This window comes from Lissotriton vulgaris, chromosome 4_1 (genome assembly GCF_964263255.1).
Source record: "Lissotriton vulgaris chromosome 4_1, aLisVul1.2, whole genome shotgun sequence".
In the NCBI taxonomy this organism is placed as follows: domain Eukaryota; kingdom Metazoa; phylum Chordata; class Amphibia; order Caudata; family Salamandridae; genus Lissotriton; species Lissotriton vulgaris.
Genome location: NC_141691.1, coordinates 490,714,298 through 490,786,386, shown reverse-complemented (window position 1 = coordinate 490,786,386; position 72,089 = coordinate 490,714,298).

Below are 72,089 nucleotides of genomic sequence, written 5' to 3'. Positions count from 1 at the left end.
CAGGGATTTGAGCAAAAGGAACTGAGTTTGCATCAATTATGTATGTATATGTCAGTGGATAGTTTAGAGGTGGCGCTGCATTGCTGCCTTTCATTGAGGCTTTTACTGCTAGCAACGTTTCACCATCTATTACTCTTTTTGAACGAGTGATTGTAGCTACGGAAACCGTTTGCACAGCTGCCTTGGCAGCTTCATCAGCCAATTAATTCCCTGCAACGTGAACGCCGTCACGCTGATGACTTAGTTTGAGAATCATGGGAGTCTTTTGTAGTTCTTTCTGTAAAATAACTATTTGTTCCCAAAGCATTTTATGTTTGATTGTGCCCCCTTTAGAATTTCTGAACCAGTTTTTAACTCAGCTCTGCAAGTGTTTGTTGTAAGATTCAACGCCGAAATACGAATCTCACACTATTAGTGTGGGGAATTCGCAATCGGTATTTTCAAGCGCCATCTTGAAAGCCTGTAGTTCAGCTCTCTGAGCTGTACAGTCTCCGAGTGATTGAGTTTTAGTGACCATAGGTCTAAATTTACCATCGCGCCAGCGACCTTTAACAATCACGCACACAGCACTATAGTCTTGTTTACCCCCAATTTGGGGCTGTGCTGATCCGTCTGTATATATTATACATCCGTAATGTTATAGAGGCAGAATCTCGGTCGGCAGAGGACATTTATGTTCATATTGTAAAAATTCTTGTGTCTTCAAATAGGGGTCAAAGACATATTCAATGTCTGTTGCAGCAAGAGAGTTAACCCATTGTATCCATCTCGGATGTAAAGCTTTTGCATTTGGAATGCTTGCTTTCGTCACTGCCTCTAAGGCAGGTACAGGTGTAACAATCATTATTAGTTCTCCCTGTGCGAGAGCTTTTGCTACTGCAGTTTGAACCGCTGTCAGAATTGTTTCTGTAGAAGTGAATTTTATTTCAACTTGTGTGTACAAATGTGATTTGTATGCCATTGGTACCTTTTCACCTTTATTAAAAGGTCAGGTATGTGAATCCGCATCTTCCTGGAATGATTCGGATAACAAGGTTGCGCACATTGTCGCGTGTTTCTAACTGTGTTTTGCTAACATGTCAGTTTGCACTGAACGCAAAATTTCTGTATGGTTTTGAGTCCAATTAGTTGGTTTGAAATCACGTTTGAATAATTCGTAGAGAGGTTTAACCCTTTCTGCGCAATTCAGAACATAAGTTCTTCCAAAATTCAGGAAACCAAGAATTTACTGTAAGTTCTTCAGCGTTTTTGGAGGTTGGAGCAGCGCACATTTCTCTAGAAAGTTAGCTGCCAGGCTTTTGCCTTTGACAACTTGTAGCCTAGACATAGGACTTTGAGATGGGCAATTTGTGATTTCTTAAAATTGAATTTATCCCCTTCAGATGCGAACCCAAGTATTATGGTGTTCACTCTTTTCAAGACCACGTCCAAATCATCGTCTGTAAGATAGATGTCATCGAGACAAGATAATGCCTCATCATCATACATTTGTAGTAACTCTGTTACTCTGGCTGAAAATAACCCTGGACTATTCTTGAATCCATGGGGGAGATGGCAAAATTATCGCGGTGTCCCCATAATTGAGAAAGCGGTCAAATGCCTACTTTCAGGTGCAATGTTTTGACAGAAAAACCCATTCAAAATATCTAATGTGGTTTTATATTTTTTCCGCACGATGTTATTCATCAATGCTGCACTATGTGCATTTTGTACTGCAAACGTTTTGCAACAGGAGTTTAAATGTCTGTAATCCAATACTAGACAATATGAATTGTCTGGTTTGAGACAGGAAACAAAGGATTGTTCAATGACGAGGTGCATGTTTCAATCACCCCTTGGTATTCAAGTTGATTTAAAATCTCCCTGACCTGTTTTTTAGCTTCTTGCCTAACTGGATACTGCCTTTGTGCAGTGGGCTGATTTTTTAACTGGATTTTATGGTGAGGAGAGTCCTCATCCCATACTACCTGATTTTTGGTCTCGCGACCTATCAATGCGCGCAAGCGCATTGAGCGGAGCGAGAATTCATGTCCTGAAAATACTCGTCAAACCAAGGGCTTCGTTCCTGCGGTTTTCTTTACATTCACATGGCCACAGGCACGCGCTTTGCAAACACAGCCTTACTTTCATTTCTCCTCCCCCTCCCCAGCAAGCTTCCCCCAGGCCGTAGCAGCACTCCTCCCACACCAGCACCTCCGCAAACACAGCCTTTACTTTCATTTCTCCTCCCCCTCCCCAGCCAGCTTCCCCCAGGCCGTAGCAGCACTCGTCCCACACCAGCACCTCCCCTCTCTCTCCCCGCAAACACAGCCTTACTTTCATTTCTCCTCCCCTCCCCAGACAGCTTCCCCCAGGCCGTAGCAGCACTCCTCCCACACCAGCACCTCCCCTCTCTCTCCCCGCAAACACAGCCTTTACTTCTTCTCCCCTAATTAATCATGGCTGGCCGGCCGGCCGTACTTTCAGTTTCCCTTCCCCCGCACTTCATCTTGTTGGTATTTTATTGAAACAGGACACTTTCACTTCTCTGAACCGTGCGCAATGTAACTCCAGACTCGCACATTATAAATGGACCGTTTCAAGTTATAAATGTACAGATACAGCCGTGCTGCGTCACTCGATCTGGTACGGTCCCGCTAAAGTGCAGCAACCCCGCCGAGAAGATGGCCCCCGCAGCAATGACGTCACTGTTCCCACCAAGCATGGTCTCCTCCAACTACTGTGCTGAGGAGCCCGTTCTACAAAAAGCTGCACCCATAAAAATCTATTTACGTGACGCCAATTTCACACGGTTTCACCCGGGGCTAACTTTAATGTAGGGTATTGAACCAACATTTGACTACCACCCTCTACTTACAAGGTCACGGTTAAGGAAGTTTATGGTCACATTTCCAGCAATGTCGGACCTGTTTCGGTACTGCTCTTCGCTGGCATAGCTCGAGTAATCGCCAGCACAGCCCACTTCTCAGGGCGATGCACAACCTGCGCCCACCCATTCCATTCAGGCGGTGCCCAGGGAGGCGGCGATGGAGGCAGCGGAAGGGACACGCCAAGAGATGGGCAGGGCTAGCAGCATATCCGGCGAGCGCCATGTGCACAGAGCGTCCCCTGGGTCGTGTGCAGCCTCCTGTGAAAGCCCTTCTTCACCAGCGGGGGTGGGCACGAGCCTCTCACCCTCCCACAATCACCAGTACTGATACGTTGGGGTTTCTGCACGTATATTCAAGAATTATTGCATTCAGAAAGAATAGGCTCCGTTAAGTATGGGTCAATACTTTAAGCTTTTAACAGTTACGGCCACAGCTTCCAGCAAGTGGAGCTTTAATAATCTGTACACATGATGCGCACACACAGCATCGTTTGCTACAGTCCTAGCCCGTTTGTTATTCATGAATGAAAGGGATTTTATTCTTTCCGGTTCCTGTGTCTTTGAGGTTCAAGTGTTGATCTCAAAAGCCGCAGAGTTTTCAATAGGTGTTACTAATAAAAATAAACTATGAATAATGTTTGAACGATCAACCCGTAAAACAAATAAAAGTACATGCTCAACCATGCTTCGAGTTTGCAAGCTCAACCATGCTTCGTGTTTGCAATAGCGCAAAGTCACTTGGGTAAAATAAACAAACTGCCAAACAAAGAACATTTTACTAGCGAGTTATTAAATAGGCACCACTCAGAATACTTTCATATTTCACTATACTAATTCACAACCAATCCTTTAGGGGGTTCAGGAGCAGCGTGCTACTTGCCAAAAAGCGCTTCGACGCCTCATCAGGAGTAAACGCTATATAAATGCAATTACAATACAAATCTAGAGACGCTGAGGACAAATGGCTGTCACATGGAACCTTGAAGCAAGCCTTCATTACACCCACCCTGCGCCTGCCAGGTGCTCACTGGTTACCCTGCTTCATTCCACCTGATGGCCGCTCACAAAGGCTTCCTAGCCACTCTGACAAGCTTATTGAATGTTTCTACGAGTGTCCCGCTGAGATCCCAACCACCACCACCTTACTAACCGTTACCATTCGCTAGCTTTGAATGCTCGAGTTAGCTACCCATAGGAAGTCTAAGACTTACACAGAATAACTTGGTTATCCAACTGAGTGCAATATATTAGCCACCAAAACAAGGGTACCCACACAGAACACTGCCCAGTGACGCCCAAACTGCCACAGAGCACAAAGAGACAACCCCAGAGTACATTATTTCTAACTGAAGCTACTTTAAATATAAGCCACAATCTACAAGACAACATATAGGCCAAAATGCAGCCACAGACGCCCATGGTTGAGCCACAGCAAATCAAGGGGACTCTTACCTAGCCACTGACTCACAATCTATAGCCAACCAAGGACCAGGTACCTAGCCACCAACACCCACGAATAATCTACAGCCAACCAAGGGCCTCGTACCTAGCCAACGATGGCCATGATTTACCTAGAGCGAATCAAGGTACTCTTACCTAGCCACCAACGCACACAATTAATATACAGCCAACCAAGGGCCTCGTAACCAACCAACGCTCCCATGATTTACATAGAGCAAATCACGGGCCTCGTACCTAGCCACCAACGCACACTATTAAACTATAGCCAACCAAGAACCAGGTACCTAGCCACCTATGCCCACGATTAATCTACAGCAAACCAAGGGCCTCGTAACTAGCCACCTTGGCCCACAATTAATCTGCAGCCAACCAAGGGCTTCGTAACTAGCCACGGACGCCCACGAATAATCTACAGCCAACCAAGGGCCTCATACCTAGTCACTGGGGTGTATGAGTAATTACTACAAAGCCAAGGAGGGAAAAGGATTTTTTTTTATAAAACACACACACACACACACACACACACACATACATACATACTTCCCAGAGGAAAAAGCACAATTACGCATAGTATGCTGTTCCGCCATGCCACCATATTCCAAATTAAAATGGGAGTCAATATCATAAGTTGGTCTAGGAAGGTTTGAGAAAATATCTCTGCTAAAGAGCCCCGCCCAAGGGGCCCACTGGGTATTACAGTGACCACTCAGCGAGATTCAAAGCCCAATGATGCATGCTACCTAGTGGGGGTAAAGGATATAGCAACCCCCCCTTCAAAAAATGGGACCTTCCATGACTATTTTACGAGACTGGTCCATTTTTTAATTACTTGTAAGTCTGATGTCGTACTAGGTAACTGTTCAGTTGATATATATACTGCTAGGCCACCCTTTGGCCTTCCATATTTGTGTGTTCTGGTTGCCATTACATAATGGTGTCTGTAATTGGCCACTACCATGTTATCTTATGAGACTGACTAAATCATATCAATTTGTAATACGGTCGTGCGGAGCAAAAGCTCACAATGTGACTGAGTAATCTACAGCTTACGGGATAACCAGCCACTGACACCCACAAGTAATCTACAGCCAACAGAGGGTCATCAAACCCAGCCACTGGTGCTTAGGAGTAATCTACAGCCAACTGAGGGGCCTCATACCTAGTCAATGAAGCCCATGAGTAATCCAAGGGCACCCAAAATCCTTGTACCCAGGCTCTACAGCCAATTAGTAATCTAAACCAAGCCATGGGTCTCATATCCCGCCGCTGAATCCCATGAGCACTCTACAGCCAACCAAGAGCCACATACGCAGCTCTGTGAGGCACATGATTAACCTAGAGGGAAAGGGTTCTCATATCACCATCGCTGCTGATGGTTTTCCCCTCCTGTGCTGCTTTCCATCCTTTCCCATTGTTAATGATGAGCTCAGCTCGTTATCAGCACAGCTCAACCATGCCTCATGGCTAGCCGAGCTCGTCATGAGCATCGAAGGGGATATACAGTCCAGTGATGTCCAACCAAGCGGCCAGGTACCAAGCTGATGTCCACACCTAAACAGTCAAGCAAGAGGCATCTTTCTAGCCCATTCTCAACTGTCCATCACCAATAGCGTCCCAGTTATGCATATGCTGAATGCATCACAAGTGTCAGGGATGTTGGCAGCACAACTACTCATGATGCACTTGAGGAAACTTTGCACAGCTGCCTATGTAAAGGAGTGGGTGGGAGTTTTTATCCTGCTGTCTGTGTTCTTGGTTTTCTGTGTATGAGGGAATCACTATCGCAACTGCCATGCTACAACTGTTCGGTGTAGCAAGGGACTTTTACACCGCTCTGACCGTGGATGTTCCCATCCACAAGTGTGAGTTAAGTACACCCTCGGAGGTGGGGCCCAAAAGCTGATTGTTTGTGCTTGTGTGCAGAGCTCTAATTTGGGACATTTTTAGATGGAAGTGCCACTAGTGTGTTCACAGGTGGGCAGAAGAAGCCCAGGTGCCTGAAGAGGTCAAGGCTTTAACAACGGGGAAGGTTCGGATGTTGTCTGTCCTGGTTGTAAAACTTTGCGGACAATGCTAATTTTCACCTCAACATAAGATAGGTGCAAATCTAGAACCTTCGCTGAACGTCTGATAACTACTGCGAAGAGGGTGACCCAAGAGGAAAGCTCCTTAAAAGCAAAGAGCTCACTTTGGGGTGCCTCGCACAGGAGGTACAAAAATGCATTGAAAACAAAGTCCTGAGCAAATATAAAAGTTAAATACTCTTTTATACAAAATAAAAACCCTCATGAAATGTATGGCCGCCATACATCCAGATGTACTACAGCTCCATAAAAACAAAAAGGATAGTCTTGTGACCAATAGTGCACACACTATCACGAGCAAACAGAACATCTCCATATCTTAAAACAAGGCGCTTGCAAACGGAACCACAGGCAGTGCTTGCTTGACCCAAGATAGGACTTCCGAAGTTTCACAATCTGATAACAGCAAGAGTATTCATTGACCGGCCTCCGTGGTAAGCTCTGCTCCACTCAGAAAACCACAAAGCAACAAGACTCCCTACTTCCGTTTACACACCCACCACACCCCATAAGAACACCCTTGCAAGGTCGTAACCCAATAAAAACATATAATTCGAAACAAACAACAATATAGCATATACTGACAAAGCGAAAAGGTCTCTACTACGAGAGCTGTTGGCTCTGCCAAGGTTTTAGCCAAGTTGAACTGCAGCATGCTTAAAAACACATTTTAACAAGCACTGCTGTTGCCAATAGGTCTCGCAGTAGGAAAGTTGGAGCTATTGGTTTTGTAAATGACAAAGCCCTTTATGTTAAAATGAAAACAAAAAAAAAGCATTGTTATTTGCAATTGTAATAGCTCCAACTTTCCTACTGCGAGACCTATTGGCAACACCAGTGCTTGTTATATAATGCTGGAGCATGAGCTACTGCCCATGTTCTGGCATACGTGTCTTTTTTATGAATTGGAATGTGATTTGAGAAGGCTGGCATAATTACCTGTTCGCCATGTGGGCACTCCCTGACTAATTCAGGTGGCCAGTCTTGTTCAGCCAGAAGAATGTCATAGCCCTTAGAGAGCTTCTCCCAGAAGAGTGCTTTTATTTTTCTAGTTATGTCCCCCTCTATCCGGAGTGTTATTTCATGTAACTTGTGGGGTACACTAACCCTGGTGTCTGCAGTTTCAACTTGAATGGATTCATTCAAGTCCACTGTCTCCAGATGATCCTTCATGATCTTGTGAACTATGGTGACTTCTGCTGCGCTGTCTAGCATTGTCTGAGCCCGCTCCCAGTTCTTGAGTTGTGTTCTCAGGATCCTCGGCATGTCTAATTTTAATGCTTGCTACCTTTTTTTTGGTGAATTGAGTTTATTTATTTTTTGGAACGTGCTGTTCTTCTTTGGACTTCACGCGTTCCTCTTTCTGTTCTGATCGTCCACTCCTCTCGGTTTTCTGTGCGTAAGTCCGAAAGGTACGAGAGGAACATGTATCAGTATCTTGATATCTATCAGGTTTTCTTAAAGTATCCCTATTTCTAAGGTTATACCTTTTTTCAGAGGGCTCCTGTTGGGTAGACCTACCTCCCTGTTGGGAAGATCTTCCTCTGGATTGAGAACGTTTCTCTTTGGTAAGTGTTTGTTTAGTATTTTCCCACTTCTTCTTAGGAGTAGTAAGATTATTTTTAATAAACACCTTTTCAGGATTTTCTGTTAATTCTGGTTTTACTGGTTTCCCACCCAAACTATCTCTTCCTAGTTCTTCATAAGATTTTTCAATAATTCTAGCAAGCTCATCTGGTTGCTCTATTATGTCTGTTTCTTTTAACTTTTGGCGGATTGCCGCTGATGCTGCTTCACCTTTAATGTTAACTAATAATATAGCTGAGACCTGTTTGAAATCTTTCAGTAATTTCATACCTAGATTTAAGGCCGGTTGTGGAAAGTATTATTTTCAATCTGTCTCAGAACGTCTGGTATTACCACCATGGACGGTACACCATGTGTTTTTGTGTAGATTGAAGCAAAGGCTGTACCCCAAGTGTCAAAGTCCTCCACATGTGGTGCTATCCCCATTGGTAAACAGATTGTAAAAATTCTGTGTTTCTCATGAGGTGTACTATCAGGGAATCCTGCCTCTATTTGAGTAATTTTTGGGACTAACCAGAACGGAATTTGTTCCCTTTTGGCGGGCAAATTCCCAATGACTGATTGTATAGTCTGTGGTGTGATTCTATTAGAATTCCCCTGGTGAGGGGTGTGCTGTGGAATCCTTACAGCTGGCTGGACTGGTAAAGTCCGCATGACATCTTGAACCAATTGTCTGTGTATTTTAATTAACTGTTTCAGCTGAGCTAACAGTTTTGGACCTGTCGATCTGTTAATGTCAGGATGTGGTGTATAGCTGGCCATGTTGCTCCTGGTGTACCTAGTGGACCGAGCCTGGTATTGTGATTTTGATGTTTTAGGGCGCCTTTAAACCAGAGCTGATGCTCTTGGTAAGGTAATGGAATTTTAACGTCCTCGAAAGAAACGTATTCCGCAGGAGGTTCCTCTACTTTGTAGAAGTGGAAGTCTTGTGTTACTGGATTTGCTGTAGGAAACAGAACCCATGAGTAGAATGCCTGTCTGCCGATATTCATGCGCCTCTATAACAAAGATTACTTTACCACCTCTTGCTCGATGATACTCCATTCTCTATAAGATTTATAGTTATAGTTTTCCTTCTATTTGCCGGGATGCATATTGCATCCGGGTCATTTTGCTGGAGATTTGTGTCATCTAAGACTGCTTGAGCTGCTACTCTAGCTCTCTTCCTTTCTTCGTCACTCTCCGACATTTTGTCGACTGGAAGTTTTTGCTGAGCAACGTTTCAAGGAAACAAAGATTAGGTGCACAATATTTTGGAATACTGTATCCTTCAATGTTGAATAAACTAAGAACTAATACATAGGATTTTCGTCCTACTTAGTTTTGGCGGATATTAACCTTTTACCCACTCCAAACGTCTATTGGAGAATTTTATGGAAAAAAGGGGTCTGTGTGAAAAGCACGACTGAGTTACTCTAGTATCTTGCGTTAAATTATCGCCTTACCAAACGTTGGGCGCCATGTAGTGTAGTTCGTATATTCCCAATAGGCTCTGCGCATTGGAATAACATATACTATAGTTTAGACGTAGGACTGAGGTCGACTAGGTCTCTATCGTATATAGTAGACTTAATTGTGAGTGCCAGCTAGCTCAGAGGTCACTAAAAACTTTCTCAAATTCACAAGAAGGGATTAGTTTCTGAAAACCGCATAAACATGACAACTTTGTTTCCCAAGAATAAAAAATCAATCTCTAGAGTCGCGGAAACCATAGATAACTGTTTACTCAGTCAAACGTGCATGCTTCGTTTCACCAGAGGTGCTGAGAAAATAGAGAGACAGGCGTTTTCAATAAAAAGTATTTTTTGAACAGTCTTCTTTTTCAAGCATAAGAAATGCACTGCTACAATCGTAATACTGGTTATAAAGTACAGGGCATATAATATGAAAAGTGTTATAAAGTAGTACTGTAAAAGCATGATATGGTTTCTAAGCCATAAGTTGCCTAAAACGTATAAAATACATACAGTAATAAAATAATGACTAAAAGTACTCAACTGGTGCGTCAAAAATATGCCTACCCCAGTATAGCTAACCTAAGTCTAGTGCAAGGGAAGAAGTAAGTGAGGAGTAGCTTAAGTTTAGTATTTCTCTGCCAAGGATCTATCCAAGAATTCTCTAAGAGTCTTATCAGCTCCATACCTTGGTTTTAGAATGAAGGAGGTCTTGTATCTCTCTCTCAGGACTCGATTTCCCAGCAACCCACAAGGGTAGCCTGGAAACACTGGAGCTGTATTACTCGGCAAGAGAAAAGACAGCGTCTCCCAGTGTTTCAGCTGGAGGGTTGGCTTCCTTCAGCACTTGCTGCTGCAGGGCGTCGGGCAAGTAGTTAGTCGATCTGCTCCAAACCACTGTGTGTTTGTCTGGGCAAATGTAGGCATATTTATACTTTGAAGGTACCGAGTTTGACGTGTGATTGGACTTAATAACGTCACTCAAAGACCCAGTTCTGTGAAAACTCCATGATTTTCTAAATAAATTAGTATTCAGGCGAGGGGAAGTCCCTAGCTGCTGAAGGCGGGTTTTTCTAAGAAACCGTATTTGGCCTGCATAGGCTCAGTCTAAATATGGTAATGATTTATATGCCTATATAAGGATCGGGTAATTTATACCTATATAAGGGCATGAATCAGGAAAATTACACTAGGGTCCTAGATGTATTTACAACAATAGCGCATGTACATATTGTTCAATAAAAGACAGCACAGTATCATCCCAATCTGTTCAGAATTTGGGGGCATCTTTGATCTATTTTAGCATATGTATGTGAGGTGCACCTCTTGCTTGATACTCATTTCTCCAAAAGAAATCCACAACCTCTCCAAGAGGAGGATTTTTTTTATTGGTGATAAAAGACATCATAGTTTCAAATCTATGATTGAAATATCTGCATACATTAACTGGATCCAAAGAGCACAATTCTCCAGGTGTCTTGTATTCAATATTTACTATATTTGGATATTCCTCCCGAAGAAATTGAAGTAAATCATCCCAAGCATATTCTGCAGAGTTTAGAGTAAGGAACAATGTAGGAGTTCCAAAGTTCCTTAGCATATATTGAAGTTCTCAATGCCGACGGTACCAGTACTCATTAGTACCACACTGACATGCCATGAGATTAATCAGCTGAGATTCCAAAACATTATCTTTCTGGTGTACTTTATCCATAAATTCCTTTGCTGAAACATTTTGCAGATGTACACCTGTTTTCAATATATGGTTGACTGCATTAATAAGTCCAGACAAGTCACTCTCAAACAAAAGATTGAACAAATACTGAATACATTGTCGAAATCTCGGATCTTCTGCATACAATCTTGATATCCGGTATTCAGATGCAGGAATCTGCACAGGTCATTCATCATATTGTCGTCCTTTTACTGTTGAAAGCAACAGAGGGAAACAACGAGCTTCCAAGCTTTCTTCCCATACACTCATGGGACAGAGTGTTTGCTGAAAATGTAAGGTTACAAGTGTGGAGGTGGATAGAAGACTGCATGCATGGTGTATAATGGTTTGAAACAGTCACGTTCTAAGGCCAACTTCGCTGTATGACTACTTGGGTACTGACTGAATGATTACAGTTCTGCAAGCACAGTGCCTGACTGAATTTATAAGTGCTTGAGTTTTAGCGCAGTGAATGCATTAGCACATACTGCTGAATGGGTCACTACAATAGTGCAACAGCAGGGACAGAGTGTTTGGTGGAAGTGTGAGGATACAGACTGGAGAATTGAAGATGTGAAAAACAACCAAATCATTCTCTCTCAATTTTCTCAAATTGAAACTGAGTCACATTTTGATTCTAGACAAATAACAGTATTTCTTATAAATGGAGTGTATAGATACTGATTGGGGAAATATAGACCTCAAAAACAAGTGTGAATTTGCTTACAATACTACTTGCATACTGCATAGGAGTTTCAAGCACTGCATGCCCTAAAGAGCGGCTCACTGCAACAGTACATGTGCTTATATGTCTGCAAACACATCAACCAACCAAATCATTCTCTCTCAAATTTTTCAACTGGAAACTGACTCACAGTTTGATTCTAGACAAATAACACTATTTCTTATAAATGAAGTGTATAGATACTAACTGGGGAAATGTAGGCCTGAAACAAAAGTGTGAATTTGGTTACACAACTACTTCTCTCAGAATGATTCCTAAATGCACACAGACTCACAATGTGATTCTAGACAAAAAATATTAAACCTTGCAAATTACAAAAACAAATTTACTAGTCTAGAAACAGTAAGGTGACTAAACACATTCTATATATATGTCTGCTGCAATTTACTATACAACCCTGACTCATTTTGCAAATACATAAGCAATTTGCTGCATTATTGGTGCCAACATTACATCAAAAAAGTGACACAATAGAAAAACAAAGAGGCACAAGGAGCTTGTAAATCTGCCCCAGAGTGTATGTAACAGTGTATGTATACTGACTGGAAAATTGTAGATTTGAAACACAAGTTTGATTCTAGACAAGCAACACTATTACTGATTCCTGAAGGGCTAATATGACTGCACACATTCCAGAAATATAAATACTGCATTTTAGTGTACAACTATGAGTCATTTTGCAAATACAAAAGCAATAACTGGTTTCTAATTCTATCAAAAGTTGAAAAAATGATAGATTTTTAAGCAGCCATGTGTCTGCAAACACAACATGTACAAAAATACTTCTCTCAGATTGATTCGTAAATGCACACAGACTCACAGTGTGATTCTAGACAAAAACATATTTGACCTAGAATTTTACCAAAACACATTGACTAGTCTAGAACCGGTAAAGTGACTGTACACAATCTTTGTATATAACTACAACATTTCAGTGCACAACCCTGACTCATTTTGCAAATAAATCCATAAGCAATTTGCTGCATTATTTGCTCCAACATTGTCTCAAAAAAGTGACTCAATGGCAGTTCAGAGAGGCGCAAGGGGCTTGTAAATCTGCTCTCAAAAAACAGGAGCCTAGGGGGATAAGAAGCAGACCGCCCCCCACTCAAATTACTCTCATACAACAATGGCCTGCTCCTGAACAGCTCGAAGGCTGAAAAAAGAAGAATTTACTCTTGTGGTAGAGGGATTGTCTACCTTCTATCCACAGTTATGCACACCGTTGCAATTTTAAGTCTGGCAATATTGCCAGGACGTGTGTTTGTATATCGGTACCACCACAGAGCTACATATATGTCCTCCCTTCCACACGTGAAAAAAAGGGGGAGGGGAGGTTGACAGTGCCTCACGGAAGCAACGCCAAGGAGAGGATTGTATCAGACTGGTACTCGCCTGATTCCTCACTTCTCATCATCGGCTACTGTCAACCTTAAAGAAATGGGAGAGAAACAAACATAAAGAAAGTGCATATAGGTCAAGCAACCGTAAAGTGTTGTGTGTGCTGAGACCCGGTGTGATATATCCGTGCCCATTTAGGTGAAAAAATAACAAATATACCTCTATAAAAAGGGGTGAGGCTAACTGGCAACTCGTGACTTTATTCTGTGCTGTTAGCTCACTCTGATTAAAAGTCAACCGACATGTTTCATCACTTTGCCTTACGTTACAGTGATTTCTTCAGGGTTTCTTGGTGGGTCAGCGTTTAACATGCACCTTTCATAGTCTTCCCTTATTGTACCTGTAGCGAGTGGTGGGACACAACAGACAAACACATACAAACATTAAAGTGTCTCAGCGAGTAGCACCGAGCCCGGTGCTCACTGGCAAATGACAAATTCCAGCAATATAGATTTACCAGGTGGCCTTCTGTGGTAAGCCTACCCGGCCCCCGTGGAAGACTGCTTCACGTGTATCGTTCCCTGTCTCAGTACTGGGACGCTTTGAACCGCCAAAAGGTCGGTATCTATGGCAAAAGACGAAGGCGAGAAAGATTTAGTTGTGATACATCGCACTTAGCTTATGCCTGTCAGTTTGCGGGCGGACGTGATTTTACCCAGTCCCTTTCTCCCTTTAGTTACAGCTCCTGCTCCCTCTATCTTTTAGCAGCCTGGTTAAAAAACTCCGTACCGCGTACGCGTGCAGGTGTGGTCTCGTCTCACCCCTCGTATTCTGTGGCGGTGCCGGCCGGTTGTTTACAAAGCCCGTTTCTCGGTCACGTGGACCAACGTGTCGAACGTGACGTAATGCGTCACGTCAGTGGCGGGCGCCATCTTTAGACGGGAAAGTATCTCTAAAGGTGTAACATTATCGCCAATATGAGATACACTCGGACTAATGTTCCTAGTGGGGTAAAGTGCGGGACCCAACCCCGGGGACTCGTGGACCTGAATACTTCTGTCCATCATATGAGTTGTGAAGAGAAATGGTATATTCCTAATGTTATAGTCCACCTCTCAACATGGCATACTGCCACACTTATATAGCGATTGCCATCTTGGAGTAGAACGCTTATTTTCAGGGTGTGACACCCCTGCCAGCCCGAAAATGGACAAAGGATCCCAACAAAGTGATATTATTGGGATCCAACATCAAAGGCTTGTATCTCATATTGGCCATAGATACCGACCTTTTGGCGGTTCAAAGCGTCCCAGTACTGAGACAGGGAACGATACACGTGAAGCAGTCTTCCACGGGGGTCGGGTAGGCCTACCACAGAAGGCCACCTGGTAAATCTATATTGCTGGAATTTGTCATTTGCCAGTGAGCACCGGGCTCGGTGCTACTCGCTGAGACACTTTAATGTTTGAATGTGTTTGTCTGTTGTGTCCCACCACTCGCTACAGGTACAATAAGGGAAGACTATGAAAGGTGCATGTTAAACGCTGACCCACCAAGATACCCTGAAAAAATCACTGTAACGTAAGGCAAAGTGATGAAACATGTCGGTTGACTTTTAATCAGAGTGAGCTAACAGCACAGAATAAAGTCACGAGTTGCCAGTTAGCCTCACCCCTTTTTATAGAGGTATATTTGTTGTTTTTTCACCTAATTGGGCACGGATATATCACACCGGGTCTCAGCACACACAACACTTTACGGTTGCTTGACCTATATGCACTTTCTTTATGTTTGTTTCTCTCCCATTTCTTTAAGGTTGACAGTAGCCGATGATGAGAAGTGAGGAATCAGGCGAGTACCAGTCTGATACAATCCTCTCCTTGGTGTTGCTTCCGTGAGGCACTGTCAACCTCCCCTCCCCCTTTTTTTCACGTGTGGAAGGGAGGACATATATGTAGCTCTGTGGTGGTACCGATATACAAACACACGTCCTGGCAATATTGCCAGACTTAAAATTGCAACGGTGTGCATAACTGTGGATAGAAGGTAGACAATCCCTCTACCACAAGAGTAAATTCTTCTTTTTTCAGCCTTCGAGCTGTTCAGGAGCAGGCCATTGTTGTATGCTTGTAAATCTGCCCCAGAAAGTTTGCAGTAGTGTATGTATACTGAGTGGAAAAATGTAGATTTGAAACACAACTCAAATTCTAAACAAGCAACAGTATTAACTACTCTAGAACTAGAAAAGTGACTGCACACATTCTACATTTTTAGTACTGCACTTTACTGTACAAAGCTGACTCACCAAACACATTAACTTACTAAATGCTTTTATGACAATGATTATCCAAATGCTGACAAACTCAGAATGTAATTCTACACAACTGAACCACTCCTTGCACTTTAGCAGGAAAAACACATTACTCTTAATAAAAACAAAATGCACCACATACATCCCCTTACAAGTAGGCCTGGGCAAAGCACTACTCTACGCTCGCGTAGTTTGCAAAGTTTGCGCAACTTTGCACTACGTGAACTGCACGTAGCACAGTGCGAACACGCGTAGCGTAGTGCAGTGGTTATTTTTTGCTTAATTGCTTGCTCGCGGACCTCAACATCAAGTTGGCGACCGCGAGCAAGCAAGCGTGGAAAATAAACCTCCCTGTGAGATTCTCAATGTGGGGAGGTCTGGTTTCTTATTGCGAGTGGTCGCATATGCTCGCATCCACTCGCAATGAGAAACCTAACAATAGCGTGATAGGGTTAATGAAACCGGCGATAGCGGGTGGAATCCAGCGATAAGCCATTAGCGATAGAAAAAGGCACCCTAACCCGCTTGGACTTAGTCTATCTGTCGACCTCCAATATAAAAGATGCACAAAAAAAGGAAAATTGCAGATTTGAGCAGCCAGGGCATAGTGCAACACACATCAACAATCCCCCAAGCCACCCAACATCTCGGTAGACCAGGAGGAGATCCTGGTACCCAGGCAGGACCTGCGTCTGGTGTCTGGATTCCTCGCTGGACCTGCATCTGTGGCCTGGAGTGGGATGTGGAGTAGCTGTGGAGTTGATTAGCCATGTCGGGAGACGTTGATGTGCGACGATCGCCCGTATCTGGTTGTGATGTATGTCAGGGCGCATGGAGTCACGCTGCTAAACTGTGTGAGGAGCCCACATTGCGCAACTTGGTGCAGTCAATGGTAGAGGTGATCATGTGCACCAACATAGTGAGGTCCACTTCGCATACTATAATCCACCACTACACCAATGTGCACGGAGGGGATTACCAAAGGTGGGTGCCGTCTCCCTGCATCACAGGACGGATGATGTTGGGCTGGCCGGAAGCTCTGGAGGGTGAGGCGCCTGTGCCATGACGAACTTGTGTGGGCTGAGCACTGCAAATTCATGCCTAAGGGAGCCCTGCTGCATCAACTGCATCGGGTGGTCCACCAGCGGACTTCACAGTGACTGCTGTACCCAGCCCAGTGAAAGCACACCTGGGTCAGGCTCCTGCTGGTTGAGTCACAGATTTGGAGAGAGTGTAGTGGAATGCACCACAGGATCAATGTCCAGGTAAGGAGTAGGTGGGACGCAGAGCGCAGGAGGGCCAGGGGGAGTCACTCATGCCTAACACACGTACATGACGCACCCCTGGTGGCGGCTCTACCAATATGTTGGTAGGGGGCACCTCTGATGTCTGCCAGTAGCTTGTTTCAGGTATTGGATGCAATGTGGGAGAAGGATCTTCAGCCTGCTCTGGCTCTGTGGATGTGCGAGGTATTGGACAGTACGAGTTTGGAAGATAGGATGTCTCATTTGTGTAAGTTGCTTCTGTTGTTGAGGTATTTGGTTACATTGTTGTGTAGGCATTTGTAGGAGTGAGTGAGGATTTGGAAAGTGACTCTTTTTACCACAGGGAAACAGTGGAGTCTACATAGGTGTTGGCTGATGTGCTAGTGCTGGGGGATGCCGAGGACGAGTCTGGCGGTGGTGTACTGTAATGTCGGTAGTTTGCGGAGTAGGTACTTGTAAATGGCAGTGTAGTGTGTGTTTCCATAGTTCATTTTGCTGGTGATAAGTGCATGGGTGACTGTTTTCCTTGACTCGTGCGGTATCCATTTGAACGTCTTGAGGAGGATGCAGAGGGTGTTGAAGCAGCTGGAGGTGAAGGCGTAGATCTGTCTGTTCATGGTGAGGGTTGGGTCGAGTACAATGCTGAGGTTTCCTGCGTGGTCCGAGGGGGTAGGTGGGCTTCCAAGGGCGAAGGCCAAAAGGTGTTGTCCAATGCTGAGTGTGTGGTTCCAAAGACAATGACTTCTTTCTTCTCTGCGTTGAGCTTTAGGCAGCTGTTGGTCATCCAGACAGAGATGTCCTGTATTCCTTTCCAGAAGTTGAGTCTGGCAGTGGTCGGGTCTTTGGTGAGGGAGAGGATGAGCTGGGTGTCATCAGCGTAGGATGCGATGTTGAGGCCATGTTTTCGAAAGATGGCATTGAGGGTGCCATGTAGATGTGGAAGAGGGTTGGGTTCAGAGATGAACCCTCTGGGGCTCCGCAGGTGATTTACGGGGGATTGGAGATGAAGGTAGGCAGTCCGATCCTTTAGCTTCTTGGGAGGAATGATTGTATCAATTCGAGGGCTGTTTCTTGTATGCTAGCGTGTGGTCTGGCGACTAGTGTGTGGTGGGAGACGGTTTTGAATGCCACTGAAAGGTCGAGTATGATCAGGGCTGCGGAGTGGCCTTGGTCTAGGAGTGTGGGGATGTCATATATGGCGGCGAGTAGGACAGCCTTGTTGTGGTGGTTGGTTCGCAATCCGGATTGGGATGGGTCATGGATGGCGTTGTCATTAATGAATCGTGTCAGTTTCCTGTTGACTGTTTACTCTGCAACTTTGGCCGCAAAGGGAAGGAGTGAGATGGGCCAGTAGTTCCTGAGGTCGGCAGGGTCAGCTGTGGTCTTTTTGAGAATGGGCCAGACTTCTGCACGCTTTCAGTCATCTTGGTAGGTGTCTGTTTTGAAGGTGGTGGTGATGGTATGTTCCAGTTTATGTGCGATGGCAGATGCGGCTCTTCGGTAGATGTGGGAGGGCATGGGTTGGTGGGGGCCCACGACTGGATAACTTTCATGGTTGAGGCCGTGTCTTCGGTGTGGATACTTGGCTGGCTGGGGTTTCCGAGGGCCGGTCTGTCTGTAGACGAGGGTTCCTCGGATTGTGGAGTTGTGGCAGGTCTGGATCTGGAAGTGCATGTTTTTGGCAGAGGCAAATGTTTCACTGGAGATGATAAGGCGGAGGGTGCTCTTTTGGGCAATGTAAAGGCAGCCTTCTGGGTGGTTGGTGCGGTCCTTCCACTGGATCTTGTATCTGTCCATGATGGCAGTGTTGATGTCAGGGCAGAGGAGGCATTGGTGCAGGTCTCCGTGAAGAAGGCGATGTCTGGCGAGAGAGAGTCGAGTAGGTTCCAGATTTCCATGCTGCCCAATGCAGACATGCAAACTTCTCTGTTCGCAATGCAGGCTGCATTACAGCCTGCATGGAGAACATGCCCACCCCTCCGGGCCCTGGCTGCATGACTTGTCCTCTTTCCAATTAACAAACCCATCGCTGCATCGCAGCGTTGTGACTGACTCAGGGGAGGGAGCCTGGCTGCCTCCTTCCTTTTCCTTGAAGCAGACGCAGGAGAGCAGGAGCTACGAAGACACAAGACCCGGCTTAGAGATAAGACTTCCCTCAATGCATTTTAAACAACACCTGCTCACACACACATCCTGCGTCCATGCACCATCCAGTGTTCTTTATGGCGTTTACCACCTCACAGCTGTCCTGACCCCCCTGTGTCTCTCAATGTTGCCTGCTAGCGCCCATGCTCAGCAGGCATACCACTCGTGTGCCAAAGGCACATACGTAGTTGTGACACATGCCATAACATCGCATGCCATTGCAATGCCTACTAATACTAGGCACATTGCAGCAGTAGAATAGGTGTTGCATAGCAGAGACATGAAGATCACTGTTCTCACTACAGTGAGTGCAACCCAAAATTAACCGTTGCACAACAAACCCAACCGTGAACCCTGGAATACCCTTTTGAACCCCAAATAGACACCCAAAATATCACATTTGAGACAAATGCACCCCAATCCTTTTTTTATTTTGCCACAAAAACACCCAAGATTTAGAAATTGGACCTAAAAAAACCATCCAAAATGTACACCAAAAAATACCCCATTATTCATATTTTACCCAAAAAAACACCCAATTTTTCACATTCTACTCCACAAAACACCCAATATTTCATATTTTACCCCCAAAAAGACCTGATTGTTCATATTTTACACTAGGAAAAAGCCCAATTTTTCATATTTTACCCCAAGAAAAAGACCAATTTTCATTTTTCACATCCAAAACCCATACACACCTGAACAAGTTTACGTTATCCCATTAATGACCTCACAATGAGCTGTAATCAAATGCGATGTTCAGGGACCTGCATTGTCGGAGTCACGTTGTTAATGATGTACTGTCTGCATTGTAATGGTTGTCTCCTGTGACAAAGGCAACATATAGGCTACGCCGTTTGCGTTCATCTGTCCCTGGACCGTGCTCAGCACCAAGGTGCATTCCTCTTGGACACTCCACCACTACCATGCCAGCACCCTCCTCACCATCAAGCCTGGACGCCACCTCACCTGCCAGGACAAACCTTCGCTCCGTAACATACATTGCCTTTGCCATCACTGACTGATGCAGTATAACCCGCAGGGAGTAGCCCAAACATCAAGGAGAAGGCATTGCTGTCACCTACAGAAGCACACTCCGACTGACCACACACTCTAATGAGCCAAGGGTGACCATGGACCATGTCAACTCCCAGATCCGGACCAAGCCAAGAACATCCTCTGTGGCTCCCTCATGTGCAGGCCCCCGGCGCCATGGCCCCCGATTCTAAAATCCCATCGTAGACATCATTGCACCCCATGGTCTCCCATCCACTGATGACATCCAACTCAGTGAACTCAGTTCCACCTGGGCAACCCCAGTGACCAGAGCACATCCCCTTCTGTCACCGATATCAAATGCAACCAGCCAATCACCTCAACAGTCCACCTAGCAGGACACACGTTCGAGCATGTCACCTCTGCCAGCGGGTATTTAACTAAAGCCACAACACCAGACTCTCCTAGCACTACCATCATTGAATGAATGACGTATTCACCTTGCCCACCCGACGCCCACACCGTCATTGCACCCCGTCGCAGCTCGATCAAGGCCAATGCTGAACGTCTGGTCAACTGACTCCGCACTAACACTCCACCAATCCTTCCAAACAATGACGCCGCAGCACGCAACCACCACCGATGGATCTCCAACATTGCCAAAATTCGGGCACCCCTCATGAACAGCACTGCGTCAGTACCTTCTGCTTGCCTGACAACAATCGTGAGGGTGAGGCAGTGCCATAGGGATAGGCTGAGCCCATGCATTGCTGGAATTGCAACTGCAACAATGCATGACTTTAGCGCAGACAGATACGTCCGGATTCCGGACGTATCTATCATTACTTACATCATGGAGCACTGACTAGTGAGTGCAGTACACCCACGCTGTTGCAAGGAGGGCATATTGAGAGGTGTTACAATGCTGTCTTGTCGCAGCAGGAATGTGCACTAAATCATTGATGGTGCACATTTCTGCACTGTATTTTTGTCACAGGACAGCACACCAAAAACATGTATACATGTGGGCCCAAGTCTTGTCCCCATTTTTAAGATCAAATATTTTTTGGTCTTAAGTTGCTGCAGCTAATGGCCTTAGCACAATTTTTTATCGCTTCGTGGGTCAATCCCTTCCTTTACAATAGGGCGCAGTGGTATTAGTGTGAGTTTTCCTGAATTTTTGAGATGGGTCGCCTACTTTGCATATCATTAGCCATAAATGTCGCTGGCATGCAAGGCGATGGAAAATCTGTCCGCGATTGCCAGAAAGCTGTCGCTAACACCTGTTAGCAATAGCTTGCTAATAGGGCGATATAAAAACAAGTTAGCGGCAGGAAAGTTCTGCTAACGCGATGATAATGGGCTTCATAATATGGCCCTTTGGGTTCTGTTGCATTTAAAGATATTTCTTAGCACACAATGCATCCTTGCATCCATTTTGGACGCAAGGGAGCATTTTTGCGCTAAGAAATAGTGCTAAACTCTGAATTACTCTTCTTGCATAATTCAAGTGTAATCGTGCAGAATTCGTAGGTAACTGATTACACTACACAGAATTACTAGTGTTACACCCATTCCAAGTGATATTTGAATTGCAAAGTGTAAGCTGTCCCTATTGGATAGCTGTTTAGGAATCTTGTCAGGTGGCTTCACAAGGATCAGAAGGTGGTCCAGGGAACTAATTAATATTCCCCCAATGCCTTTGCAAATGGGAGACATTTTTTTAAAGGTTGTGCCTTTTCTTGTAAGAAACACATAACGCTTCAAAAACATACTTACCGTCAGTGGCGGCCAGCACCGATCTGGGGTGGGGTGAGGGAGAGTAAACAAAATAGAAGAAAACATACCTGCTTACCTCGTCTCTCCTCCGCGTCCCTCGTCATCTCTTCTGGACAGAACCGGAAGGAGGTAGCACCAGGCTCCGCATAGCCAATCACAACACTCGAATACAATGCGGTCTTGTGTTTAGATTCTCTAAGCCAATCACAAGGACGCAATGTAGTGTTGTGATTGGTCTGAGGGCAATGGTTTGGCGCTCAGACAGGCAGTGAGAGCCATGTCAAGTTCTCCCCCTTCTCCTGTGTGAACAGCCTGGTCAAACCCCACCCGCAAAGCTGCAGCAGCAGGAGAGCATAAAATGATAATAAAATGATGCTATTATCATTTTATGTTTCCTTCATTTCACTGCTGCGTTGTAATGGAACAATTCTCCTCCGCCTTAGCGGAGGAGCTGCCACTGCTTACCATGTGGGAATGAGAAGGCACCACCCCATATGTCAGGGATTGCCAATAGTGCGCTGACTAGTTAATATTTATTGGGAACGGTTGTTGTTTGACCTCCCCCAACCGCACATCTCCACCCAAGGAATGGTAATTTATTTTGTGGTTTTAGTTTTCTACAGCACAAATCAGAGTGCTGTACAAGAGAACCATATGACATTACTTTTGTTTTTAAGCAAGAGGAGATTCATTTTCGGAACATGACCTATTACTACATAAGACACATTGCAAAATGGAAATGGAAAATAAGCCTTAGCTAGGGCAATAGGTCTGGTTTTAATGTTACTTGTATAGCAGGCATCACATTAACACATACAGTAATGACTGTAACAATGTTGGGCATAAAGTTACAAAAAGCATTACTTTTTGTCTAGAATGCATATAGAACCTTTAGGGCCTCATTACGATGTAGGTCGGAAAACATTCAGACTGACTCCTTGTCGCAATCGGTTCAGATGGACTCGGGTTTGGGGAGTCCGACCGACCGATTGCAATGTTTTCAAACACCGTTCGTTCGAACTACCATTGACTTCAAGTGGTGTCTGTGTTCTGACTGAAAACACAGGCTCCCATTACAAAAAGGGGTGGTTACGGAAAACCTTGCACCCTGTGGCGGTACACCATGGTGCCTACCAGACTGTGCATGGTTGTAAAGAGGGGTCCTATAGGCACCAATGATTGTAATTTTCATGTAATTTTCATATGTAAAATAGTTGCACATTCTTTCTGATGGAAGCACTTTCTAGAAGGCAGAATGATATATCAAATTTCAAATAACATTAAGGGTGTCAGGACATAAATAATGCTTTCCGTATTGGTTGGCTGAGAGCAAGACCTTAACCTGAGCCCAACTGGCACTGCTTAACAACATTGAGGGCAATATAAGAACCAAAGAGTGTTTCCAGTAACGCATTTTATGGTACACGAGTGGCAAGAGTGGCTTAAAATGAGGATTAGATCAAATCTCAGTGATCATTATGTTTGCTTTTTCAATTTAAGAAGGCCATGCCGAAACCACTTTGTAGATTACTATAGAAGCACAGAGCGAGTGGTTGGGCAGTGGCTCTCCTTACAAGAGTGAGTGGAGGGAGGGGGATTGGAAAAATTCCAAGAGGAACAGTAGAAGACTCACAAGTATCTTATTTCTATGTTCAGAGTAAGTTGATTTGTGACTTTAATTTTATTGACATGCTTTATTGATTGAAGGAAAAGCGAGAATAAACTGAGTCAATTATGATATTTGAGCCTGAGGAGGGCACTCCAGCTTTTTAAGGGACTGTGCCTGGCCAAATTAAAGAGTTTGAAAAAATCACAAGTATTAGACACTTATGTAAGGCCGAATGGAAACAAGAGACACGTGTAAGACCTAATGAGACAATAACGAGCTTCCTCCATGAGTGGATCTGCATGATTTGAGAAACCCAAAAGGGGGTACAATTGAACAAAGAGAAGTAGTATTTGCCAAGTAAAGGTTGGGATGAGTTGGATAGCCTTTCTAAGGAAGAGATAGTTTATAAAAAGAAAAGTAAGTATAGACAAGTTCCTGGGAAGATTCCTATTTTACTGAACAATGTACTTTGTTGCTCAATAATCTTTTCAAGCTTTATTATTGTTAGTAGTAATAGCATATGTACAGCAGAAGACTCACTGTATTCACAGTTAAAGGACACAAGGTTTGATTATTGCATCAATCAAGATACCCAGCCCTTTCCCAGGTAAGAGAATAAGATAGGGGCATAGCAACAGAGTACTTAGTATTGAAGGGTGGAATCCATAATTGAGCTCTCAACTGTATATCAATCCAAATTTCCCTCAGGCAGTTCCCTTCCTACACATCCCCTCATGTGACCACACTTATCCTCTGTTAGATGCATATACATATTGAGCATTGATGAAAGGTAGACCTTGGGCAACTGCTCCTAATAACCTTCACAACATAGCCTGCAAATATTATAGGGTAATTGTAAGACACTGTGTTATTAGATGAGGGTGGAGGAAGCCCCAATCGGGCAACAACCACAATCATTGTTTAGTGAACCTCCAAAGTCACCAAATTAGCCTGTGGTTAACCTTTTGGTAGCTTGCCACAAAAGCAGTCAGGTTTACTTAAAGGCAATGTGTGAAGTATTTGTGCATACACAAAGAGCAAATGAAAACACAGCATAGGAAAAATCACAGTCCAATTTAGAAATAAAGAGTACATTTTAATAGATACAACGATACCAAAACAACAACATTTCAATCAGTGAAGATTTTAATTTTTAAAGTTTTTTTGTAAAAATAGTACCAAGAGCACAAAGCACCAACTATGTTTATCTTGTAGCGCCAGACCAGGACAAATTCTCAAGTACTAAACAACTGGAAAGGAGCATGAGATGGATACAAGGACCAGGGCAGTCCAACTGAGTGTTGTACCTTATGTCCTTGATGCAAGGCTTTCTGTTGATTGGGTCAGTTGTGATCAGGAGCTGTGCATGCTGTGATTCCAAGTCCTGTGTCAAGTTGCCTTGTGCTGGATTGTTTTCAAACAGGAGCTGTGAGGGCCCCGCATCCAGTTGTGTCATGGTGTGCCAGTTCCGATGAGGCCAACGATGAGGAGCTGTGCTGTGAGGTACTAGGGGGAGTTGTGGCGTGCTGCACTAGATTTGATAGAACTAATGGTAAGGAAAAAAGGAGTATACTCTGATGCCAACCAAAGGTCCAGTCTTTTGTATCTGATAGCAAGGCAGTCTTTTAAGCAACAGTGCAGTCCTCTTTCAGCAGGGCACTTCTTCTTCTGTAACTTCCACAGGTCCAGGACTGTTCTGATGAGTAGCTCTAGTGATCTAATATTTTTACCGCTCCCTGTCTTACCCCCATCTGGTTCTTGAAAGTTCTTACTGCTTCTATGCCAAGGTTCCAAACTTTGTGGGGATGACAGAAGGCAGTGCAAGCCTGACATCAGATTTCTTTGTGTGTGCAGGAGGTAAATTCATTTGAACTGTAAGTGAAGTTGAGTACAGCTCCTACTCAGTCATCTTGCCAGGATGGCTCATCCTGCCAACACCTAGACCCCCTTTGTGCGACTGTCTTGAAGCAATCCACAAACCCTAATACCAGAACCATCCAAAATTTTGTTACCAGGAATGTAGCAGAAGCTATAAATGGTTGGGACAAGAATATGCCAAATTTTCTAAAAGTGACATTTTTTAAATTCTGGCTTAAACTCTGACCTTACCATTAAAGATGATTTAAAATTACAGTTCATGTGAGTGTATACAGTATATTTCTATCTGCTTTCAGTCCAAAGTTAGCACTTATTAAATGTAATAAAGTAACCCAGTGTTATTCAATGGGAGAGATAGGCCTTACAGCAGTGAAAAACATATTTAGGAGTTTTTCACTGCAGAACATGTGATTGTTAAGTACACATCTTCAGCTTTTAAATGGAATGCATTCCGCCCTATGAGTCTACAGGGCTTACTTTAGGGGTGTCCAATATGTATTAAAAAGGAAGGTTTAGGCCTGGCAAAAGGTTTATTTGGCCAGGTAGAACTCACAGTTTAAAATTGCACTACAGTACACTACAGGCTGCAGTGGCAGGCCTGAGGGATGTCTTAAAAGGCTACTTTAGTGGGTGATGCAGGCCCTCTAGTAGCATTGTCTTTACAGACCCTTGGTACATCTAGAACAATTTACTAGGGATTTATGAGTAAATTAAATGTGGCAATTAGGAGTAGGCCAATTTTACAATGTTTGAAGTAGAACTAACACTGGTTAGCAGGGGTAATCAGCCCATAGCCCTAAAGTCAACAAAAACAAATTTAAAAAACTGAAGGAGTGAAAGTAAAATGTCTCTGGGAATAAAGGACCAAGGATATCAGGCCTAACAATAATACTCCTCTGGCTGGAGCCAAAGCTTACTTAATGTTTATTTTTAACAATTGGTAAAAGTAGGTCTTGTAGACAGCAATGCGGTCAACCAGACTTAGAATATAACCTTTGTGCTAAATCCCTTCTTAATACTTTTCTCAGAAATCACAATGTAAATACCCTTTCTATGATATTTGTCATTGTGTTTACAATACAAATTCCTTTTCCATTTTATTTAACAGAAGGTTATCAAGGCAAAACCTCTTGCTGGTGCTTTTGTTAGAGATTTCAATGTAAAAGGTATTACTATTGCTTTGTCAAATGGTTCACAATGTAACACCCTCTCCTATGGTATTGGCAAGGAGGCCACAATGTAAAATCACTTACTTTTGTATTTGGCAGAGTTAATAATGTAATGTCCAGAGGTGTACATAAGTTGCCCAATCACCCACAGCTCAGAACTGATTCGGCACAGGAGGCTCTCAAAGGATGAGGAAAATACCAATCAGTCACCATTCGGATCCGCCCTTCATCATTTGGGATTTTATCCGAACCACCCGTCTGAGAAAATCAGTGCCACAATCAAAGGTTGACCCGGTGGTAAGGAGGTCCCTTTGGTGGTGTTTTCGGTTACAGTGTGGTCTACCACTCGATGTTAATGAGTGGAAAAAGACATGGGACTGGGGTGTGCAGTGCAAGAAAAGTGAGTGAAAAAAGAAGAAACCAAGACAAAAGAGTGTGTTAAAATTGGTTTAGAAAAGCACAGAATGTTATTTATTCTATGTGTGCTTTAAATACCAAGGTTAAAAGTATATGTGGCCTTAAGCAGTCTGGTTATGTGTACTGCCTGAGGTGAGGTTGGTCGACATGTTTCTGCAATACATGGACTGTTGCGTCCTTGCTTTCATCAGGACCAGGACTATAAAGTTAGGGCTACTGCACAACGTGAGAAAATAATAATAAGGTGAAAAGGTGACAAAAGGAAATATAAGACAAGTGCACACAGTCACCTGAATAATCCAAATGCCCTTACAGTCTGTGTCGATCACTGTGGAGAGAAAAGAGGTGTGGGTATCGGGTTTAAACTATCAGTATCCTATGGGCTATGAAATAAGTCCATAGTCTATGGATCAATATTACAATCACATTCGAGAAGTTGATCTATTCACTCTTATTATTTACAGAGCCAATTATTATCCATTTGGAAAGAGACTTCATTAGCCAAATGTCATCCAGTTCTTACCTTGATCTGTAAGGTAGACTGGCCTCACCCCACCTGGCAGCGGCTCAGGGGAAGATGAAGCACCGCTCTAAAAAACATGTGAAACACATGTAAATCACATGTATTTTCCTCATCCTTTGAGAGCCTCCTGTGCCGAATCAATTCTGAGCTGTGGGTGATTGGGCAACTTATGTACACCTCTGGGCGGTGCTTGTTTTGAGACCCTCTGGTACCTTTTGTTGTTTGTAGGTTCTTTGGGGATCGTATCCAGAGCCAGGTCTCTAAATCCCCCCGAGGTCCTCCCCCACCGTAGTGTTTTTTGTTGTTTAATAATGTAATGCCCATTTCCATTGTATTTGAGAAATCTATTTCAGAGGTCCCTCAGCAGTCAGAAGTTACTAGCCCCAATTTTGTCAATGTGAGTCGCTCATGTCTAGTGTCCAAGGACTTCTATACTCAAGAAGCTCAAACTGGGACCAAGTGCCCCTTGTAACACTTGTTTTTAAGAGTAATTAGGGAGAGCAGTCTGAGGGTGACTTGGGGAGGAGCTGTGGGCTAGATTATAGGGTATATTCACAAGAAGGTATGATAACTCCTGCAAGAGTAACCTAATGCAACTTTCACCATTGCAGCCCATCGTGAGGAAAATAACACTGTGGCAAAGTGGAATTGACAACACACTGGTAGCCTGCCATAGACTACCGAAGCCGCAGACAACGTCTGCGATACAACCACCTCAATGGAGACAAAAACACAAATCACAACACCAAAAAACCTGCGATGGGCCAAAGCGCAATGAGGAAACCAGCTATAAGCAGCGCCAGGCCTGCAACACACAACATAAAAGTAGAAAAGAAAAACACAAACACAAATTGACCAACACCCTAGTACCATGGAGGCTGCCGGAGCAGGTGCAGAGGACGAGCGCAACCCCACACGCAACCCAGACGACAGGGAAGGGCAAGGACAAGAAGAAGAGGAAGACAAACTTCAGTCCGCAGGTGAACAGGATCATAGTCATGGAGGTGATGGAACACCATCAACAACTGTTCGTCACCTTCAATGTGTCATTGGGCACCAAAAGCGGAATATGTCAGGACATCGTGGACAAGGTGAATGCCATCAGGGAGCACAAGAGGACAATGGACGAGGTCAAGAGGCGATGGAATGACACCAAGCGGAGGACCAAGGAGAAACTCTCTACCAACCAGAAGGCAGCAATGCAGACTGCAGGTGGGGGACCAGCGCCACAGCTCGAACTGGATGACATGGAGGAGCTGGTTCGACAATCATCAGTGTTGAGACTGTGGCATGAGTCAGGGGATAGGACATAAAACAACCGCAACAGGGTGGGTGACCATCAGGTACTGGGGGGATGGGTGGAGATGGGCACAATGGCACAAATGCACACCCAAGCACAGCACAGTGCACACCCACAATGACTCTGGGTCCTCTCCCAGATCTACATACTGCCACAATGCACAATACCATGCTGTCTGAATGTCAACATTTACCATGCAGCTACATACATGTGGACACATTGTAATACACCATCTCCGCTTCACATTGCAGGGGCATTGTCAACACCTCCAGCAGAGCAGTCCCAGCCACTCTTCACTGATGGCGAGGAGGACAACACCAGCATCGACACACAAGCCACTAAAGACATCATTGACCTCATCCAAAACTCACCTCCAGGATCAGGGCAGGCCAGCTGCATCGAGGATACACCACCCATTACCAACAGCACCCAGCTGGAGGCCCCCACACTCCGGGGCCCCTCAAGACCCACAGGAACAACACATGGACTTCTAACTCTGTGTGCTGGAGGGCCAGAGGGAGACCGCAGAGCAGGTGCGATGGGGTTCTACCTCATGGCTACCAAACTTGACGGCAACCCTTGGGTGTGTAGCTCAGCTCCATGGTCTCCAACGAGTCCTGAATGACATCGCTGGAGTCATGACGTGGAGAGAAGAACACCTGTCCGCTCAGAGTGGCTCCAGCGATACCAGCCATGAGTTAGCACACATGTGAAGGCTAATGGAGGACAGGGTGCGGATGGGGGCAGAAAGGATGGCAGTCACCACTGAACATTAGCTGAATGTAGCAGGGATCTACTATTCCCTGCTGCAGATCCTCACCATGGGATTGCTGCCACAAGGTGTGGCAATGTTGAATGCTGCTGCCCCCATAGCATCTACATGTCTGCCCCCTGGTGTGGCTATGCCTCCCTGTGCGGCAGGCCAAACCACTCTGGCCCCTGAAGTGTCAGTGTCACGCAGTGTGGCAGACAATCCACCTCCTGCCCCTGAGGTGACAGTGCCACACAGTGCGGCGGATAGACCACCTCGGGCCACTGAGGTAACATTGTCACACTGTGTGCCAGATAGACCACCTCCGATACCTGAGGTGACAGTGTCACACAGTGCCACAGCCGGTACAGCAACACCCACAGGTGGGGCAGGGCACATATCCGGGGACGAGGACATGGATGGGCGTGTGATCAGAAGTGCTCAGTAGCATTCATTCCCACCACCTGGCCTGTTGCTGCCTGGTCCCGCACATGGCCTCCTGACCTTCCACTGACCCCCGAATTACTTAGATGCACTCACCTTGGACAGTGACATGGACCGCCACATCCTGTTTGATGACCAATGACACGGCGACCAGACTGCGGACTTCACCCCTCCTCTTGCGCAGTACTTGTCTTCCACGGATGGACTCTGGATGGCCCTCCACGGGCCCATATAATGTGGTCTATTGGGCAGTGCCCTGTACAGCTCCAGCTGAGGACCAGCACTGGATGTGTTATAAACATCCAGTGACGCACTGCTGTGTCATGTCTTTCATCATTCATGTATGTATGTGTGGATGAATGTAGGGACAGTGATTTCCCTTGCTTCAATGAGGATCATCCTGAGGGATGCCAGTCAGAGGGTGCTACATGTTAAATTGGGTCACAAGTCCCGTGGACACCACAACATGGATACAAGCACCAGCCACTTTCTTGTCCGGACATTGTCTGATCCACGCCCATTGCCCACAAGTCATTTTTGCAAGCCCTGTCCTGTTCTGGCGTATGGCAGGCCAGACCACTCCGCTCACGCTCCCAGGGGAGGGCCTCATTGCTACACATCACAGGCGTACTCGCTAGTGGTGTGCAGGTCACTGGTCTAGTTGTCAGCATGTCACAGCCATTCCATGAGGGCAGGTTTGCAAGCACACCACACCCACCCGGCATAGGCGTCACAGGCCATGTGATCCCGCAAATATAAGGGGCCGACAATGTCACATACCACTCTGCCGCTGAAGACTGAATGATAGACCCGAAGCCTTGTGGCCAGCACAGGCCTAGTATCATTTGGCGCTGACTGGGGTTGGACAGGGTTTGTGGCACCCAAGGCCTTGAGACCGGACCGGGCCAAGCACCACGTGGCGCTGACTGGGGTTGGACAGGGTTTGTGGCAGAAGCTGCATTGCGGCTGGCACAGACACCCCGCCATGGGACGCTGACTGGGTTTGGACAGGATTTGTGGCAGACGCTGCATTGCGGCTGGCACAGGCACCCCCCTACGGGACGGTGACTTAGGGTGCATTGAGTCATTGGCACCTTAAGCTGCTGAACGGGTGTGCAGCCTGCGATGATGGCCTGTCCTGGCGGTCTGGACTGCCCAGGATTTGTGTGCCTTACTGGACCATAGTGTAGACCACGCAAGCATCCTGCGCGGGCCTCCCGCAACATGGCCCCGCTTCCGGGGTCACAGAGTTAGTGGCACCCATTGGGCTGAGCAGCTGTGCAGGCTGCAATGATGCCTAGTGCCCTGGTATGTCCTATGCCATTGTGTGATCAAGTCCCAGCTCCATGTGACCAGGTGGCCTGCGCAGCATAAATGCATGGTGTGGAGGGTGCCATGTCTGCGGACTACGGGCTTGTGGCTTGCAGTCGCCTCATGGTGGGACCTGCAGTCTACTGAGATCAGTAGCTGAAGGAGAGCAGTGTCGGCTGGGTGTGCATGGGCGGGCATGCTCTGATCGGCGGCGGGAGTGCCTGGGATGCCTCTGGCTGTGTGTGCATGGGCGGGCAGGTGAATGTTGTCTTGTGCAAATGTGTGTACTGTGGCAATCATGTCCCTGGACTCTGTTTCAGATGACTGCTCTGTCTCAGATGTGTGACCTGGTGTGCTGCCATATGTACCGGCAAGTGGTTGGAGACACACTGGTGGCAGCAGGTGAGCAATGTGGCATGGGTGCGCTGGGTCGTTTCTCTCTCCCCCTCTCTTCTTCTCTCTCTCTCTCTCCCCCTCTCTTTTTCGCTCGCTCTCTTTCTCTCTCTATCTCTCTCTCTCTCCCTCTCTTCTTCTCTCTCTATCTCTCTCTCTCTTTCTCTCTCTCTCTCCCCCTCTCTTATTCTCTCTCTCTCTCTCCCTCTCTCTTCTTCTCTCTCTCCCTCCTCTCTTTCTCTCTCTACCCCTCTCTGCTTCTCTCTCTCCCCCTTTCTCTCTCTTTCTCTCTCCCTCTCTTCTTCTTCTCTCTCTCTCTCTCTCCCTCTCTTCTTCTCTCTCTCTCTCCCCCTCTCGTCTTCTCTCTCTCTCTCCCCCTCTCGTCTTCTCTCTCTCCCCTCTCTCTTTCACTCTCTCTCTTTCCCTCTCTTCTCTCTCTCTCTCTCTCTCCCCCTCTCCTTCTTCTCTCTCTCTCCCCCTCTCCTTCTCTCTCTCTCTCCCTCTCTTATTCTTCTCTCTCTCTCTCTCCCTCTCTTCTCTCTCTCTCTCCCCCTCTCCTTCTTCTCTCTCTCTCTCCCCCCTCTCCTTCTCTCTCTCTATCTCTCTCTCCCTCTATTCTTCTCTCTCTCTCTCCCTCTCTGTCTGTCCTTTGATGTGCGCAGGACACATCTTCTCATCAAGTTTTTTGTCTTGCAGGCTGTGACCTACGATTGTGTCGAGGGGAGCTGCCATGTGTCTTCATTTAATTACAGTGTTGTTTCAATAAAGTTTCATTGTTTGCTTCAAAAGTGAATGTGTGATGCTCATTTCTGTGACAACACATGCGTGTCACCAGTTGTGATTGTGCGACATCAGGCGGAATATTTCGTACATGTTTGGGTGTAGCTGATGTGGCATGTCTTTGCTGGGGGGGTGGCCCGGGGGTGGTCCTGGGGGTGGTGGTGGTGGGTGTTTGAGGCCTCTTGGGTGTCCGGCCTGCATAATCAGTTGCTCCATGGCATGTTTCCCTTCGAATGACGCCCTGGGCAGGGCTCCATATTGTGGTGCAGGCTGCCATCTGACTTTACACCAGGTCAGAGCAGATGTAAAATTCCTGCAGCTAACGAGCCTTATCGCATGTTTTGTGTTCTTATCGCATATCTGTCTGGTCATTGTGAATGTTGGGGCGGGGTGCTGACGCAGTTTTTGTCATGGGGAACGCCTACTCTGCATCTCATTAGCGATAGTTGCGGGGGTCCTCTGTGGCAATGATTTTTGCAGCTGGTATTGAAGGAAAAGTGGTGCTCTGGGCTGTTAGCACCTGCTTGTGAATGGTGGCATGAATTTATCACGAATTTGGCTATGATAAAGTGCAGTTAATTCCGTGATAGCTCCTTGTGAATATGCCCCTCAGTGTACAACCTTGTACAGCATTTACACTCAATAAATCAATGTGCAGCCAGGGCCTCACCTTAAAAACTGAAAACCTCTATAACACACACAATGAAATACTATAATGGAAATAACCAAAATTTACAATATTTCAGTTGTAATTACAATTTGGGACCCCTTCTATAAGGAAATTGCAGATTAATCAGGGTGCAAATTACGTACCCTAAATAAATATCACAGGGGCGACTAACATAGGAAATGTAGGCTGCAATTGTTATCTGAGACGTGCCATGTGACAATTTGCACTCCAACACGCACTAGTCATAAAAACCAACAATGGTCCTGTGTGAGCTTATTGGAAAACATGGTGGCTTTTCACAGTCAAACAGACTATAGCATGTCCTCATTATGTAAAATGAGAGGCCTTCTACTTTTGTCAAAACATTTAAAAATCAATAAAAAAAGGCCTATTGACTTGACTGTGAACATCAGCATGACCATGCTACCTTTGCCTAGACAGACCAATCAACATTTTAGTCAGATCAAAAGCATACATTGACTTGAATATGTATGGCCCTATTTCCAAAGGTAAATTTATACTTGAATGAATCTCCACAGGTAAATTTACCTTCACAGTATGCAGTAAATGAACTACTTTGGGTTAATCACCCATTTCAGGCCTGAGCTTACAATGTAAAGTATCTCTTATAGTGTCAGAGACCTCTCAATGTAAAGCCAATTCCTATCATTTTTAGCAAGCAGTTCAATGCAAAAACTCTTTCTAAACACTTGTCATGGAGACAATATGAAATTCCTTCCTCTCGAGGATTACACCATGGAAAACCTCTTCCTACTGTATTTAACCTGGAGTCTGCATTAGAAAATACTTGTGATAAGGCCTTAAGGCCATGTAATAACAATTAACTCATAAAGATCTACTGACTTTGACATATGTTTTTTATGCCAAGTAATTCAGTCCTACCTTTGACAAAACTTCTCACAATAAACAATTCGGTCCTATGGCATCTGGCATACCATTTCCCAATGAACAGACTGGCGTGTTGCTATTACCAACTCAGTTCTACTGTAACGAGCAGAATCTCTGCAATGGAAGCATTCACTTTAAAAAAACACACAAAACTTCTTCCCAATCAAATCCAGTGGGGAGGAAGACCAATGTGTGTGCAGATCCAAAGCCCCTCTCTCAGCAGTGCAGCGAAAATGTCTTTTTTTATGGCTCACCTAGGGTTTGGGAACAGCTGTTCTATCAAGTTACACCAAAATATAAAAGAATACATTTGGAAGATGTCCCTAATAGTTAGCACACCCAACTTATTTCAAGAATACATATTGCATTAGTGCTAACTTCCATACAAGCAGTGTATCAAAGGCTACTTTTCTACAGAGTTACTAGATGGGTTTAGTAATATCAAAACACATAGTTGCATAATTGCACCTGGCAAACAATTGTTTAACTATCATGAACATAAGAAAACCTTGAGCTCTGATGGTTTTCTGTTTTGCTGAGGTTTTTGATTTGCTATTGCAGCCTCGCATGTCTCTTTGCTTCATCCAACAAAAGTCAAATACGTCTTGCTGTCTAAACATAGGCACCCTGCTTCAGCCATTAGCTTGTTTGGGTCAGTCCCCTTCAGTCAATGTTTGATTGAAGTGTTCTTCATGTTTTGATTTATGCCCATAGCATTCCACCCACATTTTCATTTTGCATTTTTCTATGTGCATCAATACTATTCCTCGCGGGTGTTTGTGTGGAATTCAGAGTGACTTGAAGGAGTCCTGCTGCTACAAGACCAAGTGGCCTCAGCTGAAAAGAATCACATTACAATCCATGCTTTCGATAACACCATGTTAGCATTTAAAGTGTTATTTTATTTTGAGGATATAGTGAGAAATGAAAAACTGTCAATTGATTTACAAAGCATGGAATAATGGGGGGCGTGGCCAAGGTGGCGGCGGAGTAAGACGTGCCTGCGAGCTCCTCCGGCACCCCGAGCCCTTCATAGCTTTGTTTAGCAGTATTGGGGCGATCTTAGCACCGGCTTTCAACCCGCCTGGGATCGCCGAGGTGCCCTGCATTGGTTTGTCCCTTCTCCCGTCCTTCTACGACACGGGACGGCGGACTTAGTCGAGGTGTGACTTTGGTGACGCACTTGTACTGGAGCGGCCTACGGGGCTCTGTCCGGGCGGCGCCGTCTCATAGCTGGAGGAGACTCGGACCGTTGACGGGTGGTCGAAAGTGGCACTTCTCTGTGAGTTGCCTGCGTTGGAGTTGCTACGAACCTGCCTGTGAATCGAGGTCCTAGCCGGCGACTCAGAGGCGACGGAGGGGCGCCGTCCTGTCTGGAGCTTTGCTGGACAGCGCAGACGACATCCGGGCGGAGAAGCGGTGCCATCTTGCCTCTCGCCATCTGCACTAAAGCGTCGCACCATGTCGACAAGGAATCGCCAGCCTAAACCGGGGAAGGAAGGGCCCGGCAAGGGGGCTTCTGGATCGCCCCCCGGCCCTAGCAAGTCGCCGACCAAGGACGACGCTGATGGCCCGGTCACAAAGGCCTTTCTGATTGAACTTTTCTCCTCCATCAAGGAAGATATCACGGAGCTGAAAGCACAGCTGGCGTCGGACCTCCGGGAGGTCCGCCGTGATGTGGACGGCATCGGCGAGCGGGTGGCGACCCTGGAGGACCACGATCTAGGCCTTAGTGGCGATGTCCACCAACTACAGCAAGACTTGCTCCAACTTCGGGAGCAAAATCTGGACCTCCAGACCCATTGCGAAGACTTGGAGAACAGGCCCCGCCGCAATAACATTCGCATAAGAGCGGTGCCCTGGGATGGGGACGGAGGAAACCTGCGTGAATATGTGGAAGCCCTCTTTTTGCAGATCCTGGCGGAAGATGATCGCACTGAGATCAGGATGGACAGGGTCCATCGGGTAGGCCCGCCGCGTGGACCATATTTTTGTACATCAGTCTCTCCAGGGCGACCTGCGAGATAGCAAAATCTTTCCACTCTCGGTTTCAGATCATAGCCTGTTAGCGACATGTCTGGTCTGGGCCCCGGAGTCGTCCCCTTATCGCAAATGGTATTTCCCGGCATCCCTCACGCAGGATGAGGAATCCTGCAAGAAGCTTAGGGCGGCCATTGGCGATTTTTTCGAGCTGAATACGATTGATGACACCTCGATTTTTACCCAATGGGACGCTTTCAAGGCGACGACACGGGGCACGTGCATTGCCTTGAACTCCGCCCTGAATAGGCTTCGTCGTGAGGAGAGGGAGGCGCTGGAGGCGGAGTTGACTACGTTGGAAACTGCACATAAGCAGAATCCTTCTAGAAAGACTCTTCGCCCTCTCGCTGCGGTGCGAGGGAAGCTCAGGGCACACTATAGCAATCGTGCTGAATACACCCTCCTGCGTCTGCGGCGCCTCTCCTATGCCCAGGGCAATAAAGTGGGGAAGCACCTAGCGCGGCAGCTCCGTGACAAGCGGGAAAGAGAATACGTGGGTGGCATTCAGACCCCCACCGGGGTGGTGGAACACAGGGATGAGGTCAAGGCAGGGCTTTTCGGCGATTTTTACGCGGCACTGTACTCAGCGGACCGCCTAGTGCCGACCGCTCAGCAGGCATACTTGGAGGACCTGACGCTCCCGCAGGTCTCCAAGGAATGGAATGAGCTTCTAGAGGCCCCGTTCACTAGGGAAGAGGTGCTCTCAGCCATCCGGTCTCTTAAACCGCAGAAAGCCCCGGGCCCGGATGGGTATACAGCCACCTTTTACCAGACATTTGCATCTGAGTTGAGTGACCGTTTGGTACTCCTCTTCAACGCCATGAGGGAAGCGGGTCACACTTCGGGCACTATGGAGGAGGCTATGATTACAATTATCCCCAAACCGGGGAAGGACCCCTCCCGGTGTGAATCTTATCGGCCCATAGCTCTCCTGAATCTTGATGCCAAGCTGTATTCTTCTATCTTGGCCACCCGACTCAAGGACCTTATGCCTGCCCTCATCCACCCGGATCAATCGGGCTTTATAAAGGGTCGTCAAACCCATGACAACACCAGACGTCTGATCCACCTAATTGAGAAGGCGGAACGGTTTAAAATTCCAGCGGTACTTCTGGGCCTTGACGCGGAGAAAGCGTTCAACCGCGTAGACTGGAATTTTCTCTTTAGTACTTTGCAGGCCTTCGGTTTTTCCTCCAAATTTGTGGAGATGCTTCGGGCTAATTATCAGGGCCTGCGCTCGAGAGTCATGGTGAACGGCCACGTCTCGCCGTTTTTTGCTCATTCCCGGGGCACGAGGCAGGGTTGCCCCCTGTCCCCCTTACTCTTCGCGCTTAGCATAGAGCCATCAGGGTTCGGGATGACCCGGATATTGTGGGCCTCCCCTTCTCAGGAGAACAGCACAAAATATCTTTGTCCGCTGATGATGTCCTTTTATCGTTAGCTGATCCCGGGACTTCCCTTCCGAGGGTACAGGAGGTACTCTCTCGGTTTGAAGCAGTGGCGGGATTTCGGGTAAACCCCAGCAAATCGTATATCCTTAATCTCACACTCTTGACATCTGAGGTGGAGCGCATTCGACCGCTCGCGCCCCTGGCCTGGTCTGGCTCCTCCATTCAATATCTTGGGGTTAAGTTGACCTCCTCCGTCGCTACGCTGTATGCAGCCAACTTCCCTCCTTTGCTGACTCAGATACAAGCTGAGCTGAATCGCTGGAAACCTATGTTTATTTCTTGGCTCGGGCGCGTGCATGCTGTCAAGATGACACTGCTCCCCAAGCTTCTCTATCTGTTTCAGGCCCTCCCCATTCCCTTGGATGGGGGTTTCTTTCGACGACTGAAGACTATGATTCTGCGTTACATCTGGCAGGGGGGCCGCGCTAGGCTTTCCTTTCTCACACTTCGTCGACCCTTGAGGAAAGGCGGGGCAGGCCTTCCAGACATGCTTCTTTACTACAAGGCGGCGCAACTCCGGGTTTTGGTTGAATGGTCCCAAATGGAATCAGAGAAGCACTGGCTGCATATGGCTGCATATGGATAGAAGTGTGGCGGGGCGCTCTATTTGGGACCTGGCTTGGAAGGCGAAAGGTGATCGGCCTCGCAATGCATACATTAGCATCCCGACGAGCACCACTTTGAGGGTCTGGGACTCGGTCTCTCATGATGACCGATGGACCTCCTTTCCTTCCCCCTTCACACCTATTCACTTTAATCCAGCATTCCCACCAGCTCTGACTGAGGGGCCCTTTGATGGGTGGAGGGCGGGGGGCTGCCGTGCACTTACTCACTTGTTTCATGGCTATGAGCCACTCACTTTCCAAAACTGTATGCGTGACTATGGAGTACCTCCTGCTGATTGCTACCGGCACGCCCAGCTGCTACATTGGGCACTATCCCCTGAGGTGCGGGATGCTGCGACGAGGCCCCCCACAGATTTCGAGTCCTATATTACTCGCACATCATCCATGAAGGGGGTGATCTCCTTCCTTTACGACTTATTGTTATCCACGGCCATCTCACCTCGCCCTAGGTACTTGGGTGTGTGGGAGGAGCATTTGGGGCGCGACATCTCTGACGATGAGGGGTCTCATCTTTGGCGAGATCTTCACACATTCAATCTCTCGATCGATCTGAGAGAGGCACATATGAAGACCATGCTAGATTGGTATCTGTACCCAACCTGATTGCACAAGATTTTTCCATCCACTTCTGACAGATGTTGGCGGGGCTGTGGTCTCCTGGGTGATTTTCGCCATATCTGGTGGGATTGTCCTGTCATACGGCCTTATTGGGAGGAAATTTTGTCCCACATTAAGGTGATTCTGGGCTACCCGGTCCCGGATTCCATTGGCTTTGTGCTCCTTGGCCTTCGGGATTCGCTTCTGGAGCATCAAACCAGGGCTGATAAACACATCCTTTGGCTCTGTTTGGGTGCGGCTAAACTGACTCTGGCTGCTGCATGGAAAAAGAAGGAGGCCCCAGCCCTGTCTCTCTGGTTTGCTAGGTTATGGAGGCTGCTGAGTATGGAGCGGATGGCGGATATTTTCAGGAATAACTTTAAGAATTTCGCTTTTAGATGGGGCCCACTGGTCCGCTTTCTCTCACGGGGGTTGCCATCGGCGGTTTGCCTGCCCACTGTACGTGCCTTACATCTATTTCAGGTGTGAATTGTGTTAGCATGAATGGTTGTTGTCTGGCTGCCACCATCGGGGGGGATGGATGTAACAGGGAGCGGGAGCCTCGGGGGGGGGGGGGGGGGGGGGGTTCTAGTTTGGTTTTCTTTTCTGTGGGGGATCTGGAGGACTTGCTTTTTATGATCCTGCCTGGCATGACGGTTCTCTTCTGGCCGAACTATTTGGAGGCTGCATGGGCTTGATCGACTCTGCTTTTGCCCTGGATGGCTATGCCTGATGCCCGGACAGACTTTCCCCCTTGGATTACTTTTGGGGCTGGTCTCTCTCCCGAACTGATCTTTGCATTTTTCTTTTTTTGATCTGTTGTGTCCAGCCATAAGTGCAAACGTTACTCAGCCCTCCGTTGTGGTGATCACTGCTCGGCCTATTGCATTGGCCCCTGCGTGGGTCCTTCGTTGACTTGTGAATTATGTGCTTCCATCCCCCTTTCTCTTCTATTGTTTCTGTCTTTCTATTCTCTTAATAAAAATATCTTTAACAAAAAGCATGGAATAATGTGCCCAAGCCTACGTAGTGATGGTACTGCATATCTTAGGGTGGATCAGGTCAGAATACACAAGCACGAAGATGCAATCTAGTCCATGCTGGGAACAACTCTTTTTCTGCCAGAGGTAACACCTTAACTCCCATACAAAACTATCATCTCCCACAGAATTCTAGTTAAAGTACCGAAAATTATTTACCACCTCCCAATTATAGTTATATTCACAACCAATCCCGTTCCCATTACCAATAATCAGTCAGTTGGCAGTGTAGAAGGTCCAAGCATTTATTATAACAAACAAACTCAGCCAGAGGAGCTCCTTGCGACCTAACCCCACGAGGTCCGCCAAGAAGACTGCTGGCACACTGTCAGAACATCACATATATACAGTTGCATTTGCAGAATCATTGCCCAAGATGGAAAAATACAAGTTGGTACAGGTTGGTGCGAAAAGGAAAGGCCATATATGGCAGACAAAGCGCTCTTGGTTTAGCTCATCCTAGATTAGCAAGGTCGGACGGGTGACTCTCTTCTGGCAGCTTCGAGACAGTCTGCCCCGCACCCCTCCCGGAATGTGCTTATCAGGCCTTCTCCTGCTACCTACAACCTTGACGGGCCTAACGAGCTGAAACAGCAGTTCTGCAACAGTTGGGCTAGTTCTCAGGAGAACGACTTTGGTTCAAGGAATGAATGGGGTCTGCTAATGTAAGACTTTGAGTGAGGCCACAAAATGGCGTCGGTCGAGTCAAGTGAGTGTAAAATGCAGAAAGCGGTGCAAGCTAGAAATCTAAAATACTGCAATACGGATTTATGCTAATGTTTGCGTGCGTAGGCTAAATCATTTAGATACATCATGCTAATCTTAAGATATCGATTATAAGTGTTGCATAACCGAAAATCGATTCCAGTTCCTCATAGTAACCGGCAGGAAATGGCACACAAAAAAACGGTAGTTCTTTGAAAAGCTATACATGAAAACAAATGGTCAGAAGCAGTTGTGAATGCTGTGCATATTCTTTTTTTACATTTCTGCTTTAAAGTACTGAATCACCCTGTGTACCTCCTAGAACATGCAATTTCCCCAAAAACATTGGGCAAGAACTACAAAGCCTTTTTGAGATTGCAAATGGCCCAATTTGCGAAATCGGACCGCTTGCAAAAGCAAAAAGGCATTTCAAATGTACCAACACCGAAATGGCGTTCGGTAACCTGTTACTGAATAGCAATTTGGGTTTGCGAATAAATATGTGGAAGGGGTGTGTTTAGTGCGTCCCTTCCAAATACCAAACCACATTAGTATGTGCTAATGTTTGTGTCCAATACGGTCACAAAACATTTGCCCTTTACAAATAACTCAAGGTTGGCGGCAGCACATTCGCAAATGGAATGGGTCACAAAGGGTCCCCTGCCCTTTTGAGAATGGTTGAAAAAGTATTTTTTAAGAGCAGACAGTAGTCAAAGGGAAAATGGGCTTCATTAAAAAAAAGTATCACTTTGTTTAAAAGCAATCATGGAGGGGGGGCATAGCCAAGATGGTGGAGGGGTAGGACGTGTTTCCCGACTGCTCCGTCTCGCTGCCTTTCAAATCACACATTAGCGTCGGCCGGCTCACTCCAGGAGAGCCCTGGGGATCAGTATAGGCATCGGGTAGTGAAAGGCACAACCTAGCCCGGGTGCACACGAGCAGCAGCGGGCAAAACCGGAATACGCAGGGCCACGCCTGACAGGGAGACGAATGCCGGCTGACGAGGAGTGCGGCCTGGTCTCTTTCGGGCCTGAGGAGCCCAACAAAGTAAATCAGATCCCAGCGGCTTACCAGGCATAGCAGTGTGACACCGGAGGAAGGCAAATCGAGACAGGCTTGGGCTGGGATGCCTGTGGCCCCCAGTGCCGGGATCTGTGGTCCAAGGCTAGGCCCTAAAGAAGAAGGAGCTAAGGGGCAGTGGGTGTATGATTCAAGCACCCCCCAAGAGCGAAGACCGGACCCAGAAAAGAAGAGGCGCTCACAGGCATGGGAGGGGCCGACCCAGGTCCTCTGTACAAAGTTCCAGGATTCAGCCCCTTGGAAGTGACGGGACGCGGCCTGTTGTCTGCGGCATGCCCAGACTGAGCTGTGCGGTTCTACTCGGCTGGACTCTGGCCGGGAACGGCGATGTGGCCTCAGGTACCTCAGCATGTCCCTGAAGAGAGAGCGATAATCTGCCTGCTTACATCAGCAGTGAGTGAAGAGCATCCCTGTATTGCCCACCACCTTGGATATAAATAGACTTGCGGTGCATTGTGGGATCCTGCGGGGTGTGGGGGAGCCAAGGGGCTGAGGCAGCCTTTCCCATCTCATGGATCCCATCGTAAAGCCCTAAGGCGGGACTAATACTGTGACAAGGGGTGGCACTGGGGCTCCAGTGATATCAGGAATAAGAGCCCTGAGGCCTGCGGTGGGCCACGGATACGTGCCAGGCTAGGATTGAGGCCTGCACCACGTGGCCAGCCTCCATCTACTGAAGACCTCCACTCAACAGGAGTGCACAGTGCGGCATAAAAGACTACCCCAATGAGCGGGGGCCTATCTCCCCCCTCAGTGAGCACCTACCAAGTGGTGTCACGGGTGGCGCAGTTGGATGGGAATGAGGCCCTCTGCTCTCATACATGCACAGGGCTATTTCAATAGGTGGTAGCCATGGGAGCAACACCCAGCAAGGAAGCCCAGTGCAAAAGGACTGCGGGATCAGTGTAAGCCTCCAACACTATATCCTCCAGGTGTTACGAGGCATTCACCTGTGCTCCAGATTGTTTCACCTTGATGACGATGTGAATGATGAGATGAAAGGTCCCCAATCCCTCTAGAATCTAGCAGCGTGACACCAAGATATAACTTAGGATCAATCCGTTAGTCTCAGGGGGGAAAAGGGGTTGGGGTGACAAGAGAAGAGAAACAAGAATATTCCAGCGGTCTTCTTTAAGGGGGACCAGGGCTTCTGTGGGCTTGAGAATTCACAGGATACAATAAACAGGAATGTAACTGGATAGTGGCTTGAGTTTTCTGCTAGACTCCTAAGTACAAAACACAGAAGATAAAAAATGTGTATATCTGTGAGGCAGTATCTTCTTGCAGTTATCATAAACTTGTAACCAAAAGTCTCCAATAATTCTTAGCTACAGTCTACGTAGGTTTCAACAGAATTTTGGGTTGATCTAAAAATCTACTTGTCGATTTATGCAATCTGCAATAAACAATACAATCATAAACATACTTTCAAATAAGTTTAATAATCATGATGGCATTTAGTTATGTTCATCAGCATGGGTACCTGAATCCTTATATGCCCAACTTAGGATCAGATGCTTTGAGTCCACAGAAGTTCAAATGTTGCAAAAACAACCTTCTGCCATTAAGGAACAAAATTCTGCTTACAAAATAATAGTAGTCAAAACCACATCTGTGCTGTTGTGATTCTTAAGGCTAACTTCGTTTTGCAAAAACTATTTTCACACTTTTAAAAAAGGCACAACCTTCCATTTTAGTCTTTGTTTTATAAATATCAATAGTTTCTGGGTACTACGGTAAAACTCCCTGTAACACTCGAGATGAAGTGTGTTCCTTCTGTCCAAGAAATATATTTCTAACTAGCAGCCCGTCCTGACGTTGTCCGGGTATGAAATAGAATGTGTGCAATGTGTGTATAGGCAAGGAAAATGTATTTTAGAATACCCGCGGTAGACAACATTTTTAGCATGAAGTGTCACAATAGTAAGGCATGTGTGTGCAGATACTGTGTGTACCTCGGAGTACGAAGAATTAGCAGATGTCTCTAGTGTGTATGTACTCCACTTCCGTAGGTAAGCGCGTGTGAAAGTGAATTTGTGTCCCCCAGGCACGCTGAATCACTTCATCCCCCGCTTGAGGCCCGGCTCCAGCCCTGGTTGATGTTGTGCGACTGGTGTCAATTCCTTTAAGCAGAGAGTTGAGTGTGTGACAGCGCGCAGGAGACACTGCAGTTAGTGTACCCGCAGGCATGGTCCTTTATGCAGAGAGTTGACTGGCTGACAGCTCGCAGGATACTGTGCAGGTATTGTCCCTGCAGACACGATCAGTCACGTCTGCCCCCGCCTAAGACCCGGCAATTGCTGTGCCCATTGGCCACACCCCTTGCTCCTGCGCAAATGCTGCATCCATTGGCCTTAGCCACGCCCCCAGCCCAACGCACACGTTTGTTTTCCACACGCCCTCAAGGCAGGTTTTTATTTTTTTGGGATGTGCCCCGCGATTGTTGCCATTTGTCGCGCCCATTGGCCACACCCCTGTGGAAAAAGGTAGGGCTATGACCTTTTTCAAGATTTGCCCGGCGCTAACCGCCTTTGTACCATTCAATTTACCAAGCAAAGAGGCAGGCGCCGGAGACCAGAAGGCAGGAAACAGGAGTTTTATTCCGACGGAGCAGAACACATCAGATCAGACAAGAAGGTATCGTCTCGAGGTGCTCTAACAGCCTCTCGGAGGCCTGGCCTCTTATACACTGGTTTATGGCATGTGACCTTTCTTTATTACAATCAGAACATTGTGAAGTAAGGAAAAAGACATCCCCGTAATCCTCGTGTCAATCCCACCCCCCATATACCTCCACAATAGAGGTCCTTTACCTGCTGATAAGAGGAGGGGGTCATCACGCAGCTGAGTATTCCGCCGAGTCTTAGGATGTGTGCGCCTGATCATATCCCAGGGGGTGGGGAGGCCTTGATCAATAGAGGGTCCTTTGAAGAAGGACTTCATACAATAAGGGGCAGTAAATGATATCTCCCGGCTTAGGCGATGGCCTCGGACCTGTGTGGACAGCTGGACACGGGGGAAGGGGTCATCAAAGGAGTGGTATTCGTGCCGCGTGGACAATCGAGCGCGGAGGGAAGGTTTATCAACAGAGGGGCATTCATGGGAGGAGAGGAGATGCTGGTCAGGCGCAGGCGTGACTCCCAACTACAGGGTCATGCAGAAGGGTTATGCTCATGAGGGGGAGGAAGGGGGAGCCAGGGTGCGCGGAGGATGCTTGCTGGGTCAGAGGGGCGCGCTGGCGATCGATCGTGGACAGGGAGACCATGATACCTAAAATGGCTGTTGTGCATGTTGTACGTGGGTGACAAGCTGGCGCAGATGATGTTTAGCTCGCAAACTAAAATTCCACAGTCCTCCCTTTTAACATGTCTCGCCAACTTGTCAGTTTGGATTTATCCCCATAAGGCCACGTATTTCTACTTCGTAGAGGGGACTCATGTGCTCAGTTCGGAAGTCCAAAGTCTTTGGGCACATACAGTTAGAAACGAAGCTGCACAAGGAGGGTAGACATTGAATACCCAAGCAACACCCACATAATATCACAACAGGTATCAGTACGAAGGAAAACAACCTCCAACCCCAATTCCTCAAAGTGTCCCAAAACCAGCTCCCAAGCGACCATCCAGCTGCTCTTGGTGAACCTCCGAGGAAAGTCTGTGGAGGTGTTCAATGGCTTTGTAGACTGAAGGCGAGTTATCTGGCACGTAGGTGCAGCAGCTGGATCCGATGATGCGGCATGCTCCTCCTCGATCGGCTAGGACCACATCTAGAACGAGGCGGTTTTGAAGGGTCACAAGGCGGACCGCCTGAAGCTCCGCCGTGTTGTTAGCGAGGATGCCAGCCGTGATGTTGATCGTTGTTTCTACAGCCTGGGTCAGGTGTCGGATAGCGTGGCTGTTTGCCATTGGGCCCCACAGAGGAACAAGTCCCTTTGCTGCATCTAGGAACTGTGCTCCAGTGGAGTCGGCTTGTCCAATGTCATCTGCACGCCTCTGCCGGTGATGGTTGGCAGGGGCTACATATGTGGGTGGAAGAACGAAGGCAATGTAACAGATACCCTTCCAACCTTTCGGGAGCCAAGTGTAAGCTTTGGTGCCACACACAAAGTACATATTTGGAGAAGCAACAAAGGAAGGGGAATCAACTGAGTTCAATGTTCTGGTGATTCGGCAGGAACTGTGACCCACCAGCTGTGTTCCCTGGCCTTCGGGACACACAAGACCTGTGACATTGATGACTGAAAGAGCCACGGTCAGAGTGGTGGTAGTTTGTTTCTGAAGATGAGAGAACGTGGATCTAGCCGGATTGTGGAGTACCTGTACTTCGACTCGTTCTTTGGCTGGAATGTCTTTAAGGAAGGTGGCGCCTGTGAGCGCAGGACACAGGGGAGCAGAGGTCTTTCCAGTTTTGTTCAGCCAGAACCCAGAGTAGAAGTACGACACTGTCTGGCTGGAAGTAACGTTGTCCTTGTGGCTCTCTTGCATGAAGATCAACCAGGCGAGGCAGGAGCCGTGAACTGAGAAAGGAGAAGGGATGAAGGGGATGGAGTGTCCAGTGGCATGCAGGAGCAACCCGCAGATCCAGCAGTTCGTAGCATTTGCAGCAAGGTTGTGTTGGTGCAACAGTTGCACGAAGGAATTGTTCCAGAATTCCTTGCGCCTTTCTCGGAGCTGAGGCGACAGAGAGATTAGGTGATGCTCTTTCAGGGGTGTTGGTTGTGCAGTAGGTAGCAATGCCTCATGAGCCGGTGTGCTTTCCTCCAGAATCCAGAAGGAGGTCATGAGGAGGAGGCAGAAGAGGAAGACAATAAAAAGGGCGATTGTCTTTGATTTGTGCAAATTGTCAGTCTTTGGGTTTCTATATTGGGTATTTCCTGTTGCTTCCATCATCTTCTTATCTGGCGCTTCTATCATCTTCTTATCTGGCGCTTCCATCACCTTCAAGGGGCTCGGTAGCGGGCAGAACCACAGACTTCGTTTAACTTCTCTCCCGGCAACCCTTGGTTGTGCTTAGGTCACCGTTCTGAGATTCAACTTAGTCCGTGGCCTACTTAGCCGAAGCTCCCTCCTTTCGACGCAGGAAATACCCTTCTCTGGATGGCACAGTGGGATCAGAGAATTTTGCAAGTTCAAGTGCCTCAGTATCGGGATAACAGTTCAATGTCGGTCGATCTTTGCTCAGGAGCTCTTCTTGGGTGTTGACGTTTTCTGTCGTGGCCAGGTTCGCAGAGACCTTCCGGCAATGATGTGCGTGCAGCCAGTGCTTCTTCCCCTCCACTCGAAGCGCCGTTCGTGTGGTAATCAGCACTTGCCAGGGGCCCGTCCACCGGGGTTCCAGACTCTTGGTCCATTGGAAATTTCGTATTAGAACGAAATCTCCCGGTTGGATGTCGTGGCCGGGGCCCCTGGAAGCATCGGGGATGGCCTGCTGCACCTGTTGATGAATGACAGACAACGTTTTAGTTAACTTGCACAAATAATCAGATAGTAGGACGTCCGGGACGTCATGAATGGTGGCTGGCTTGGGAGCGGTCCAGAGGTTCATCGGCCGTCCGAATACAACCTCGTATGGGGTCAAATGGTGTTTGGTGGGGGTGGAGCGCATCGATAGCAGGGCCAGAGGGAGAGCATCTGGCCATTTAAGTCCGGTGGTTGCCACTATTTTTGACAATTTCAGCTTCAGTGTGGCATTATGGCGTTCCACCAGGCCGGCGGATTGGGGGTGGAAGACTGCATGAAATCTCTGTTTCACCCCCAACCCCTTTAGGATTAGTTGGATAACCTCAGCTATGAAGTGGGGGCCATTGTCACTCCATAAAATTCGACAAAGGCCATAGCGAGGAAAGAATTCTTTCAGTAGTATTTTGGCAGTAGTTATGGCAGTGTTGTCACGGGTTGGATAGGCCTCTACCCATTTGCTGAAGGCACATACGATGACTAGTACATACTTCAAGCTTTGGCATCTCTCTAGTTGGATGTAGTCCATCTGAAGGACCTCAAAGGGGTGATTGGGGGTCCCAAACCCTCCCCGGGGTACCACAGTTCCTTTCCCGGGGTTGTGTTGCAGACAGATAAGGCACTGCTGGACTAGGCGTCTGGCTGAGTCGGGGATTTTGTCGTTGTGCCAGACTTTGGAAATGAGTTCGATCATGGGTGCAGATCCTATGTGTGCGGGGGAATGAGCCATTGTCAGTATGGGGATCAGGTATGAGTCGGGCAGTAACCATTTGTCTGCATCTTTTGTTCGCCAGCAGCCCTCATCATCCTTTAAACCCACCCCGGCCCACTTAGTCAGTTCGTGAGGGGTGCTGGCCGACTGGATGTCTCTGATCATTTCCCTTGCGTCAGTCCATTTCTCTGCTTGTGACCTGGTCACATACATGCGTGTCACCGTCCTATTCTCAGCTGTGGTTCGTGCAGTGATGTCGGCCAGCGCATTCCCTTGTCCGACTAAGTCTGTCACCCTCTTGTGTGCCTGACATTTGATCACTGCTAGTCGTTTGGGAAGGAGAACTGCTTCAATCAGGGCCGAAACCAGATCTCCGTGAAGGATGGGGGTGCCGTGGGACGTCAGAAATGCCCTCTCCCTCCACAGGAGTCCAAAATGGTGGACCACCCCGAAGGCATACTGGCTGTCTGTATATACGTTCGCGGTGGTCCCTGTGGCTATGATGCATGCCCGTGTGAGGGCTATCAGCTCTGCTGCCTGGGCAGACCGTTGTGTGATGCAGGCTGTTTCAACTACTGTTCGGGCTGTCGTTACTGCATAGGCAGCTGAAGTGGTGCCATCTGAGAGTTTGATGCATGAGCCGTCTACCCATAGCTCTCCATCGGGGTCAGTGAAAGCAGTGTCTCGGAGGTCAATTCTACTCCTAGTTTGTTCGTCCGTGAGGGTCACACAGTCGTGTATGGGAGGAACATCGGGGTCATTTTCAGGCAGGGGCAGTAATGTGGCAGGATTCAAAGTCGTGCATCTCTTTAGCGTGATGTGTGGTGCAAGTAGCGTCAATTCGTACCCTGTCAGTCGTGCGCTAGTCAAATGTTGAGTCTTGGTTTTGTTCAGAAGGGTGTCGACTGCATGGGGTACTAACACGGTGAGGGAGTTTGAAAGTACGATTCCCTCACTCTGACGGATAGAGACAGCAGCGGCAGCTACTGCTCGAAGGCAGGCAGGTAAAGCTCTGGCTACAGGATCAAGAGTGGCGGAGAAGTAGGCACAAGGGCGCTGCTTAGGACCAATTGATTGAGTTAGGACAGACAATGCACACCCCTCCCTTTCGTGAGTGAAGAGGGAGAAAGGTTTCGAGTAATCCGGGGTTCCTAGGACGGGTGCTGAACAGAGTGCATTTCGCAATTCACAAAAGGATGCTTGACACTCAGGGGTCCAAGGGAGCGGGAAGGAGGCATCTTTGGTTAATAGGGCAAGTAGGGGTTTTACAATGAGGCTGAAGTTAGGTAACCACTGTCTGCAAAAAGAGGTTAGGCCAACCAAAGAGCGGACTTGCTTTTGTGTTTTTGGGATGGGGGTGTCTAGGATGGTTTGGATTCGGTCGGGTGTAAGTTTCCTCCCTTCTTTGGACAGGAGATGGCCTAGGTAAGTCACTTGTGGCTGGCAGAACTGTAACTTCTTTTTGGAGACTTTATGGCCATTTTCTGCAAGAAAGTGTAGGAGTTGGACAGTGGCTGTCGTTGCAAGTGGGGTGGTGTCGGCCGCCAAAAGGATATCATCGACATATTGGATCAACACCACTCCATCTGGTAGCTGGAAGGCATCCAGCTGTCTTTTGAGGGCCTGGCTGTAAATGCTGGGGCTTTCAGTGTACCCCTGGGGAGCTCTACAAAATCGGTACGAGCAGGATTTTAAGGTGAAGCCGAAGAGATAACGGCTGTCTGGATGGATGGGGATAGAGAAAAACGCATTCTTAAGGTCGATAACAGTGAAGGTGGTGGCAGTGGACGGGATGAGGGTCAGAATGGTGGTGATATCGGAGACTACAGGGTACTGGGGTACAACCACTTTGTTAATTTCTCGCAGGTCGATGATGAAGCGGTATGCTTTCTCATCTCCTTCGCCTTGCTTCTTAACAATAGGTAGGATTGGGCTGTTGCAGACGTTGCTAACCACTTCTTCAACCACTCCCGCATCTACCAGAGACTGAATGATCGCTACCAGTGCCTTCTCGCCCTCGGGGGATATCCGATATTGTGGGAGTTTCGGGAGCATAGCGTCCTGTCTTACAGTTATATGAATGGGGTCAATCATCATTCGTCCCACATCAGCGTCATTTTTGGCCCATAGGTACGGAGGCAGGGTATCGAGCAAGGATAGGTCAGCATCAGTTATGGAGCACATGTGTCGTGCAGGGCATGATTTGGGTGTGTCTGGATTGTCGTACAGGATGACTCGGATTCCATCTGGGGAACACCTAATGGTAGCTCGAAAATGTTTCAGTAAGTCAATGCCCATAATGGCGTCAGGGGAGTTGGAGGAGAGCAGAAATGTCACGTCAGTGGTGTTGTTTTCTAGGTCAAAGGTAATAGGTATGGACAGGGGATTAGTGGAGAGCGTTCCATCGAAACCTATCGACGTAATGTGTGAGCCAGACAAGGGTGCCCTTGGAATCAGTTGTTTTGATAACACACTACGTGTCGCCCCAGTGTCTACCAAGAATGGAGACTCTGTACCCAGGACCTTAGCGGTGACATAAGGACCTTGCTGGTCAACACAGAGCTCGACTGGATCCCTCCCTTGCCCCTGGCAGTCCTATGCAAAGTCGGGGGCATTTTCACCTTCGGACAGCTGACATTGGTTCTGTCGGGGACGGTCAAACGTGTTCAGTCTCCCTGATCTGTCATTGTTGGTGTCGTTGGTGTGCCCTCGTCCTTGTACTCTATTTCTCGGATCACCTGTCACATCCCTGGTGTCCCTATTTCTATTCATCTCTAGCAGAACCGGACACTGGGATTTCCAATGGCCGAATCCTTTGCAGAAGGCGCATTGGTCATTGCTAATGTCTCTACGTCCAGTGTGGGGTGTTGGGGTGTGATCTTTAGGAGGTAGATCTCTTGGGGTGGTCGATTGGTAGTTCCCCCTTTTGTGTTCCTGTCCTACCGCTATACCTTGTATCTGGGCTATCATTACCCTTTCTTTTAAATCTTTCTTCTTTTTCTCGGACGCCCTATCATTCTCATTCTTTTGGTGCTCGTAATATTGAGCCATCTGAAGGATAGCTGCGGGTTTGGAGGCCCCCCAACTACTCTCACTCGTCTGCAGTTTTTGGGAGACTTCTTGTGATAGGCCCTTTACATAATTTTGTACGAACAGGTGCTGTCCGGTTGCAGTGGTCATGTCTTGGCCACTGTAGTCGGAGAACACTGTCTCGAATCGGGAGAAGTACTCTGACACATCTTCCTGGGGTTTCTGTCGACAGGCCGTGACTATCGACCAATCTACCTTTCTTTCTGGGATCAGTGTCTTTAACTTCTGAACTAGTTTGTCTGGGAGTTCTAGTATGTCCTTTACTGGTTTCCTCCCAGGCTCTCGCTGTCTATCTAGTTTACCGAGTTGGTCCCAGGTATGTCCAAACAGATCCGTGTGGTCCGCCTTCCGGATATGCTTCCACACGTCAGCTGGCAGGCATAACCCGAAGAACAAGTCAATGTCCGCTAAAGTCATTATCGTCGAACCCAAGGCTGTGCCTAATTCGGTATAAAATGCTGTCGGGTTCTTTCTTAAATCGGGCAGAGTTTGTTTAAAGGTTAGGATATCTTGTCGGTCCCATGGTTGGTAAACCCAATTGTGCACAACCCTCCCTTTTGCATCTGCATGATTAATATCATCGCTTGTTCCCTGGCCACGTGGCGGGATCCAGTAAGGGGCCGCCTCTCTAATGGGCATCATAGTATTGGCTACCTCTACTGAGGTCGTTTCAGGGACTGTAACCTTGGGTTCTGGTTTTTGTTCCGTGAGGTGGGGGAAGACCTCAAGCATCTGCATGAAGAGCTCCGTCGCCTCACATTCAGTCCCATCTCCAACATCAATCTTCCTATACAGCGTTGTTAGTTTAGCGGGGCCCTTACTTTGATACTTATCTTCATATGCGTTCAGGGTGTGGTAGCTGAATCGCAAAATGAAATGCCGTCTGTGGCTGTTGGCATGTGAATTATATATGTTCATTGTGTATTCTTCGCTCTCCCTTCGTTCTACTAATGTCTTTGCTATTTTGTCGATCCCATCCCGCTCATCTTTGCTCAACCTATTTGGTCTGGCTGGTGGTTGCTTGCTAGCCTCGGGATCGTCTGACGATGTTGTTAATGTGGCTGGTGCGGAGGCCATGAGGGCCGGTGCACTAGCGCTAAGGCCGTTCTCGTTTGTATTTAGGGCCTGCGGGTGTTGTTGGCAGGGGGCATACGGAGGGGGCATGTAGATGATTGGGGGACCTAGTAGTAACTCATCGTTCGCCCGCTGTTTGGAGGGCAATTCAGGGTAGAGCGCAGAGGGGGTCCTAACAGGACATTGACCTGTCGACCCTAATTCTTGGTTTTGTGCGGCTTCCTTTCTTTCTTTTATTTCTTCTTCTAGTTGCTTAGCGGCTAGGTGGGCTGCCTTTCGTAATTCTTTCCCTATTTTTGCTTCTTCTCTTTTCTTTCGTTGTTCCATTTCTTTGCGCCACATGCCGATACTGTCAAGCATAGTGGGTGTAGTCTTATTTTTCTGGAGCGCTATTTCTAATGCTTTTATTTTATGATCATCAAAGGAACCTATCAGTGGCCACTGACTTTCAGGGTTCTTCTTTGTATATTTATGCCATAACTTAGTATAAGCTATAGCGACTAGTCCATGCTTAGTGAACATGTCCTTATTAGGGGTGCCCTCCAGTGGAGCTGGATGGTTCATCTCTAATAAGCGGTCCGGGCTGTACAGGCTACCAACCAGTGGGGAGAAGATAGGCATGACGGGTTACAACGGGGACAAAGGTCTGCACTACCTATCTTATCACGGGGGACAAAGACTAGACAGAATATTTCTATTCTACGTTGTTTGTAGGCCGTGAATACCTCAAAAGAACCAATACCGAACACTTAATGTACGGTCAATCAAACAATCAGTGGGGAGAATAAGTGGGTACGAAAAAGGCTTGCGTTACCCACTCTTTCTCTACCTGCAAAGAGAGACCTTGTTCTTCCCTGTTTGCAGGCAAAGAATCTCCAGACAACAATCCACGAACGACAGTTCGGGAAAACAGTGGGGGAGGAAGATAGGCACGACGGATTACAATGGGGACAAAAGTCTGCGTTACCTATCCTTCACTGTTTGCAAAGAGAGAGCCTGTTGTTTTCTCCGTTTGCAGACGGTGAATCTCCAGAGGTATCAATAAAGCGTAATACTAGTATTATCCAAACCAAACAATTATTTCTCAGTTTGTCGTGTTTACACGACCTTACCCAGACCGCATGGACGGTTTCCTGTCTTCTGAATCCAGCGCCCGATCGTCCTCTCTTCTTCGTGATGTTCGTGGCACTCCTGATGGTTCCCAGTCAGAACCGTAGATCACTCGAGAGAGGTCTGTTCGGAACTAGTGAAGGTCGGATGATCGGCTGTCAGACGAGGGTCTATCGGACACGAGCTCTCCCGATCGTTGCAGTCGTTCGCTCTGTCGTTGGGACCTCTCCCACTGGATCCACGTGTCGCTGATGGGCCCCACGCTTTGGGATGCCAATTGTGGAAAAAGGTAGGGCTATGACCCTTTTCAAGATTTGCCCGGCGCTAACCGCCTTTGTACCATTCAATTTACCAAGCAATGAGGCAGGCGCCGGAGACCAGAAGGCAGGAAACAGGAGTTTTATTCCGACGGAGCAGAACACATCAGATCAGACAAGAAGGTATCGTCTCGAGGTGCTCTAACAGCCTCTCGGAGGCCTGGCCTCTTATACACTGGTTTATGGCATGTGACCTTTCTTTATTACAATCAGAACATTGTGAAGTAAGGAAAAAGACATCCCCGTAATCCTCGTGTCAATCCCACCCCCCATATACCTCCACAATAGAGGTCCTTAACCTGCTGATAAGAGGAGGGGGTCATCACGCAGCTGAGTATTCCACCGAGTCTTAGGATGTGTGCGCCTGATCATATCCCAGGGGGTGGGGAGGCCTTGATCAATAGAGGGTCCTTTGAAGAAGGACTTCATACAATAAGGGGCAGTAAATGATATCTCCCGGCTTAGGCGATGGCCTCGGACCTGTGTGGACAGCTGGACACGGGGGAAGGGGTCATCAAAGGAGTGGTATTCGTGCCGCGTGGACAATCGAGCGCAGAGGGAAGGTTTATCAACAGAGGGGCATTCATGGGAGGAGAGGAGATGCTGGTCAGGCGCAGGCGTGACTCCCAAGGACAGGGTCATGCAGAAGGGTTATGCTCATGAGGGGGAGGGAGGGGGAGCCAGGGTGCGCGGAGGATGCTTGCTGGGTCAGAGGGGCGCGCTGGCGATCGATCGTGGACAGGGAGACCATGATACCTAAAATGGCTGTTGTGCATGTTGTACGTGGGTGACAAGCTGGCGCAGATGATGTTTAGCTCGCAAACTAAAATTCCACACCCCTTGGTGCCGCCCAATTGCTGTGCCCATTGGCCTTGTTCACGCCCCCAGCACATGCCCCCAGCACAAGGCACGCGTTTAAGGAGCGCTTTTTTTTGTCGCCATGCCGCGCCACGCCCACGCCCACAAGGGAATACTTTGCTGGTAAGGTTCTTTTATCTTTCAAATGTATATGGTGGGCATCTGTATAGCCTATGTCCTTCTGCTGCAACTGCCCTTTCCAATGCTGTATTGGGTGTTGTGATTGGTGCTGTGGTTCCTGAGATTACCCGCCTCAAAAGTTTGGGCTCTCTCCTTATAATATTAGTATGGATAATATGCACAGTTCCAAGAGCAATGTTCCAAGTTCTAAAGCAAACATTCCAAGTTCTAATGGGATAGTTGTCTTCCAAAAAATACCTTAAAGCATGTTTTCTCTGTGCGCTTCTTTTTTATTCAACATGACACGGAAGAAGACGTCGGACCAGAGACTCAGCCCGGAACCAGGAAGCCAGGAAATTGCTGATGAAAGGCTGTCAAGCAGGAGATGCTGATCAGAAAAGCTGGAGCCAGGTAAGTGTGTTGAAACAACGAGGCCAAGCCATGCATAGTGAAGGGAAGTGGTTTAAATAGGCTCCTAAGCAGTTGCTGGGTGTGATCCAACTGTCTTTCAGGCCCAAAATGTTTGTGGCAAGCCGGGTTTGGCTTCCAACTGTCTTTCAGGCCCAGGGATTGCTGGGGGTGGTCCTGGGTGTGGCCCAACTGTCTTTCAGGCCCAGGGCTTGCAGAGAATAACTACACATTATTATATTACTTACGGCATGGTGGAGCCACAGTTAAAGAACATGATATAATACATGAACATAATTTACAGTAAACACGTTTATGATCAGGATGGCATTCCATGAGTTGCAATGGAAGAATTCCATACATTAACAGGATGCCTTATACAAGATACCAGTGTTATATTACCATTAAATCTGTTTCTGATGATATGTGTTCAAATCAAGGCGGACAGGGAAGGAGGCGTGCATGGGACAATGCACCTGTAACACCAGGTTAGAAAGCCCAGCGAAAACCAACTAACGGCTGTCTCTGAGGACTTATGTGGAGAGGCCTAACAGGACCAGGGACTGGACGGTAAAGGGTGCAGGGGGCAGAGGGGCATGCAACGACCCCAACAGCGGCGCCTCAAGAGGGACGCGAGTGGATGAGCATCTCTTAGAAGACCTCAATTAACGGAGACGGGTCACAGGATTACCAGGAAGCCTGCAGTGGAGTGGTGGTCCACTGCTCTTCTGGCTAGTACACAGATCATTAGTGGACCTCACAGCTGCTCCCTCCTCATTGCCTAGTCTTGAAAGCTCTGAGGCACACCTCCCCCACCAGCCCTCGGTCTGTATTGGGGAACGAGGAAGGGACAGCACTAACACATGGGTAAGGACTGGCGACCCGACATCTGAATCTTAAGAGTTTCCTGAAACACCACATCAAGCATACCCTAAGATTGCAACCCAGGCAGTGTGGCCGTGGCAAGAATAAAGAAGGAACGATCCCTCAAAGAAATGTTCGCGAAGACAAGCAATTCAGGGTCAGAGAGGAATCCTGGCTGGAAGCAGATTAGGGAGAGAGCTAGATCACTAAAGCTTATATGGAATTATTGTGCACCACTTTCTGTGCAGACCTGGAGGCGATGAAAACAGAAATTGCCTCCGACCTCCGGGAGGCACGTCACAATGTGGATGAAGTGGAAGAAAGGGTTGCTGAGCTCGAAGATAGAGAGTTGAGTCGGGCGGCAGAGGTAACTTTTCTCCAGCAAGAAGTGATAAGGCTGAAAGACCAGCAACTAGACCTTCAAGAGCACAACAAAGACCTTGAGAACAGGTCGAGGAGGAACAATATAAGAATCAGAGGAGTGCCATCCAAAGCAGAGGGCCCCAATCTTCACAAGTACGTACAGGACCTCCTTCGTCTTGTTTCGGGCCACCCAGAGACTTCTCCCCTGCAGCTGGACTGAAAGATCAGACAAAGGACCCCCTGCCGACTTCCTGGTGTGTGTCCATGATTTCCAGATCAAAGAGGATATCCCCAAGAAGGCCAGAGACTCACATCCAGTGCCTTCTTTCCCCTCTACTGTTTGCCTTGTATATGGAGCCAAAGGCCCAGAGGGTCAATGACAATCTAGGAATTTCGAGAATCCACCTTGGGGCAGACATACACACTATTAGCCTTTACGCAGACAATGTGATCCTGTCCCTGACGAACCTGGCGACCTCATTAGGGGCACTAGTAAACGAGTTCTCCTGCTTTAGCGACGTTTCGGGATTTAATGTCAATATACATAAGTCATAAATCCTAAATCTGTCCAAGACCCAATCAACTGAGGAAGCCCTGACTAAACAGTTCCCATTCTACTGGGCCGGCCATCACATACCATACCTAGGAATTCTTCTGGCGCGTACCCCGGCCAAAACTCTAAAAGCTAATTATACCCTACTCATAGAACAGACTAAAAAAATACTGGCAACATGGACACGCTTGGGTCGCTCATGGGCAGGCTGTATTGCAGCAGTCAAGATGACGACTATGCAGGGCATGGTCTACAACTTTCAAGCTATTCCTTAACAGCCCTGACCATATTGCTGAACCTCCAGTGAGCTATAAATCACTTTGTCTGGGGTGGGAAGCAACCGCATCCCAGCTTTTCGCAAATTGCAAAGACGAAACCTGATGAGGGAATGGGAGTCCCAGTAGTATCACAGTATTTCCAAGCTTCTCAGGTATGCTTCATCATTGAGTGGAACCGTCCTCTGGCAGAGAAACACTGGACATTCATAGATCAAACACTAGTGGGTAGAAATATGTGGTGTGAGATCTGGCTCACTCGTCAGCATAGGACATGGGTTCTGTACTTCTTTCCTGACATTGCGACAACTCTAAAGGTCTGGGATGCAACAGCGATCCGACACAGGCTTACTACTTTCCCCTCTACGGTGACTCCGCTGGTCGACAACCTGGACTTACCGCTGGGGTGTAAATCTGAACCTTTTCAGCGATGGCGTGAGATGGGTTGCAAAACGGTGGGCTCTCTTTTTGATCAGGAGGGAATTATTCCTTTTGATCAGCTTCAGACGGATTGTGCAAATCCTCCGGCAGACTGCTACATGTACCAAACAGTTGTCACTGGATAACCTCTCCAGAGGTGAGACCTTGGGCCTCATGATGGTTAACATATTCTAAAAGTGGCTCATCACTAAAGATGATGACAAGCGCCTTATATAAGAACTATACACATTCCTCTTCTCGGACCCCTCTCCTGCAAAAACCAAGGGCCAGTTAAGATGGGCAGAGGAATTAGGCAGACACCTTACAAGGAAAGAGTGGCAGGATATCTTCTACAGAGCACACCACACAGCAGATGACATTTCAGGTACCCATTAAGAAAATGGGGTAACCCACAAGGTTTGGACCTGGGTATATTACGATATAAATAAACAGTGGTCCTAGACCTATTGATCCAAAATACTTGACCCAATCAATCTCCGTTCATTAATTTAACAATCAAGAGCACTTCAACTGAATCTGCTCTAACATAGTTAATAGTGTTAAGGAGAGAGCACAACAAACCACTACAACAAGGACAGAGATACAATGTATTTAATTCATTGTCTCTTGTATTGAATTCATTTCGGACAACAATATTGTGTTATTTCATCAGTATAAAACCAACAGAGAGGTTGCCCAAACAGAGCGTGCAAAAAAGAGTAATCGGAAAGTGGAGTGAATGAAGAAAAGAAAGGAATTCACAGCAATAAACAAAACGATTTCACATTACTTATCAGTCAATAACGGTATTGTATTTTGTCCGTATTGAGAACCTGGCCAGACAAAAAATTATTTTTAAGAACCATTGAACTCAAGATTTTAAAGAGACATTCATGTCCTCAGTATGCACTATGTAGTGTTGAAGTACTGGTCCAAGGCAGGGATACTAGCGTCGACGTTTCGACTCGACTTAAGGCCAACCGGTAATTTAAACCTAGGGCAGGCAAGTCTTCATCAGGACAAAATAGGGAAGATTGCCCTTCCCTATTTTTCCTGATGAAGACTCGCTTGCCCCAGTTCCCTATTTTTCCTGATGAAGACTCGCTTGCCCCAGGTTCAAATTACCGGTTGGCCTTACGTCGAGTCGAAACGTCGACGCTATTATCCCTACCTTGGACCAGTACTTCGACACTACATAGTGCATACTGAGGACATGAATGTCTCTTTAAAATCTTGAGTTCAATGGTTCTTAAAAATAATTTTTTGTCTGGCCAGGTTCTCAATACGGATAAAATACAATACCGTTATTGATTGATAAGTAATGTGAAATCGTTTTGTTTATTGCTGTGAATTCCTTTCTTTTCTTCATTCACTCCACTTTCCGATCACTCTTTTTTGCACGCTCTGTTTGGGCAACCTCTCTTTTGGTTTTATACTGATGAAATAACACAATATTGTTGTGCGAAATGAATTTAATACAAGAGACAATGAATTAAATACATTGTATCTCTGTCCTTGTTGTAGAGGTTTGTTGTGCTTTCTCCTTAACACTATTAACTATGTTAGAGCAGATTCAGTTGAAGTGCTCTTGATTGTTAAATTAATGAACGGAGATTGATTGGGTCAAGTATTTTGAATCAATAGGTCTAGGACCACTGTTTATTTATACCGACATTTCAGGTACAGAAGCTGCTTCTAAGGTAGCCGCGCAAAGGTATTTAACTCTGGCCAGACTTAATCATTGGAATAAGGATGGCTCGGCATACTGTGTGCGGGACTGCGGTTAGACTGGATCCCTAGTGCATCTTCTTTGGCATTGCCCCAAATTAGTGAGATACTGGAATCTAGTATTACAAAGCATAAATGATGCCTTCAACACGGACATCCCACGCTTCCCCGCGTACTTCCTACTTGGCCTTCCCAACCGCTTGATCTTTCTTTTACGCTCCATGAGAGGGAGATAATAGCTATAGCCCTGAATGGTGCATGTCTAGATTTATTAGATCATTGGGGTTCTGAGAGAGTCCCAGGCCACCCTGCCTGGCTTAGAGGACTATGGGCGGTGTTGGGCATGGTACGATTATCATTGGTGGCAGATAACAAAGCAGATGCCTTTAAGGAACTTTGGGCTCCTTTTATAGCTATCCTCAGTAAGGTGTTTAGAGACGTAACCTGCCCTAAGCTCTTACAGGTTTTACATCTCACCGAGACAGACCAGCTTCATAAGACACGATAAATACTGTGCAGTAGCCCTTACGAAATTTTGACACAGATCTAACACAGGATGTGGAGGAGACTGGGAGGGCTGGGGAGGGGGGTGTCTCTTTCTCTTCTTTCTTTCTTTTCTCTTTTCTTACCTCTAAGTCTCTTTCCCAGGTTAAAAGTTCAAGTACGTGATGTACTTCACCATCGCAGAGCATGAGAAAAGGCTCAAGAAGACAAAGATTATAAAGCAAATTCTTGATGAGTACCCTATTGTAGCTCATAGCCCATGCTGCTTCCTCCGGGTTGTTGGCATACAGCTGTGTCAATTCCATAAGGCCACTGCCTCCAATGGTGGCAACTGACTATGTATCGCAACAAGATTGTTTCTCAATTCTCTGCTTTGATGTCTGTAGTTATTCCATAAAAGCAGTCACAGACATGGTAGTCTGCTAACCCAAGCAGGCCACTATCACTTGGATGGCAGTGAATCATAGTGGGTCACAACTTGCAACCTACCTCATTAATATTCATGAGGTAGGTTTATTTGCAACCCACTGCAAATGGCTCAATGAAACTCAATGAGTTTTACAAATTAGAAATAACTATTTCCTAATTGCGATTAGCAGAAAATCGATATTCCTAATATTGTACATCTAGCCCATTGTTTTAAGTTCAACAATGTAACAAGAGTACACACAGCACTTGGGAAATACAAGAAATCTGACAAAAAAGTTGAAGAGAGAAAACATGCGCAAGTCAAGGTTGAATCTGGCACAAAGAAACCACTGTAAGTGGCCTAGCCCCTGACTGGCTGCTAGGGCTCCAACAAGCATCAACGAAATTCAACAATATTTTTCTTTGTCATAAACATTTTAATTCATGTTATGTCAATAGCAATTAGCTCATTTACATCTGATTATTTCATGAACCACTCAATGCTGTACATCATTACTTCACAATACAAATATATACATGTTCATAAACATCAAGCATTCAAATTTCATTTTAACCCAATGCATTTCGGGACATTCGGTCCATTCGTCCGGGGTTATCTGTTGAAGACGAAAAAGAAAAAGGAAACACTTTCAGAAGATGCACGTTTCTAGTTGCTTGTTAAATAATATTTACAATTTAGAAAACATTTTCTTTGCGGTCGATTCACTCATGACTGAGAATAATTTTGATGAAGACTTCATCCATTTTATAAGCTTTCAATAATCGTTAATTTTCACCATAATGCCTATAACCGATCGTGGCCTTATGCATGTACGATGTCACGCAATAATAGAACTCAAATAAAGATGCTTTCACAAGATCTCTTCATGTATTAATGAATAATGGCGTTCACAGAAGTGTCCTAAATTTCTAGGAATATTACTAACAAAATTCAGTATGACCGCTTTCTGTGTCTCCTATCCTATACGCGAACCTCTGTCATTATTGGATAAAGCTGTGCCCACCTCTGTACTGAGTGTAGTTGCACGATAATCTCCGCTTTTTACGTATATCTGAAATGTCGAGCTCTGCAGATATTATGAAGATATAGGCCTAGATGTATCAAGCCTTTTGCGATTCCTTAAGGCCGAAATTCTGCGAATTTCGGCCTTAAGGAATCGCAAACGGACATTTAGCATCTTTTGGGATGTATCACACATTAGCAAAATAAGGAATCGCAAAAAATTGCGATTCCTTATTTTGCTTATGCATTTAAGGAATCGCAATTTTGCGATTCCTTAAATGGCATGTATGAAACTTTTTTAAATTGCGAATTTGGGTTAAGGAATCGCAAATTAACACCAATTTAAGGTTCGTGTTAATTTGCGAAATCCTTTAAAAAAACAAAATATGACTATTTTGAAGGTGGCATGTGACACACATACATGCCCATAGGGCATTTATGTGTGCCATATGCACACACATGTAAGTTTCAGGGGTGCAGCAGGGTGTCCATGAGACACCCCTGCACCCTTGAAATAATTCTCAAATTGCGATTAGCAAATTGCGAATTCGCAATTTGAGAATTACTGCACAATCATTCCTATGGGCCTCCTGGCCCATAGAAATGAATGGGAAAATTATTCCTTAATTGCGATTAGCAATTTGCTAATCGCAATTAAGGAATTTTAAGGAATCGCTAAAATATAGCGAAATTCTACATACATACCATTTTGCACTTCTCAAATAGCGATTCCTTAACAATCGCTATTAGAGAAGTGCAAAATGGTTTCTTGATACATCTGCCCCATAGTTCAGTATTCAATTGCCCTAATATTCGTAATTAAAACTATTCCTGAGTGTGGTCGCTTACCTTCCATACGGTCGGTAGTAGTAATTATTAGTCAGAAAGTCAGAGGGTCTTGCAACTAGAAAATGAATAAATATGACCGTCACGGTTCGGTCTCACTATAAGCAAAATCACAAAAAACTCATAGGGGAGCTCTCTGGTGCTCACCTGAATTGTAGACCATTCTGGTGTGCAGTTCTGAATGAGCAAGTCAAATGCTCACGTAACTGTAAAATAAATTAATATAGGCATCAGAATCCGATCTCTCATAGATGGCCCTACTCACAATGGATAGCTGTCTGAGGCTCACCTGTACTATCACCGACTCAAACGTTGGTTCAACACCGGATAATGAAGACGCTAGTTCCTCGCCATAAGTCCTTCAACTCTTTTAATACCACACGTGATGACGACTTACGTGACTATAAACATAAACGATGGACTTGCAAAATGTCTTGATCGACATAGAGAATAGACAACAACTAAATCTAGTGAACAGCCCCATATAGTATAATAAGTGAACTAACTCGTGTTGTGTGGGCTGGAGTCGCTGTGGTGCACAAGTGTTACGGATGTAATGAGCTATTGCGGCATGCAATAAATACAATCTGGGGGGGGGGCGCCTGTGATCTGTTGAAAGGACTCATGGTCCAGCAGGGTCCCATCCCCAAAGAATGCTCCCACCTCCTCTATCCCATTCTCTGTCCATGGGAGCAGTACCTGCCCTGTGGTCCTGCCTTGCGTTGTTGGAATGCCCAGTAAGGGAATGTTCGCCGCGTATGGCTTTGTCGATGAGGTGTATGCCAGTGCTCTTCTCCAGCATATCAAGGCCGTGTGAAGAAGCGGGTGACTGTCCGGGGGAATCCTGCTTTTCGGCAACAGCAGGGAGTGTAACTCTCCTCGTGCCAGTCGCTCCGGTGTGAATTCAATCTTGGGAAGATTCCTACCAGCCACCCGATAGAAAAGCCACTGGAGTTGACCGGCGTAGTAATACACTCTAAAGTCAGGGACACCCAGGCCTCCCGATCTGGTTCCCAATTGCAATCTCCGGAGACTGATACGTCGTTGACCGGAGCCCCATATAAGGTTAATCAGAATGGTGTTGAGCATATTAAATATCTGTTGGGGGACTATCACAGTCAGGTTTACGAAGTAATATAGCAAACGGGGAAGCATGACCATCTTAGACATTGCGACTCTCCCCATAACAGACAGTGGCAAGAATGTCCAGAAACCCACACTGCTCCTGAGGCGTGTTATAGCTCGCCTAAGATTGCCATCTAAGGTATCCTCCGGTGTTCTGTATACCTGTATTCCCAGCTATTTAAACGTGGTCTGGGCCACTGGTATGCGGTACCTTCCAAAGCTTATGTAGGCAGGGTGTTGCGCGTCCCAGAAATAGAAGCTATTCGACTTTGCAGGGATGATAGCCAAGCCGGATAACTCTTTGAATTGGTTAAATATTTCATAAAGTACCGCGTGATCTGCCTCTAGGTCTTTAAGATACAATAAAATATCATCCTCATATATAGATATTAAATTATGTACGCCTCTGACCGAGATGCCCATTTGAATTCCATGCGATAGTAGAGCTAAGGCCAGGGGCTCTATGGCAAGTATGCATAGGAGCGGGAAAAGGGGGCAGCCTTGTCTGGTGCCACCGAGTAACTATCCGATACATGTCTACCCGTTCGCGCCCTGGCTATAGGATCCGTGTATAATAACCTGATCCACTGTAGTAGGGGGGCCGGAAAACCGAACCGTTCTAAGACAGCAAACATAAACGTCCATGACAGGGAGTCGAGCGCCTGTTTTAGATCCAGAGCTATACAGCCCGCCTGGGGATAGTCTTGTGGCGTAGTTGTCATAATTTCATGCAGCCACCTCTTGTTCAAAGACGTACTCCTTCCTGGGAAAAACCCGCATTGGTCTCGATGCACCAAGGTGGAAAGGTGTGACTGTATACGTAAGGCTATTATTTTGCTGAGAATCTTATACTCTGTGGGAAGCATAGACAGAGGCCTGTAGTTTCCCATATCCTCAGCATCCCTCCCAGGTTTAGGTATCGACGTGACAGCGTCGGGAAGGGGAGATCCTGCAAAAACTCATACACCCTCTCCGGGTCCTCACGATCTAGAGGAGCATAAAGTGCTCTCAGATGGTCATGGAACGCTCTATTAATCCCAGATTGTGATTGGACCAGGTTACCCGCACTATTAATAATCCGTGTTATCACCGGGGTTTCAGGTTGGTCACGTGTCAGGCGGGCCAACAGAGTGCCCGATCTGTCAGCCTCGGCATGTTGGCGACGTAGGTATTCCTTGTAATCAATGTTCCTGAGTGTTTCCAGTATTTCTGCGTGTTCAATATTACCCGCCTGCAACTCCCCCCTTTTCTCCGGGTCCACAATTGCCTCCCTCTCAAGTCTCTTTAAACGGTCTTCCACCTCGCATAATTTCTTGTGGACTTCCTGTCTTGCTCCCACCAGTTGACCTATGGCTGCTCCCCTTACTACTACTTTCATGGCGTCCCACACCACTAAATTCGAGGAAGCCGTGTCCCAGTTGTCTGTAAAATACGTATTCAAAGTATCTGACAGTGTTACCCGAAAGGGGGCATCCTCCAGGATTGAGCCTCCAAGTAGGCACCGGGGTCAGCACTCTGCCCCAAAAGAGGCTGAGCGTAAGGGGTCTGTGATCTGGAAAGGTCTTGGCCAGGTACTCTGGGTTTTCCACTGTGTGTACTACTGATCGTGAACACATGAACCGGGCAATTCTAGTGTGTAGGTTATGTATGTGGGAATAGTAGGAATATTCCTTATGGTCAGGGTTTAATATCCGCCACGTGTCTGCCAGCCCCCAGCGTTCCGCCCACGTCGTGAACACCTCAGACAGACGGGAAGCCCCCGCTATTTGTAGGGGAGGGTGTGATCTATCCAGATCCAGGTCCAGTACCATATTCCAGTCCCCACCCAGAACCCAGGGGATGCCTGTCTAATCCGCCAGTGCCATACCCACCACTTGTAAAAATGTATCTTGATTGTAATTTGGGGCATAGATACAGCCCAGCACTATCAATTTACCATCTAAGGTGCCCCTCGCTAGGACATACCTCCCTTGATCGTCCACCTTCTTTTCTATTTCTACGAATGGTGTCCCTTGTCTAATCCAGATGGTCGCCTCCCTAGAGAATGCCGAGTAAGTCGTGGAATAGATGGTTCCTCTGCAATTTTTCTGTAGTTTCTGGGCCTCTGACGCTATAAGGGGTACACAGACAAAATATCGATTTTTAAATATCGATATGCAAAAATATCGAAGTTTAAATATCGATATACAAAAATATCGAAGGTAAGTAATATCGACAGTCTAAATATCGATATTGGCATGATATCAGTAATATCGAAGTTGTAAATATCGATGTTAATAATATCGAAATTAATAACTTTGATGTTACTAATATCAATTTTAAAATAAATTTAGTGTATATTATATTGTATTTATTATGTTTTATTATTTATTTTTAATGTTATTTTATTAAATATTGTCTTTTACTACTGTAGCGGGTTGTGGGTTTATAGGGGAATAGGGTGGGAAGTAGTTTAATTATGTTAAATTAATTATTAATTAGTAGGAATTATTAATTAATTAATTGAGAATTAATTATTTATTATTTTTAATTAATTTATTAATTGATAAATATGTTCTGTAGCGGGTTATGGGTTTATAGGGGAATAGGGTGAGAAGTAATTTAATAATAATTAATTAATTGATATATGTTTGTACATATTTTAATTAATAATTAATTGGTAATTAATTTCTATTAATTAGTTAATTATTATAATTTTTTACATATTTATAATTATTAATTAGTTGGTAATTAATTATTATTAATTATTTAATTACATTAATTATAGTAATTTTTTTATATATAATTTATTGTTATTCTTAATTAATTAATTGTGCAAAATAATATTAATTATTAAATTAAATTAATTACAGAAAATGTGCTAATTTATTTACTTTATTGTTATTGTTAATTACTAATTAATTGGTAATTAAATAATATTAATTAATTTTGGGTACAGGGGTATTTTTAGGGTTCAGGGTCAGTTTTCAGTTCATGGGTACAGGGGTATTTTTAGGGTTCAGGGTCAGTTTTCAGTTCATGGGTAAAGGGGTATTTTTAGGGTTCAGGGTCAGTTTTCAGTTTTTGGGTAAAGGGGTATTTTCAGGGTTCAGAGTCAGTTTTCAGTTTTTGGGTAAAGGGGTATTTTTAGGGTTCTGGGTCAGTTTTCAGTTTTTGGGTAAAGGGGTATTTTTAGGGTTCTGGGTCAGTTTTCAGTTCATGGGTAAAGGGGTATTTTTAGGGTTCAGGGTCAGTTTTCAGTTTTTGGGTAAAGGTGTATTTTTAGGGTTTAGGGTCAGTTTTCAGTTTTTGGGTAAAGGGGTATTTTTAGGGTTCAGGGTCAGTTTTCAGTTTTTGGGTAAAGGGGTATTTTTAGGGTTATGGGTCAGTTTTCAGTTCATGGGTAAAGGGGTATTTTTAGGGTTCAGGGTCAGTTTTCAGTTTTTGGGTAAAGGGGTATTTTTAGACTTCAGGGTCAGTTTTCAGTTCATGGGTAAAGGGGTATTTTTAGGGTTCAGGGTCAGTTTTGGGTTTTTGGGTAAAGGGGTATTTTTAGGGTTCAGGGTCAGTTTTGGGTTTTTGGGGTACAGTTGTACAGGGTAAAAATAAAATAAATTTAAATTAAATCAATTAAATGAAATTAAAAAATATAAAATTACATTAAATTATTAAGTTTTTAATTTATTTTAAATGTATATGTATTAGTTTTATTTTTTAATTATGTTTTAATATTTTTATTTAATATTTGTAACATTATATGTATTTTATAATTATTTTTACATTTTTATTAATACATTTAAAAAAACGATATTTTTAATTTCGATATTTTTGTACTACGATATTATTTTTTCGATATTTTTGTACTTACCTTGTTAGGGATAGGATTCCTATATTTTTGACTTCGATATTTTTGTTCCGATATTTTTGTATTTCGATATTTTTGATTTCGATATTTTGTCAGACATTCGCTATAAGGTGGGACTCTTGGAGGAATGCAATCTGGGTATGGTGTCTAAGCAAGAAGGAGTGGATCCTATGACGTTTCTGTATGGCCCCCAGCCCGCGCACATTCCAGGTTGTGAAACGATAAGTCTCCACAATATTAGTCATGATCACCTGTAAGTGAGTGTGAGTGAATCAGCATTTCAGTAGCACAATTCCCCATACCTACCGACCAGGAGACTACATACCCTGAACTCCCCTTCAAGAACAGAACAAACTTGGCGCAATAAAACAACCTTGCTTAGCCCAACATGATAACAGAGAACAAAAGGGTCCTATCTTCAGTGCCTACGCCAATGGGGGGGGTGGCTAGGCACCATTTTGGTCATCTGATTGGTCGCTCCAGGGTGCCACTGAATCAACGGCATACTGCCTCGGGGGCTCTATTGTAGGATCATACCAACAATCTATGTATAAAGGCCCTACCTCTGTATACTTAATTGAGCCCATCTGGATCTGACTACACCTCAGTATCGCGCTCCCCACCCCCTCCCTGCCCGAACAAGGGGCAGCAACAATTCCCATCCATCATACAATCAGTAGAAATCCCACTTCCCAGCCGTCCATCCATGCTCACTAGCAGGGGAGGGTAACAGTATACACAACATAGAGGATATCAGTTGGTGTCGTCCAGCCAGTCTGCTTTAAGTGGGGTCTTCCTCTTCCTCAATTGTCCAGCATGTCATCTGCTGTGCTCTGGGCGTAACAGTAGGAAACAGAACCCCACTATGTTCCGAGTCAGAGTGGACCGTACTGTCATCCCAGTCTGTTGCGATCTTTCCGGAATCCTCTTGGAATATGCCCACCATCGCCAATACTCCTAGCTGGTCCTCCTTCTGTTCCTGCGACGGGTCTCGCCGTCCCGTTCTGTCCACTGGCCTCGGCGATCCTCCCTCTTCATGTTCAGAGCCGCCTCGCGAGCCACGGGTCGCAGATTCTTGAGTGGCATCTTGGCTCCCATCTATGCCCATTACCTCAAGCCATTCTTCCACGTCCGCAGGGCTCTCAAAGAAGTGCGTTTTTTGGTCATAGACAATCTTCAGTCGGGCAGGGAAGAGCAGCGCATATTTTAGTTTGGCCTTTAGTAGTCGTTTCTTCACCGCAACATAGGAGGAGCGCTGTTTTTGGACCACGTTGGTGTAATCCGGGTACAAGGATATTCTGTGGTTCTCGTAATGGACACGGGTGTTCTCTCAAGCCTTTTGTAATAGGCTGACCCTATCCCGGTAATTGAGTATCCTGACTATCAGGGGCGGGGTGAGCGGCCCGGTCTGGGCCTCCCTGTCGGATCTGGTGCGCCCGCTCGAAACAAAAGTACGGGGATAGCCCTCCCTGAACCACTGCTCCATGAAGTCCGCGGCACGGTCACCTTTGCAGCGCTCCGGAAGGCCCATGACGCGTATGTTGTTGCAGCGGTTACGGTCCTTCGCGTCCTTCACACGATCTATGAGGGAGGTAATCTGATGCTGCAATTGTTGGATAGAGGCAGAGTGGTCGGACACAGTAGGTGGGAGGTCGGCAATAGCGAGTCCCTGGTCTTTAACCTTGTCCGCTAGTTTGCCATGGTCTGCTTTCAGCAGTGATAGGTTTGTCGTGAGGGCCCCCAACTGCTGTTCCATTGCGACCTAGAGTCCCTTGTTTCCTGCAGTATTAATTCCAGTTTGTCTGCCTGTTGTCCCCCGGAGCAGTCCGGTGCAGAGGTGCCAGACGGAGTCCGTCCTTCCCCAGCATTCCCTGCCGTGTGTGTAGTCGCAGGATCTCCCGATCCATCCGACCCCTTCAACCCCTTACGCACCATATTAGACTTCTAATTGGCAAGTCCGTTCACAGCAGGGTGAGCAAATTACCAGCCCAGGGCGTGGGGGGGTCCTCCAGTTGTGCTCGCAGGGCACCCTCCCCTGTCCCCTCCACGTAGCCGACATCAGTGGGGGCCGCTGTTCAAAATGTCGGGCCAGCCGGTGCCAGGAGGGGTCACTACAATCCAGTCAAGCCAGAGGTAAAATGCACCATGCCCCGACTCGTTCCAGGGCCACGGGTTATGTGTTGCAGGACCCCAATTCCACTGTCTGGTCAGCACTCCTCATGTGCCTGCACCGTCAGTGGGTCCTCATGCTGCCAGGCTCACACTCCCCACCTCTACTCCATTGGCGTGAGAGAGGGTGGGGAGAAAAAGGGGCGGAAAGCCCTTCCTCCGGGCCCAAGGGCGAGCGGGCCAGAGCACCTTGTCCCAATCCAAATGGCCAGGTCTGCAGGCCCCGCGGTGGGGGAAGGGGGGGGGGGGGGGGAGAAGATGACGCAACTCGCTGTCCCTCCCGGTCCTTGTCGGTAGGAGTATCCGTGGCCAACCCTGCGCGTACTTGTATTTTCTCAGGGGGGGGGGGGGGGGGCAGAGGTCGCGCATCCAGTCCTCCTAAAAGCCCCCTACCTCCGCGTAGTCAAAAAGGTGACTCCAAGTCCTCCGGAGCCCCAGGGATCTCACAGTCCGGGACAGGCTCGGTGCACCTGTCCGGGCTCTCCGCCGGGTCCCAGCTCCTCCGGCAGCCGATAAGTGCAGCTCCTAACTATAATGTTACTTTAACCTCTGATTTTTATGTGAATTTCTTTCCTTCTTTTGAAACCTAAAGCAAAATGCCCATTGCCGTGCATGGTTTGTGGACAGGCCCTGCACCCAAACCTCCCGCTGACACCCAACTCCCGCTAGGCACGGCATTTGTACGTGCGTGCTATAAGGATGGGTGCCCTACCCTCACAGTGTATGGCCTTCATCTGCCCCTGGCGGATGGGATCTCAGTGGCTCTACTGCCACTCCCTAAGGGGAACTGAATCCCACCTTCCTTTTATCTTTAAATATAACCCTCGGTGATGGTGTCACCAGGCCTCTATTACACTATGGGAGGGGGATTGCATGCCTCCTCCACTTTATTTTACATACAACCCTGGGGGGATGGGGTGTCTGGGGCCTCCCAGAGGCTCAGGGAGAGGGCTGCTGCCTCCTTCCTAAAAACATAGGAGCGCTGCTCTCCTGAGCCCAACCTACCCTGAAGGTGGGGTAATAAAAGGCAGGAGACCTCCATTTTTGGTTATATCAGAGATTCTGAGTCCGCCGTTTCCCTGTGGATCTGTGGCACACCTAAAACAATTTCCATTTTTGGTCCTGGAGGATCCCTCGTGACCCCACCTCCCAAAGGCCTAGGCAGCAGGGTATCTCTGCCCTGCCCCTTATTTGTTTATTGTTTTACTTTTTGAAACTTTTATCTAGGACAGAGGACTGAGGGGCATATTACCAACAACTAGCGATAATTTTTGTCTCTAACTTGTTTAGAGACAAAAATTATCGCCGCACATCGGCAATTTTTATCGCAGATAAACCTTGCTATTAACAAGGTTTATCGCAAATGCGATAAAAAACGGCCGAAATGCATGAATATCGCTGAAAAGTCAGCGATATTCATGCATTATCGAGCAAATGCTCTTAGCCATGTTATCCACCTCCCATTGGATAACATGGCTAAGAACTGCTCAGGGCAGGTGTTAGCTTTTGGAGATATTCCCGCTTAGCGCGAATATCTCCAAAAGTTGGTAATAGGAGATAGCGATGTTAGCAACTGTTTCCAGTCGCTAACATCTTGGCACACCCACTTTGCATGTCATTAGTGATAAATATCACTGACATGCAAAGCGGGGCCCAAGATGGTCGCTATCTCCTACTAGCTGTCGCTAACAGGTGTTAGCAACAGCTAGGTAATAGGGAGATAATTTTATCTCCGCTTTCTTGGCTTTTGAAGCCAAAAAAGCGGAGATAAACCCCCTTGATAATATGCCCCTAAGTTTCTAAGTCATAATATGGCTGCTCCCCTATCTTTCTTGATTTGGTGGCAGCAAGTCAGATCTTATCATAACAGATCCTCTGAAGCATGAAATACATAAAGACTTTGAGCCTTTATTTCTCAGAACTTACTACATGTATTTACACCAAAGGTTCACTCTCTGGACTAAGATCTAGCATTTTGCCAAATTTGGTGAAATTCTGTCCAACAGTTTCTGCTGTATAATTGTTCAAGTTTCCTTTGGAAAAATGGATGAGGAAACACGATTTGGGATTACCCCCTGCCCAACTTTCTCCGTCTTCACTTGATAGATAACCCCAAAACATTCCAGCCTGGTGCTTAGGTCATTGAGAATTTTTGGGGGGAAAGTTTCTTGAAGATTCATCAACTGGAGCCAAATTTAAAAGCAAGCTATGTAAATGCTTTTCCCATTTAAATGTGGTCCTAACTAAAACTACCTAGTGGTGACCTGTGCTGGGTAATATCTGTATTGCATTTTAGAAGGATATTCTCATCTTGCAGCAAAATATCCTGAATTTGTTGCCACGGTTGTAAGTAGCGTCTCAAGAAGAGAACATATTTATACAGTTCTGTAAGAATAAGACTACACAACTGTAAAAAAAAGTGTCCAATTCAAGTTTGCAATAATGATAAGTAAGGCTGTGTGGTCCAGCTGTCCTTAACATCTAATGAACGCTTTTACGAGTTGCCCATCAACCCAGAAAATTTGATGTTCAACAAAAAAAATCTTGAGGTAAAAATCAAACTAAACAAGGTAACAGATCTTTTGGGATAATTTGAGCAAGTTTCTGAAATAACGTGGCATGCATATTGGATTGGTAGAAAGTTTGTTGTTTAGAAATGTTTGGATGTTATGCAGGAGACTTCTCTTGCTCCATGATATAATTTTAGCACTTCACAAATGCACATAACAGAAAACATAGAAGTTGATATCTGAAGATCCTCTGATGACATGAATGGGAGAGGAATAATACAGAAATAAGAGTGAAAAGTCTTCTGGTTGCAATAGCATATTCTTATGACTTCAATATGGATTTACCATCAGATTGGGAAGAAGTGGCAATTGAACATTCACAATACCAAGTCCATTCTCTGTTTAGGAGGGGGTGCGCTAGATTGGAAAAGAGGACTAGATCCCCAAACCTCTGTTTATTTAGGTTATCTTTTCTTATAGCATTAATCAAAATTAAAAAGTTGTGCATATTTCTGCCATTGCAAGATTATCTCCCAGCCCCATGCATGTAGTTATGAGGCTAAATGAGTAGAATGCTGCCCTAATGTGGTTTCATTAACAGTAATACCAGATGGAACATCCATGTTACAATTGGCATCCCACCTAAAGCTTACTAGCTCTCTTCTCCATCTCTTCTAACACCTTCCAACTGATAGTGGGCTTTTCTTTAAAAATACGGAAGCAGAAATGTTGATAATTACATAAAGGAGGGCTGTTCTGCCAATCGAAGATAAAGTGGGACTTATAGCTGGGATCTCAAACAGTTTGCAGAAGTTCCTTGTAGTTTTGAGGATTATGGAATGGAGCTGTGTTAATTACACAAAATCC